The sequence below is a fragment of the Carlito syrichta genome, unplaced genomic scaffold, assembly GCF_000164805.1.
Source record: "Carlito syrichta isolate Samal-C Ts95f unplaced genomic scaffold, Tarsius_syrichta-2.0.1 Scaffold302076, whole genome shotgun sequence".
Classification (NCBI taxonomy): domain Eukaryota; kingdom Metazoa; phylum Chordata; class Mammalia; order Primates; family Tarsiidae; genus Carlito; species Carlito syrichta.
In genome coordinates, this window is record NW_007246172.1 from 455,009 (window position 1) to 527,097 (window position 72,089).

A 72,089-nucleotide genomic window follows, 5' to 3' on the forward strand; every position below is an offset into this window, starting at 1 on the left:
TTGCCCCAAAGAGGCCCAAGCCTCCTGGACCTTGTCCACTGTGCTGGCCAGAAAGCCATTGGAAAGCAGGTGCACTCTCTTCTGAAGAGGAGAGAACATTTGGTTCACAAACGATAGCCACTTATTCTACAAAACTGCTAAACCGCCTGACGTTGGCTCACCATTACCCCAACAACCCCCCAGGTGAGTAATAGGGTGCTGGAACCCAAATTAATTTCTTAATCAACACAGGTGCCAGCCGTTTGGCCCTGGTCATCCATGTTGATATTATAAATTTCAAAGTCTAAATAGTTAACCTGAAACTACAGGGTTAAATAGAAGCTTTTAAACTCTAGTTCTTTCTTTCTGCCTGCTTTGAATCTGCTAGTAACTAAGTTTCTGGTGTTAAAATAAGCTCACTGTTTCAAGATTAAATTTTTAAAAGATTTTTTTTTATACAGTTCAGTCAGTTCTAACTAAAATGTAAACATTAAAAACTCATTTAAAATTGAAGAAAAAGAAAGCAGCTAAACCTTCTGAATTATCAGTAAAATGTTCATGTATTTAACTTTAAAGTTCTTACTTATATAACACCAGATGTTCACAGCCTTTAAAAATGATTAGCCAGGAAATAACTTAAAATAATAAGTAGCCTTGTCTAAAATCTCAGTTTTCATAAGTAATTAAACAAACTGCTATAAATGAATAAAAGAAAATATAAGTAAAACAATGCTTATGGGTAAGCTCTTCATGTGATTTAAGAATCTTAAAGTTGTTTTAAAAACTTATTAAATGTCTGGGTTACTTTCAATTAAAAAATTATACTATAAAAAAGGTTTCTAAAATTATATAAAGGGTCTCATCTAAAAAACACTAATATCTAACAGACATTTCAGATTTTCTTGTTTCCTATGTTTTCACTAAAATTTTAAATTATTTTATATAATGTAGAGATTATTTTTAAAAATAAAAATCAGTAAATAGAAGAAAAAGGTATAAAAAGAGTTATAGATATAAAGATATATTTTCAACAAGAAAAGTTATAAAAAATAATTTTGTATGATAAAATTTTGTCCTAAAATAAAATGACCGATTATTAAAAAAAAAAAAAAAATACCAGGCAAAACAGAAAGTCCAAGCATGTTGTCAACAGTAAATAGAAGTCAGGATAAGGTTCACAAAGGGGAATTTATAAAAGAAATATTGGTATATAATTATGCTTGTTATAACATTTTCTACAGTTCTAACTGCTATTATGACTGAAAACGTTTTTAATTACTTAGGAAACTGAGCTTTAAAAAAAAAAGTTAAAGTTGTTACATCATCAGTTTAAATTTTTTAAAAATCTTGTATAGTATATTTTTTCCTATAATAAAATGACAGTTTTTTTTAAGTATAGGACAAAAATAAAAGGTTCAAGCATGTTTTAAAATGGTATATTAAAGGTTTGTTAAAAAAAAAAAGTAATTTACAATGACCTGTAATCCTGTGTTGTAACATGATGCTTTTAAAAATTTTAATACTTTAACTCTTCAAGTTCTCAATTTAGTCTCTCTAGAGTAGGGTAAAAACAAGTGCCATAAACCATACCTGCCCCACACCCTCCTCTGAAACTGCCCGCAGACCAAACACAAGGATTATTAATCCAGCATAGGATAAATAACCTGGGCTTCACCCTCTAGCATATCAATCATTGTAAAAGTATATCAGACCTATTATAAAAACAAAGGGTACAGTTTTCTCTAACCAATGTCTACGTGTTTTAAATTACCTTGTTCATTATTATTTCCTGCAATTTAAGCTATGACCTAACCACATGTCTCTAATGTTTCCAACTTTTTTTCAGACTTTGTCAAAGTGGCTATATTTCCTTATTAAAATACAACTATAGGTAATTTAGAAGGGAATATTTCAACTTATGTTAATACATTAAAGGCTTTAGCTTATCGTACATATAATGTACAGAATTGCTTTCACTTTTCCAACATTTTTTCTAAGGCAATAACTTTTTTCATTATCATTTGCTTAATAATTTTTGCCTGTGCTCTTGCTTGGTGTTTTATTAAATCCAAATAGTATTCAGTTAAGGTTCCACCATTTCCTGTTCATGTCATAGGTAGGATGAGCCGTAGGTAGGGACATCTCTACGGCCCATCTCAGCAGGAAGCAGTTCTGGAAGATTGATCTTCACCCCATTTCTGAGAATCATAAGAATATTTCCAAGAGCAGGAATGGGAAAATAAAAGGACAGACCAAGAGCAGGAAGCCATTTTTAAATCTTGTTCCTAAACCCTAACACAACGATGAAAAAGTTGAGGCTATGTCCAGAAAAAACGCATGCTTAAGGTAAAAATTAACTTTGCCAACTTTGTATTTTCTGAAACACAGACTCCTTAAGCATAACTGGTACCAGTGTATTGTAATTTGTCAATTTTAGAAATCCAGACTTCTCAAACATGATCAGTATTGACCCATTGTATACTCAGTGCATGGTGACCAGGTCCCCCCTCAAAGTCTCCAAGACATCCACAAGTAGTCAACAAGAAAGTCAGGCAGTCACGTATATCAGGTTGCAACATCTCCAGGGAAAAGGATTTAAGCCAGGACTTGGGGGGCAACCGGGTCACACTCATTCAAAGTGTAGGCCTGCTTCCTGTCTATGGGAAGTAAATCTGTCTCTTCTCTTTTACCTTCGAGGAAGGGGTTGGCGCCAAAAGTGGGCTCTGTGTAATGCTAGAAAAATCATGGGGTTTTTATGTCAATAAATTAGGAGTCATTAAATACACCCTCCAAAATGTTCAAAAAATTTAAACAGAAGACATAAAAATAAATGAATAAATAACAAATCCTGGTTTCAAACCTTGTTTAATTAAAACCCATGGCTAACTACCTTAACTACAGTTCTGGCTGGACCTCTACTCCTCCTCCTTCTCAGTCTACTCATCGGGCCCTGTATATTAAATTAAATAGTTTAGTTTGTAAAACAATGAATCACTTCTGTAAAACTCATGTATTTGGGGCCCATTACAACCCCCTACCTATAATAAATGAGTCAATGCTTTGACTCATGACCAACTAAAAGAAGGGAATGAAATGTCTCTTAACATGTTAGTCTCTCAGTTCCCCCTCTCATCTCTCCTCCATATGACTGCCCCAACCTTCCAGTAAACAGTAAATCACATCCTGCTAGGCAGAAAACCCAGATAAACCTTTCTGTAACTACTCAAGATAAACTGGTCTGTAACTGTTACAGAACAGAAAATTTCCATCTTGCACTTCCCTTGACTCTGATAAAATTGTGATCTTTGCCCTTATAAACCCTCTGCCTACTCTGTTTGGGGTCAAGAGTTCTTTGGACATTAGTCCTGTCTCAACCTCTGGCCAGTAAAGAACTCAAAATTCTATTTTCAGTGTGTGGAGATTACTTTCTCACACTTCGACTATAACATAGTTATAAATTAATCATCTAGCAATGATTAAATAGATAAAAACGCATTGAGAGGCAAATCTCCCAGCGAGAAAAAAATGTTAACAATAAACATGAGAAAATATTCACTTTTTGTGATCAAAGAAATGAAAGTAGAGTATCTGCAAGATAGTGCTAATAAACTATCAACATGCAAAAAAAAATGGAAGAAAGATGAAAAGAAATGAAAACAGTATCATGGCAAGTATTGTCAAGTGGTGCAGGAAAGGAATTTCTCATGTGTTAAACAGGATATTTTTTCTTTCTTCTGTTTTTAACTGAATATGTGAACATCTGTAACATGAAGTAGGTTCAGAGAAATATAAAGTTGTCTTAGTGAGATATTATTAGACAAATACTTGTACAACCACAGTCTAAGCTTATCAATAGAATTTGTTTTCCAGTCACCCCAGAATTTTTTTTTTTGACCTCTTAAAGTGTCATACTCACTTCCCACAATCGAACCTTTTACAAGGGGACACCACCAAAAATCCTGAAATTATTTTTTTGGAGTGCAGATCCCTTGTAGTACAAGCTGCCCTCACCAGGTAAATGTTTGAGGAACCCATCGGCATCAGTGTACCAGCTAGCATTGTTGTGAGAGGTTACATTTGGCTGCAGTGAATTTTTTTTTTTTAGATTCTTTCAATGTAATTGCCTATTTCATGATGGGTGATTTACATGAACAATCTGTCTACACTGTACTAAGTGTTCAACAGTTTTTGACCAAAAGCAGCACAACTCTGACCCCACACTCACTATTCACCCAACTTCGCCATGAGCAACTTCTTTTTTTGTTTCCCTGAATGAAGAAAGTTCATTTTTCCTATGTGAAAGAAGTGAAACAAAAAATGGCAGAAGCATTAAAAGGTATCAAAATTGATGAGTTCAAAAACTGTTTAGTGTACTTCATCAAACAAAGAGTAATTTGAAGGTGCTGAAGTTTAAACATTTAAGAATAAATACACAATTTTGTATAAATAAATTCTAGTTTTAGGATGTGTGCCCTCTCATATAGTATGCATATCCTTGCATTTCTTTATAGTTTTATCTCCAAAAGTTTCATCTTTACAACTTTTAAAAGTCTTTAAATCTATTGACTCCCCCTCCATACCTTTCTTTTCTTTGCAATTTATCTGTTGAAGAACCCTGGCTATGTGAGCAGGAGAGTTTCTCATAGTCTTATATCACTGATTGCATCCTTAGTCAGGATTGTTTTCTCAGTTAGTGAAAATACAGGAAGGATAAAAAGACTGAAAGACTATGTTTTGTGTTATTAGTGACTCTTAATACTCAGTGCTTAGAACTATTGATTCATTGAGAGGTTTCAGTATAGTGACATTTGATATTGACTACTGCTTTTTAATTTATTAGTCAGAAAGACTTTATAAAAAGACACTTCTTTAGCCACTAGTGTTTGATTACCCAGTGGTACAGTTCATATAGGAATGACAGGAAAAATGCTTAATATTGTCTTTTGTTTTTTATCTTTTCAAGATAATAATTTGCTTCTCACCATCTTCTTACTTATTAGCTTTTGTTATAATATGTTTATAAATGTACTGATTTAAATACATTTGGTGAGTTCCAATAGATCGAAATTATTATTATCTTTTTTTAAAGCTCAAGCTGTCTCATCTTTGGCCAGTCAAAGCCTATTCCTATAAGCTCTTGACATTAACGTAGTAGTTTTTGAGTTTCCTTGCCCTCTGTTGTATGAAGATATATGTCTCCTGCCTCAGGCATGGAGTCAGCTATTTCTCCTGTTTTGTTTTATTTTTCTTTTAGTAAAATATGGTATTTCAAGATCATAATCTGGGCACTAAGTTTACTTGTCACTCTTATATTGTTGATTTTGTTTCTAGTCCTCTTCCATTGACAGAACAAGGAAATTGTACATGCTAAATACACACACATATACAGCACAGTACCCATGAGTTCACATCAATATTTCAAAATCAAATTCAGGATGAGTTTTGCACCTGTGTATTCTTCTGAGAATCCTGGTGCCTAAGACAGTGGACGATAGTCTTTAAATATTCAATAATTATAAATGTATTTTATGTCTATTTACTGACACAGGCATTTCAGGATATCATTGCTAATTCTACCACCAACAATATACCAGAAAGAGTTAAAATGTGTTTTCATATTCTCTCCCCCTATTTTTATACTTGTATAATATCTACATCACCTGTGCATAGAGCTATAACAAACTACAGGTTTCCTCTTTTAAATTCCAATTTTACAAGGAACTATATGTTTAATGAACATTACTAGTTCTTATGAATGTCTTTTTAGCTATTTTGTTTGCTTAAGCTCATTATCTAGTAAATCCCTTAGGAAGTGTTATGGGAACAATATTATCAAACATTTACATGTTAGTTAAAAATAGTTTTGTGTATGGTTTTCAGACTTGAGTGTCAGATTTGCAGGATATAAAATCCTTGGCTCACATTTTCTTTCTTTGAATATGTAAATATATTACTCCTTCTTTTTCATGTTGTCCATGTGTTGCTGTGGAAATATACGATGATAATGTAATTTTCTTTGCCTTATAAATATCTTGGTTCCTCCAGGCCCCCATTGATGGCAAATGTATTTTTTTCTTTTTTTACAAAGCTTAGCAATTTTACTACATTCCAGGTTGACATTGTCAATATGTGGTGTGCCTTTTGCTTTATAGTTTCAAAATACACATATTTTGTATGTGTGTGTGTATATATTTTTTTAATGAAAGTTTTGAATTGTCGTTTTTAGTATTTGTTTGATTCCCTTATTTTTGTGTTACTCTTCAGATATGCCTATTATCCACAACATGGATATACTTTATTATTTGTAATGTTATTTCAAAATTTTTTTAATGTTTTCTTATTTATTTTTAATGCATTATCTATTGTGTTTATTCACTCGTGTTATTTCAAGTTCAGTCTCCATTCAAACATTTCTGTTTATTTCTAATTATTTCCTGACTTCCGTCATCTCATTTGAGGTTTTTGAAATTCTGATTAAGATTGTTTTATCAAGTCTTGTAATGCTTTCTACATGTCTTTTAGCTCATTTTTGAGGTGTGAATTTTGATCTTTTTTGTGGCATATCTTTCTAATATGTTTTCATAATCCATAGAAATGCTATTATTCTCCTTATTTTCATTTGTCTTATATAAACTTATTATAGAAAATTGACCTCAATACTTTTCTGTTGCTCATCTCTTGTAAAATTAATTATCTGAAAATTTTAGAAGGAAGCATGGTTTAGGGTAGTTTTTCTCATTTCACAGAGCTCCCTCTTCTGTTCTTTTCATGTAGACTTCACAATTATAGTGGATTGCTTTCTGAAATCTCTGAACTCTTCTCTCCCCCAATTTTACCTGAATCTCATCTTTACTTTTCTCTGTCCTGCACAATTTTAATGACAGTATCTTCTCACTGCATAGTTCTAGGGGGTCCAAATCCAGAGGGAGCTAAGCAAGTGGATTCTGAGAGTTCACAGGGAATAAACTAGTCTCCCTTCAGTCCTTATTACAGCCTCTTTATACCTAGTCCCTATGGGATGCGGTAAAACTATCCCCAGTTACAGATACTGGTATCAAAATGGTCAGTCATGCTAGCCAGTGAGAGTTTATGGGTTTTTCTGAGATTCTATTGTCCTCATGTATGCTAGCCACCCCACAACTACTCTTTGAGTAATAGCCTTGTGGCTATTAACAGTTTATTTTCAGCTAATACCAGGTAAGTCTTGTGGCTATTAACAGTTTGTTGCCAGCTGCTTGCAATGTGATGCTTGTGGGTATAATTTTTAGCCTTGGTTTTATTGTAAGTGTTGTCCACATACCTTGATTTTACTATCTATTTACTCTTTTTTGTTTTAACATTTAGATTTGGAGATACTCAAAATCTATATAACTCCTTCATCTCATGGTGGAAAAAGGATCATCATGGGTTGAACTTTAAATTAATAATTAAAGAATGCTTTTACTAATTTAATTCAATTAATACTTTGCAGTTTGGCAATACACCCAATAGCCTTGAGTACATATTAGTGATCAAGCAATTTTACTTCTCAGGTTTCAACCAAAATGCATAATGAAATAAGACCACAATGATGTTTGACAAGACTTTTCACTAGAGTGGTTTTATAATTGCAAAAATTAAGAATAATATACATTTACCATAATAGTAACATGGTTCAATAGTAAATGAACAAAATGCTATCTACCTATCAAGAATGTGATATAGAAATATATTCAGAAATAAAATACAAAACAGGCTCCACAATACAATCCTTACAACTTATAGATCGAGACGTAAACATATCTTTGTATACAAGTTTAGCTGTGAAGATAAATGAGATGCTACAGTGATTGGTTAATGTAGTAGAATTTTAACAATTCATTTACACCATTAACTTACACATATATACATATACATATGCAATGTGAATTCAGAATCTTGTTTATTCAATGCCCTGGCCTACTTATGGTTGTTGAATAGTAACCGAAAAGGAATGTCTGCCAAGAGTGTCAACACTGGAATTGTAAATAAACTCCAGAAAGACTATAGCTAGTGGTGTATATCACAAAAAGGAATTTTTCTTCTCTGCTAACTTCTGCAACTTGGCCTATTTGCAATCACTAAAAAGTTATAGGTTTGCAGTTTCTGATTTTTTATTGGGGAGATGGAATTTGCCATCAGTCAGCAATGTCTGTGACTTTCCATTAGGCTTTTGTAGGTGAGAGTTCAAAAGGAAATAAAATCCGTTAATCCATAGGTAAACTAAAAGGAAATAGAAAAACAAAGCCTCTAATTTTTTTCTGTCATGTTTCATTGGTTTTTAATGAACTGTTTAAGTTTATTGAGTAACAAAGGCAAGCCAGATGTTTAATGGTCCAATAAAGTAATTAATCGGTACTTCTGATTTAACAATGTTTTGCCTATCAGACTCCATGGCCCAATTTCAAATATATTGGATTGTTTAATTGCATTAACCATGGCCAGTTAACCCTTTATCAACAATTATGACAATTTTTTTTGTATTTATCACTTTTACTTTGTGTTACTACATGGGTTCACATGAATTTGAAACTTGATCAATTTAATTACTTTATCTTGCCCATCTGTCACAGATTATTTTTTCTGTTTTTCTTTTCTTTTATTTATTTCTTTTGCCATTATTCTACCACAGGTATATAGTATCTATCTTTTGGAATTTTAAACTTGTCTCATTTTGTTTTAATACATGTTTACACTTTCATGAGAATCCTTTTCTTAATTAATAGTTTCGTTCTTATCATGTCACTTTAGATTCAAAATACTTGATGGATCACAATGTCTCATTACAGGGTTGCATGCTCAAAATGGTTCTGGGGGCCAAGCAGGTCAATAGGTCACAAAACCAAGAGGAGTGCCAAGGCAATGCAATAGAGAACTATAGGATCTGAAGAGTGCTAAGCAGCCAATAAATTTAAAGTCATTCTGCTGAACATTTGCAAGCCCAAAAGTTAAAAGTTTGTAACCTCTGCCCTGGAAAATAGAATTCTAAATCGTGATGTGAGCATACAAAGAGCTGCTATCCTATCCCAAATTCATCTTCCCAATTGTCACTATTCCCATGTAATGACAGGTAAATAAATAGGCACAGGCTCTTGTTCCTCCATGTCCTCGGCCCCGATACAAACAAATACTTTGGGATCACACTTGATTATTTTTCAGTATTTGAATCATATTTGTTTTCTTTTGTGTAGATTTCTGCAGCATCTTAGTAGCTTATCCAGCTGATTAATTTTACTTTGAGCTGTCCCCTTACTGTTCTCTGCTCAATTTGCGTATATTAGCACTGCATTGTGATTTTTTATTGGGCTTCTTAAGATACCCCCCAAGCTTCTTGGGAAAGGGGGCTATGGATCCTTCCCTATCAATCCATGGTAGCTCTGCCAGTGCCTAGCTCAAGTTTAATGAACGCAGCTGAATAAGTTTAGTCCGCTCTTTGATTTGTTCATTATAAAAGTAATAACATTAATATTTTGTTTAACTTTGTTGTTGTTGCTCTAAAACCTGGACTCCAGTGTGCATCTCAGCAAAAACACATGGTCGTCGGGTGTTTCATGTATATTTCTTGAGTTTGCTAGTAGCATTTTGACTGTAAAAAAGCACCCTCTAGATATTAGGTTCTGCTAGGAATAGAAAGATAAAGCATGTGAACTAGGAAAGCGTAGATTACAGATTTCTGGTTTAATGGGAGAATTTTAGAAGTTTCACCACAGTTAGTGGAAAGGCTGGTCCCATTCGCTTACTGCAAAATTTTAGAAAGAGGATTTACCTCTTTTTTTTTTCTTTTTCAGTGTATTCATAGAAATCGACAATACCTACAATACCAAGTTGCTGTCAAAGTATAATCAGGCACTGGATACAAGGTGTTTGCACAGTGTCCTGCACATTGTAAGTATTCACCTCCCCTATAAACCAAGAAAATGCCTTCCTCTTTCCGCACCCCCTTCCCTTGATAGCTGAATAGCAACCCCTCTAAGAATATTCAACAGTAATCAGATCCTAATAAATACTCTCCAAGACCTCATGTTCACTGAATAATATTTTTGGAATCCAAGCCAGTTGTGAGCATTTTAAAAAGTTTTAGAGAAAGAATTTCAAACTGTTGCTTTGCCTAAAAATTGCCAGTTAGACCTGGTTTGAATTCAAGTGCTCTGCTCCAAATGAAATTCCAAATGTGTCCTTAATCACCTCAGGATCAAAAATCCTAGTAAGGACACCAATGTGGATTTGGAGTGTCTGTATGGAAAAGGTTAGCATTTCTTCTGCCTGGGGGTGAATGGTAATGCTGCTATCGCCCTCCAAGCTGACATATCCATGAACACAGATGGGCAGGTTGGTTTAGGACATAAAGCATGATGATGTGCTGAGTTTTGATACATGTGGATTTTTAGTTGCTCACTGAACATCTTCAAATGAAGGAGCAATCAGGGGAAGACTTTTAGTTCATACCACCCATAAAATAACACGAGGGAGAGAATAACAGGGAACTTATATAGAGATAGCATTTCACATGAACCCAAACAAGTCACCTCAATCTTCACTGGTCTGAATGTTTCTCCTTCTGGAAATTCATGAGAAGCATTTGGACAATAAATAACAAAGGCTTATAAAACAAAACTAAACAAAAAACAGCTGCCAGCTGGTTTTATGCTGAGGCAGCTACCAGGTGCTGAGCAAATGTAACCAGAGACCCAAATTTAGTCAATTTCATGAAATCCAAACTTTCCTTACATCTTGTGATTGCAGTAAATGACTAGCCTATCTGTTTGAACACACCTGAACTCCATCATCACATATAGAAAAGTATGCTACGCCTCTAAGAACACCTCATATATCACCAATATTTCTGCCACTACTTTTTGTTTCCACTTCAATGCCAAAATTGTTCAGCAGAATGCATCTATATTCTTGAGCAACAAATGTGAGTTCATTCCTGACTCATGTTCCAAACCTGGCGTTGGTTCATGTGATCCTCTTACAGACATCAAAAGGTGCCTGATGCTATGGTGTGACTTTTCTATCCTGCTTCTAACTCCTCTGTTCAATATATGATATATCAATCCATTTTCACCTCTCATTTAACACATCTAAAAAATAGAAATTTGTTGTCAAACATGAATATGAGATGGAAAAAAAAAGTATTAGATTTCAAGTATATATCTTCATTCCTATTTATTGACTTGCTGAAAGCAACTACCATGAGGAATAATTCAAATCTCCTAAACATCCACATAAACAATCTTAGAAGAATTCTATTTCATTTCCTTTGTGGAAGCTTAATGGACTTCTTTAGTGTGCCTAGGCAACTCTTAAGGACGCCTCAGTTTCACAGAAAAACACATTATTACACAATTGTGGTTTATCTGTCATTCTCAGTCACTTACCTTCCCTGACTATTGCATCTGATTAGAATTAAGTCGTCTTTCCCCTGCTTGATATTTGTGTTATACATATTTTTGAATTTAATATGTTTTTCTGGTACTGAAATCAACCACATTGGCATGAAACTTCTCTACTTGTGGAAACTCTGACCTTAATATGAGGGACACTTTTTACTTTCTGGCATTTTGAGATCACACATTTAGAGCCATTGATAAGGCCTGTGTCAATGCCCTTTGGAAATCTAATCAAATGTAATTTTTAATCAAATTAGAGATTTAATTAGGCAGATGAGATTGCAATTTTTCCTTAGTGTTCTGTTGAAAGCAATTGTGAATGACTGCCATTTGTCTTACAATCTGTCCTTAACCATACAGTTTCTCAGATTTCAAATCAGCATTAGATATGGTTATTTAATTTGGGGACTTGGTTCTCAAAGATATAGCCCCTCATTTTAGAATGAGGACATTGAAATCTTATATTATTCAAAAAGTGAACGGTAAAGCAATGGAAATCATATTTTCTGAACTCTCAGTCCAAGATTAGAGTGTGGGATATTAGAAAAAATCAAATTATTCTAATGAAGAGTAATAGAATATTGAAATATATAACACATAAAGATCCATAGTCATTATTTTTAATGTGGCAGTGTTTTGTTTGCTTATACCATAAAAGAAAAATATTTATATTCATGTTTACATATGTGTGTTTGTGCATATATGCTCAGATATCATCTGTAGTATGAGATGACTTATATCAGTGATTTGAAGATTTCCATTATTAAACATTACTGGGAAACAGAAGGTTTTCCAGAGATTTTTATTCAGGTTTTGGGTGGGGGCCAGTAATATTTATTGCTCCCTATCCGAATTCTTATGTTGATAACCATAAGTCATACTTTCAATTACACTGTTTTATAAAGTTTCTTCTTATTTTGCCTATGGTCAATGCTATGATTATAAATAACACCTTCACACTGTCAGCCAATGAAGCTTATTTTTAGGTGCCATTAGCCATTGGCCGTACACAGGAAAAAACCCTTAAACCCTTAACAATTCAGTAATGCTGCATTTGAGATTTAAATTAAAGAGATACAGGAAGCCACACTGTGACAGTTGAACTCAGGGGACACCTTTGGGATAATATCCTGATTTTGTTTTGTCTCTGAGGCTTTAAACTCGAGAAGTGGGAAGAATGGAAGGGTCCTTGGACTATGTAAACTGAATAATATATTTGCTGTCTTTTTATTCTTAAAAATATGCAAAGTATTTGGTTTTACAAAATTTTCTCAAATTTTAGTTCTGGCCCTACTTATGTTGTGTGATAAAATGTATTCTTTTATTTGGGTTGGTTAAGAACTAGAGGAGGAAAGAGTGGTAGGGAGCTAAACCAGAGTCTCTCCTGTGGTTAGGAATTGGTGAGAATGGAAACTTAGACAGTATTCAAAGTTGACTTACTTTTTTAAATTCTAAAAACAATCAAGAATCAGGATAATGGGCATTAAAGATACAAGTCCAAGAATGTCACTTTCCATTGATTCCCTTTGAAGTTTGTATTCTCGTAAAGTTTGCCCAAATTTGGCTTTCTTAATATGTTATGCCATGGATGCTCTTTAGATCCAAGGAATGCAGAATTGAGAGTATGCTGTATTTTAAAGTCCTGAAATGTCAGAACCCACAAACTGTTTACACATTTTTAAAAAAGCAATAATTCTCACACTCAGTAAGCCATGTCCTTCAAATGTTAGATCAAGGTTCCAGTCTTTGACATGACAGCTGGGCCAGCATTGAAGCAATCTTTCTGTTTTTCAGCACAAATAAGTCTAGGATTTTTTCATAGTTTCCACCTAAAGTTTTTCTTTCATTTCATTATTCTTTCTTTCATTACATTATTACAGAGTGCTAAACTACAAATGGAAGTTGTTAACTTTTAGGTGAAAGTAGAATGATACTACTGTAGTCTAAAAGAGGCAAATCTTTATTATAGGACCACTAATCAGTGGCGGAATTCAAGAGCATTAGAGATCCTGAATTGTGGAATCTCTCTCCATTCTATTATCAATCACCATTTTTCTTGTATGAATTTTAGTTCTTCCTGCCACCACAGATGATACTTTTGTCTCTGAACTCTTGAGATGGCTGTGCCTTATCTGTTTGTGGAAGAGAAGGTAAAAGTCATGCAAGGATGGTTGTGGTGTCAGAGTGCTCAGGAAGACCTCTAGTGGGGCTAGCACAACCTTGGCACTGGGCTAAAACAATCAGAAAGGGATAATAACCATAGAAATGAATGCTGATGAACACAGCACATGTTCACCAGGCCTGCTCAAACATACATAAAACAAAACATACTGGGGAAAAGATTCTTTAAACATTGTAGATCCAAATATAAGACATGGTTGGAGGTGAGAAGACTTGGTGAGTTCTTATAGGTCTACAAGTAATACAACATATGCAGGGCTGAGCAAGGCTTCTAAGTAAACTATAGATGACTATTTTTTAGAAGTGAAATATGCAACTTTGCTTTTTAAGTAGAGTTAGTCATGTTATCAATCGCATAGACAATGCTTTAGAGTCTAAGGAGGAAGCATATGCTGTGAAAGGGGTTTGCTCTGCCATGTTGCAGATGAGAGATACTAAGGAATAAGGCATAACCTGGAGTTTTAACCTGAAGAATTCATGTGGAAGCTCTGGAGAGATCATGAGGACTAACTTGCCATTGCTCAGTGACTTAAAGGAAGAAAATAGATAAATAAAATCTTGTAATTAATTGCGAGACTGTGGTTACTTGGGGCCTATTATATCAGCACAGTCTCAGTAAGAAATTTTCATCATGATGTACTGGTCCATCATCCTAAGAGCAGAGAATAGTATTTGGCATCCATACGTATTTATCTGAAAATCTCAACTGATCCTTGCCCTTTTATTTGTAAGTCCCAAAGCATGATGTGTTACTCATAGGCATGTACAATGGGAAAGAACAGTTGAGGGGCTCAATTATTCCCTCCAGGCTGTAGACGTAAGCACTTAAATCTTAAAGTACAAAAAGATTCTCTGAAGTCCTGATGGCACTGTTGATTGCTGTTTTATTCCCACATAAATGTTGAACTCTTTGTATATTATGCATAGATTTGTCATATTTGTATATTTGCCATGTAGGGAGCCTAGATGACTTTGTGTTTGGTATCCTATGCAAAAGGGTAACATATTTAGATCATATTGAATTTACATTTTTATATTGGCCGTTATCAATTATGCTTTAGTTAGTTTGTTTTGACTTTTAGTTTAGTTATTAAGAGCAGCTGCCTCAATCCAAGCGCCTGGAGAGTATGCTGATGCAACCACTTTTCATCTATGTGATCTCCTGAGCAAGTTATTTACTCATTCTAAGCTTCAGAGTTTCAAACTGTAAAACTGAGATAACAATACTACTCACCACGTAAGATTATTGTGAAAATTAAGTGAGATACTTTACATAAAGCCCTTAACACATATTAAATTCTCATCTAATGAGAGGTATTATTAAATGTTATTTAAATTGCTCATTGATCTGGACTCTCTGGATCACATCTTCATTCTGTCAAAATAAAAAAATCATTGGAATAATGATAGATATAAAAAAACACACACATATTGTGTATTATGTTCTAGACACTGTTATAAGAGGCCTAGTCCATATTAACTCTAACCTTCACAATAGCCCTCTAGGGTAGGAACTTAACTGCAGGCATTCACAGATGGCAGTGGGAGCAGCAGGTCCAGGCCGCCATGTCTTTGTGCTTTTTTCTCCAGAATTCTGCTTTGGCAGTGTTGATGAAATGGTGCTCTTTATGGTCCTCACTTTTCAGTTTTTGGCTGTGAGACAAAGAAATGCACAAGATATTTTTTTTCTTAAAATAAGAAAAAAATTATTTGATTTTTCTTTTCTAAATTCAATCAGAGTAGGGTGTAGAAACCAAATGCCAATTTTTCTATTTAGACTGGAAGTTTGTTATGCCTTCTATCCAAAGCCAGATTCATCACACTGATTAAATCAATTCTGATTTTGCTTCAGCAGCAAAAAGAAGTCAAAACACACACCTGCTTGACCTCGATTCTGCTGAACTGCCTCCTCAAATACTCTGAATGCAAGGGTCAGCTTCATAGTTATTCAACTCCATTTGACTTCCTTTTGGGAAAAGTCAGCTCCTGAGCTTCTCTTCCAATGCTGGGATCCAAGGAGACATAGTCATGGATGCCTTCTGCTCACTGGGAGGGTAGCTTGGATTGAGTATTGATTATTACTTAAGCTGCTCTGTGGATTGAATTGCAAAGTTTTTGTTTTTGTTTTTTTTTTGCACCTTCTTAAAAATAGTTTCCTGAAAACGCGTGACTTAGATAGTCTGCTTCTAATTATAGATTTATTTCTCTAAAAATTCCCCAAGTGGTTACAATAAAACTAGCAAAAACTTCAAATTTTGCAGCTGAATCTTTAGGAGTGCATACTTTTAATGCTTAATTGTGTGACACAAATGCAATTTTAAAAGTAAGCCATATTTATCTCACCATATGGTGTGTGATGCCTTCGGTCTCTTCCAGCAAGTCACTAACTGCCTATAAAAGACCATGATACAGGATGTTTTTGCTCGGGTATGATCCTTATTTGATTGGGTTTTCATTTTATTTTAAAATGCCACCTAAATCTCCTTAATTTCTCTTCATTAAAATGTGTCTATTTAAAATGCAGGGCAGGAGTAATCTTTATTGTTGATGTGTTGATAGAAGTCTCATTCACTCACCATTCATTTCAGAGTAAATTACCAACAGATTAGGTGGAATAAGAAGAGGCCCCACCTACATGACACAGAGGGCAGCAAAATAGTGATCTTGATTAGCAACCACAGGGACCAAACAAGGTCTGCTTAATAAATCAGCAAGATAAATCAGGCATGGTTCTACTTAGTGCAAATGGACTAGCTGTTAAGTATAGACAAGCTGTGTGCCCTTCTTTGAAAGTACAACTCAAATGACCTCTCCTATAAAAACTTCCTGATTTCTTCTCTCACATTCTTTTATTTTAGCCTGTAAATAATTTCTGCTTTTGTAAATATCCATAGCTCAAAAGATAATAATTATAATATAAATAACCATAATCATTTTAGAGTTTACTGTGCACAAATCAATTATCTTATTCAGCTAAAATTAATTTTTATTTTCTAACTTTTGAGTCAGGGTCTCTGTCGCCCAGGCTGGAGTGCAGTGGCAAGATCACAGCTCACTGTGCAGCCTTAACCTTCTGGGTTCACGCAATCCTTTCGCCACAGCCTCCAGAGCAGCTGGAGACCACAGGCAAGTGCCACCACACCTGGTTAATTTTTTTAAAATTTTTTTGTAGAGATGATGTCTCACTATGTTGCCTAGGCTGGTCTCGAATTCCTGGGCTCCGCAACCTTTTTTGAATTGGCCTCCCAAAGTGCTGGGATTACAGACATGAGCTGCTGTGCCTGGCCCCAAAATAAAATTTTTATTTCTAATTACTTCAAGTCTCATAGCACAATGCCTGTCAAATAGAAAACAAAAAACAATTATTGAAAGAAAAAAGTCAAGAAATGGTGAACTATAATGCAACATTGAAATATCTCCTTTCCATGCAGTCTCAATTTTCCAATTTAATCTGATTTCTATTTGAAACACAAGTTAGTGTTTCCCTTCTTTTTCTCCCCATGTCTCCCTTTTCCATATTATTCTAGAAGCACCATGTCTTTTCAATTTGTGCGTCTCACTACTAAAATGTATAGGACTTCAGGGTTAAATGATGACTTCTGCAGAAGTTTCAAAAATCTAAATCTCTCTATCCCAATTGAAATGACCAATCTTCACTTACTCTCTGCCTCCTAGAATAGATATATCCAGGGATGTGGCAAACCTAAATCCCAGCAGTCCTCTCTATAACACAGCTCTGCTTATTCTGAGTGTTTTCGTTAAGTAATCAACACAAGAGGAAGACCCAGGTCTAGAGGAGTTACAGAGGACTGGAGCTCAAGCTGTCTGAACAGTGGGAGTATTATCAATGCACATCTAACTAAATCCCAATAGAACTTCCTGGCACAGAAGAGAAGGAGGAGCAAAACTTCCTGGGTGGAAAAATATTCAAGAGTAAGTTTGGTGTTAGATTTGTCAGGTATAATCTCTTGCAGGATTACTAAATTCTAATGGCCTAAGTAAAACATTTTAAGGTTATGCTGCTTGGGCAATAAAATGAGAAAGAAATATCCTGAAGTTGAGAAAGGATCCCTAAATTCATCAGCATTAGAAGGATGAAGATGCCATCACAAGAGAAAGTCAGGCTGAGGACCTTAGATTACTCCCAGTAGATTAAAAAATAAAAAAAAATCTCTATTTAAACCAGAAGAGGAAGCTCCTTTAATTTCATAGTAAAATTAATGAGATTGATATTGTGTCTGATCCTGCATCAGCTTATGTGCCTTCTTCTCCAAATGGGCAAAATTTAGTATTGTAAAATGTAAAAAATTTACAGTCTACACATCATTCATTGCTCAGAAGAAATAAAAATTAATAACAAACTATAGCATAAAGCCCAAACAGCTTGCATATTTGTAAAGGACAAACACGATATCTTAAATAAATGCTGAGTCAAAGGATTAATCAGACCTAGAAATACAAAAAGCTGCAAAATGCCGGGGTTTTCCAAATATGGAAAATTTGTACTGGGCACAAATTTATAGTATTAAATAATTTTATTAGGAAACAAAAATAATGAAAATAAATTAACTAAATATTCAAAGTTAAAAGTTAGCAGAAGAATAAGAGCGCACATAAAAACAAAACAGAAAAATCAATACATAAGCAAAAAGTAAGGAATTCATAAACAAAAAGCGGTAAAAATTAAGTAATATCCAGACCTACTTATAAAGCAAGTAAGAACATATCCAGTTGTTAACTAGCTTGTTCAACAAAGAAGGAAATAAAACTATAATCTATTAATATCTAAACTGCTTATACAAAGAATTAAGTTTAAGTATGAATCTATATTAATAAAAATATGAATTATTTTTTAGAAACGAAAGCACTTAAGGAAAAATAATGTCATGACTCCAGAAATAATTGAAGACAAAATAATAACTACAGAATCCCAGCCTTGTCTATTCAACTGCCTACTTAGTATCGCAAAGACATCTCAAAGTAAACTTAGTCAAAGTCATGGCTGACCTTTTCTCAAGTAAACCTATTCCACCCAGCTAAGGAAGCAACACCTTTCTTTCCATTTTCTAAGGCCAGAAACCTGAAGTCATCCTTAACCATTTTTTTCCCTCTCCTTCAGCAAAGGCAGTTTTCATTATTTTTGCTTCATACTCAGAATCTGACCTCCCCATCATCTCTCACTACAAGCTTGGCCCTCTCTCAGCTAGTGGCAGGGATGGGGGCTCCACCTGTTGCAGGACTCCTCCCATGGCCTACTTCCAGCTCTTCCTGCTTCTGCTCTTAGTTCTTTAAAATTTGAATCATATCACAGCTGCTAACCATTCTTTGCTACCCACCTCACTCTTGGTGAACGTCCAAGCCCTCATCATCACCTACAGGCCCTGTGTGGCATGGCCTCCCAGTTTCCTCTTGGATCACCCTCTCCCATCCTTCTCCCCTTATCACAGGCCCATGCTTTGCATTTACTGCCCCATTGCCTATGGGAGAGGATATTGGTAAGCCTTTGCAGACTAATTTGAAAATGTGTATTAAAAGCCTTTAAAAATGTGTATATCCTTTATTCCAACATTTTTTGTTTTGAATTTATAATGACAAGTATGCACACAATTTTTGCAAATAAACTTACTATAGTGCTATTTTAATTAAAAAATTAAAAAGTACAATTTTAAACATCTGATAAAAGTAATATGTGAATATTTAAATAAATTATGATATATATTGAATAGAACAAATAAAGTAAATAGTATAAATGCTTATTTATAGTAAGAGAGATTTTTACTATATTGTACTATATTTTGTGGCAGTGTTAAGATACAATACATGTATTATAACCTGAATTTGGACTATATATAAGCACACATATAACATATATTTATCATATGACTTAAATATTACATGAGTTTTCTCAAAAATTAATGTTAAGAATATATTTTCATAATTGAATTAACCATGATTTCAAAATTTTGATCAATAACGTTTCCCTCATTCCCCAAAATTTTAAAAGAAAATTATTGATTTTACTCAGGAAGTTATAAAAATAAAAAGAATTGAGGAGACTTTGTATGAGAAATCTTTCAAAATCTATGGATCCATTGTGACTATTATTGATATTGATCATTATTTATTGAGAGCTTATTTTATGTAACAATATCTCACATATGTTTAAGTGTTAATTTAATGCAACAAAAGTTATGTTGTTTTGTCCCTTTAACAGATGAGAATACTGAAGAAAAAGGTAGCACAGTGCATTATACTAATTTTATCCTGGTATGTATACAGTTATTCTAACTCTACAGCCTTCATATGGTTACGTGTATGTGTGTATGTGATTACATACATTTGATTTCACAAATGTAACTTAAATACTTGCAAAAGAGAATATGTATAAGAAAGCATAAAACATTTTCAAAACATTTTGATGTCAAAATTTTTTTATATTATACATTTTGTTCTTTTGAATTAATCTTCTCTCATTTGTATGTATACATCATAATAGTTATTTTCAAATCTACAGTCCTAATTGTCTAGTACCTTGCTACTCAGCATAAAGTCAACAAAGCAGCAGCACTGGCATCACCAGGGAGCTTGTTGAAATGCTGAATCTCGTCCCCCCACCCTGCCTCCCTGACCTGCTGAATATGAATCCACATTTGAACAAGGTCCCAACTTCACATTGAAGTTGAAGGAGCTCTGATCTAAAAACTTTCCTAAAACATCAAATGAAGGAAAACCTTTCCTTTTCTCTTGGTTTTTCACATAAACTATTATGACACATTGTCCTTGGAAGTACAAGAATTTTTTTTTTCTTTTATGGTGCAAGCAATTGTCTTGCTCTTGGTTGTCTCTTTACAGAGCACTTGACTTAAAGGAATCTGAGATAAAACAAAGGAATTCCCTTTTCTCATAGTGCTAGAGAGACTTGTGGTTTTTTTGTTTGTTTGTTTTTGTTTTTCCACTTTGCTGCTTTTCACATCTATGAGTTAACCTTGATTTCTGACTTCTTTAGCTCCCATGAGTTGTGTAGATTTTGGTAGCAGGGAGGTGTGCCGGCACATGGAGACAGTCTCTGGTTCCTGCACTCTGGGGATAGCACAATAACACCAGCACCTACATCACAGCAGTGGGCAAAGAAGCAAGTGAGGCGTCAAAGGCTGTCAGATCTTCTTCCTTCGCATCTGTCAGACTTGGCACCATTTATCATTTGTGGAAAGGCCCGTTTTTCAGAATGCAAGGATTCCCAAATGTCACCTTCCTGTGTCTTCCTGGAACTTAGGCTGCAAATGCCTGCCTTCTCAGAAAAATTATCAGATAGAAACAATACATTCATATAGTAATTTAAAGTTTACACTGTGGTTCACAGAGGCTAATCTAAGACACAGCCATGTGTGATAGGCATTGTCCCGTTTGCTAAATTCGTGAATGTGTCTCAGACAGTTTAGTTACTGCCTCAAGTGTCACTTTAGTGATGAGTCGTGTGTCCCATATCCAGATCTCTGTCTGAGGTCCTGATCCCAGGAGTGGGAAATTAAAGACAGCAAAGGGTGATTGGGCACCTAATGGGCACAGAAATATCAGTCTCTGTTGGCTTTCGGTCTCATCAGTTTCTTTCCACAGCTCTTTCTTCTTGCCTAAAACTGCAGCCCTTAGGACCTATCTAGCATCAAGTAACTTCTTTTTATTCACAAATGATTCCTTAAACCAGCTATTCCACCCTAAACTGAAGTTCCATTACCCTACAAAAAGAACCAGTCTCCTCTGTCCTGTTCCTCCAAATTCTTCCTGTACCACTTCATTGCATGTTATTAATTGTGAAATAAATTCATTCTATTTTTCTACCTTTGTCTTACCCATCAGATTTGTTGTATCCTGTTGTGATTTTATCTGTTCAATTAGCCATTCCTTCTTGGGTTCCCTAATACAGTATGACAGACCATACAACATGGTATGATATCTATATTTGTCCATACATCACTCTCCAGGGGCAGTGGGTGCTACCAACTTGCATGCTCACATCTTACAGGAGGCAGTCAGGCAGCTCCACTTTCCACATTTGTGCACCTATTTTCAAGTCCAAGATTTTGTCTTGCCCACTGGTTCTGATGTCTTATCTTAGTGGTTTATTACCAAGGACAGGGGTTGGCCTCTCATTGGCCAATTGTTCCATTTTGTCTCTATCAGAATTTGAAATCAGAGTTTGTGTCTTGGGTCCTGCCACTGACTAGGAGTAATGGTTGCCCACTTGTCAAGTATCCTCAGCTCTTTGCCTGCTGTGTGCTGGACTCTCCTTCTGGCACATTTCAGTAACTTTTTCCGGGTTCTGATACCAAAGGCTTATCTGTACCATGATTTATGGATAATGCTCATCTTGAAGACACTACCCTTCTGTTTTCTCCACCCCTGCCCCTTACCCTTCACCACTCTTTGTTCTCTTCTTAGCAAAATAATCCAGTTACAGGTCTCACCTTCTTTCTATCTGTAGTTATCAATGTCCTGTCTGCCTAGCCTCTTTGAGAAGACAGAAGATAAGGAGAGACACAAATGAGCCTGAAAATATTCCAACAACAAACTGCAAACTTCACAATTTTTCCTATCTGTCCAACTTTGTGTCATGATAAATAAAATAATGAAGACTGAGATACACAACAGCACCATTCCTTGTTCTGCCCTTTCCAATCTTTGGTGGAAGACAGATGGATTATTGGGAAGCAACTTATGTCTAGTGGCTCTTTCCCTACTTCCCTTTCCCTTATTCTCTCACTATTTTTATGACACTACAGGCTGGGAAGAAGAAATAAAGGACTTTCTGGCCACTCTAAGAGTGAACAAAAAGATTGAGATTTATGGATTTTTCAACATTGTCATGAACTGTAAAAAAAGTCCACTTAAAGTTCCAAAGTTCTTATACTGAAGATAACAGCATACATTAGGAAACTTTCTTTCCTTTCCCTCTCTCAACTCATGTTCTTCTTCCCCTTCCTCTTCTTCTTTCTCCTCCGTCTTTACATTCTCTCCCTCCCTCCCTCTGGGAGCATCTAGCACTAACTAGGAAGGGCATCCCTTAGTGCTCTGCAAGGCTACTTGCATCATCATCATACTTCTCAAGGTTAGTAAACATTAATAAATGAGTCCTCGCTATATCTGAGTAAGAAATGTATTCCTGAAATAAATCCCTGTCCAGAAATCCTAAATCCTTCAAAAAGTTCCTGACCTGAATTTTATATCCAAAGCCATCATTTCAGTTCAGTTGGAATGAAAAACTATGGTTTTCAAGATTCTTGCCAATCACTAAGATCTTCCCCAAGTTTGGGATCCAAGAATTTAAATACAGCTACTTTATATATTCTTTTAGTGTAAATTTTGCCCTTCCATGGTATTACTATACTATTGGTAATGGCAGAAAAGATGATTTTTAAAAATAAGCCACACATATTTCTCACAGCTGCAAATCCCAAGTGAAGAGATGAACAAAAATATGATACTGGCATATTTTTGAAAAACCCACTATGGATTTCAAGGGACCTTTGCAGTTATAACACATACAAATACCACACTCACAACTAAGGCTGTGCACAGTGACTTGAGTATGGGGAATGCAGAAGTCTCTGTTGAGAAGAGGTGGTGGCACCTCACGGTAGCAAGGAAATATATACCCTCAATTTTAATAAATGGGATAGAAAACTGCCGTTTAGTTTAGTGTCTGCTTTCCAATGCTTTATTTTTGCATGTACGTGACTACATATTTATTTGTGTATTTTTGTGTTTCACATACAAAGATTTGAAAACTTAAATGGTAAGTGAAGATCTATTTGGAGCTGTTTTCCTGCCATATGATCATGTACATGCTGTATGACTATGGCAAGTAACCTAGGCTGTTTTAGGTTCAGCATCTTTATTTTTTAGGTAAAGTTCAAGAGCTACACACAGCAATTTTTTGTGAGAATTTACGTTTAATTTGGAAAGTTCGTAGTGGAAAACCATAAAGTATCATATAGTTCTTTCTCTTTCTCCTCCTCTCTCCGTTTCTCACTATTTTTATTTTTATTGCTATTCATTTTAAGAGCTTGGTGTCTGGTATGATGATCCAGTTCCAATTCACTATATAAATTGAATAAACATATATTTGAATACATGGTAGTTGAAGATTCAAAAACTAGACCAAAAGTGAAATGCTGTACTTTGGCTTCAAGTGTAGTACAATATTTATTGAACAGCTACTATTGATTTGACATAGAACTAGGTTCTTTACATTTATTATTACTAATGCTAGCAAAAAAAGTTATAGGTTAGTATTATATCCCAAATTTGTCAATATAAATAAATTTATCAATTTAGAGATTTAAGTGCAAAGTTAAAAACTTATATAGTCAGTGATTGCCAAAGCCATAATTTGAATTTAAGGACTAAATTAGCAGGTATTCCAACTCTTACATCCTGCCTACTCCATTTTAACAATGTTAGGAAACGAATATTGGAAAGTGTAGGTGTTATGACCACTTGGGGAATGCTTTTAGAATTTTATTTAATTGTCTGGTTAGCTTTGGCCACAAACTTATCTCAATGCTTCTGGGAATAAAATTACTTCGATCAACCAAAGTCCAATTACCTTGATCATATTTTTACCAGTTTCAACTACATTTAACACTTGCTATTAAAAAGATTATATAAAATCTACTCTGATATTTTAATCATAGTTTTGAAATCACATAACCAGTTAAAATAGCTGATAGTTATAGTGAAAACTGCCCTTGACTGTGGGAAGATGACTTATTCACTGTTTTCACTGCTTTTTTCCTGGGCAATTAAGCTTGTGCTTTGAAGCTAGGTTGTTCAATGCTGGACTTCAGAGCTCTTCTGTCAAGTGACACATGTCAGGTTGCTCCATCAGAGCTCCTCTTATGCTAGTCAAAGGAAGAGTCCTCATCCAAGGGGAAGTCCATGCCAGAACATATTATCATAAGACTTTTCATTTGGCGTAAGTGGAGTGGATAGAACTTGGTATCTTCCACCTCAAGTTCTCTTTGGACCAGTTTCCCAACTGGACTCAAGCATTGATGACTGGGCAGGAAGAGAGATTGAAGATTAAAGGAAAAAGCGATGTATCATTTAAACAAAAACAAATCAAAACAAACTCATGAGACTCTAGGTCCGAAGATACCCCAGAAGGGCAGATGTCTTAAAGAGCAAGAAGTATTCTCCTCCACTTCTCCCCAGTGCATATCCACACATTTAGAATCACATTCAAATCTCTAGGACACCAGTATATTGGACATTGGGAGACCCTCAATATTACTAAATAGAATGCGACAGTGGAATCTAGCAGAATCAGTCTCATGCTGACATGACATCCTCAGAATTACTCAGAGTGGCAAAGTCTGTTAAAAGCAGCAAAACTCAGAAGCCTGGTGAGGTAGAACCTAGCAGAAGAGACTGGGCACAGAAGAAGCATAAAGGAGTCATAGACTTCTCAGGCAACCAAACAGGCAGATAATCTGAGTGTAGAATGGCTTGAGGTCCTTGGGCTAGTGCTCTATTAATATTTCCTGATAAGGCTTTAGAGCTTTTTCCTGGATTTTTGACCCATATAAGCATATGTGAGGTAACTGTCCAGACATTGACCCTTTCCCCCTATATCTGGTTTCTTTCTGCCCTTCCCTTAGGGAGAAGAGTCTGGCCAACTCTGATCTCTGCAGTATATGCATATTCCCAGTAATAATGCATGGGATGCAAGTGATCTGAGGACAATATGGGCAGCATGCTTACCCACTGTAATTATAAACACCATATAGCAATTTGAATAGTTCATTTGCTTTTTTATAAAACTGCTTGCTGTACAGTCTCATGGTGCAGATTCTTTCTTCACCAACCAGCCGCTTTTGGTGCCTCCAGGAGGATTATTTCTTCACTGACTGGCTGCCATCATACATGCTGTAAGTTTTAATAAACCAATGTCTTTCACTACTGGACTTCTGGGTGATTTATTTGGAATATGTAAAGAACCTTATTCACAAACCCTCTCAGATTTGTGCTGTAGCATATAATATTACATTGAATCTTAGGTTAAATTAAATAACTTTCCTTTTATGGTACTTGCCTTTAAAAGCAAACAGTATAATGGCTTTGTGCTTCAGGGCTGTGTTTTTCTTTTACTCTTTAAGTGCAGTCAATATTTTTTGAAACTACTCCAGAGCACGGAATGTATTTCCAGCATATATTGCAGTCCAAACCTCATTTCCAGTATAGAATTTCTGGTCTATTTTGTATGAAATACAATTTAAGGAATTACAAATTTTAGCAGATAAAAATGAGTCAGGGGTCCATAGTTGGCTTTGCAGTACATGCCACCATGTCAGTCAGTTTTTCTGCCCTGTTGGAGTCAGGGGAAGGAAGTTTTATGATCAGGGTCCTAGTACTTTGGACACAGGGACATCATATTTTATGCCTGCTGAAAGGAAAGTTCATGCCCATGAGGTTACACATCAGTACCTAGAAGAATAATATTTACTTGGCTATAATGTTCAAATAGTTCAAAGAAGCCATGGGGAGCCATGATGTGTGGCCTAAGAACATAGTCAGAGGAAGAGAAGCCTGGCAGAATTCTCTGGAGTTCAGGTACCAGTTGCAAAATATCAGCTATCAGTATCTTCAATTCAGAGAAGGAAGCCAATAGGAAACTTGTAGCAATGTGTTTAGGTGCAGGAGGATTTAACAGCATCACTCAAAGCATATGATTCCTGCTCTATATACATTTTACTCTTCTTTTTTCCTCGTGAAAAATTCCATCCATAGTGCATTTTCCATTTCGGCAAGAGACTCATAGACTATTAACTGATCTACTCTTACTTTCCTAGAGCAAAGGTGACTTAAAAAGATAACTTCAAAGCCAAACTTGCTCTGTCAGTTCTGCTAAAGTATTTTCTGGACAAATAAACTACCATGTGCGCAAACAGTTTCCTCCATGCAGCTTGAATGTGCTCTAAGATAGGAAAGACTGTGATTTCCTGCCAAACATATGTATAGTAATAGTAATTGTATCATGGAGATTAAACTCACCAGAGCTTCAGGGTACTTTATAAGAGGATGAGTAATCCTAACTGTCATTCAATGAAAAGATAAAGAATAGCTGGAAGCAGAAATGGCTCAGAATCCATTACCACTATCCCAAACCTTGGCTCTTCCTATGTCTTCCCTATTTAATTAATAGTATCGGCTTCCACAGTCTTCAGCCATAAACCCTGCAATCATCCTTGTTTTCTCTTTCTTACATGCTCATCTAAGGAGTTTCCAAGCCCTATTCATTCTACAGTATACAGAGAGCTGTGGAGTTTTAAATCATTTGGAGGGTGGGTGGGAGTGAAGGAGCTGATGTACCAGAAAGACACACATACATATACAAATCGGGTAAAATGAACACTATTCATGTGATGGGTACACTAAAAACCCAGATTTCACCACTATACAACATGTCCATGTAACACAACAAATAATTGACATAATTTCTGAGACTGGAAGGATTTAGTGACTTTAGTTATGGACTGCAGCATTACATTTTTTTTTTTTAGTTGGAGCCTCACTCTGTCACCCTGGCTGGAATGCAGTGGCACGCTCCTGATCACCACAGCCTTGACCACTTGGACACCAACGATCTTTCCACTTCAACCTTCCAAGTAGCCGGAACTACAGGCATGTGCTATCATGCCCAGCTAATTTTTATTTATTTATTATAGAGACAAGTCCTCACCATGTAGCCCAGGTTGGTCTCGAACCCATGGGCTCAAGCAATCCTCTCACCTCGGCCTCCCAAAGTGCTGGGATTATAGGCTTGAACCACCACACCCAGCCTGCAGCATTAAATTTTTAAGATCTCTAACTTCGCAAAAATCTATTCAGTTGTATTCAGATGTATGTGTCCTCTTTCAACCTTCAACACTTAGCACCATTTTCCAATGCTCCTTAAAATTTCAAATCTGACCAAGTTATATCATTCCTTTAAAACAATCATTAACAGTCAATCCTTTTAACACAGCATAGTATGACTTCTTAGCTTCAGTGTTGGTCATAATCTTATTTTCCAGGGATAGAAGTTCATATACAGTTGTTAAAACAATTTTCATACTTGAATGTCTTTATCACGCTGCTTCAACTCTACAGTCTCTCATTTACTCCTATATACCTACCAACTTTGTACCCACTGTCTTCTCCTCTTCCTTTGAGTTAACCTTACAAATTTCTTCTCAGCTTTAGAGTCAACTCCCCACTCAATTCTTTCCTAACCTCTTCATGAAGAATTAAACACTTCCATGTTCCTGGTCTGATGATCATTTTACTTAAACTATCATCACCATATATTATTCACTGTATTAAAAGTAGTTGTTTGTATATCTGTCTTTCCCAATACATTGTGATTCTGTGTAGTTTAGACCTGTTCATGCTTTTATCTCCAGAATCTAGCACACTGCTTGGCAAATAGTAAGGTGTTCAACATATAGGTAAATGACTAAAAATAAATATTAAATTAATTGACTTTTAATGACTGATGAGAAGCATATTTGGGCTGAATTTCAAACTCCAGGTGTTGATATGCAGAAATATTTTTGTTATTACTGTCTCCAGTTCTGAGAGTTTTGAGAATTGGTTTAAGAGATGAGAAAGAAGCCAGACTCGGTGGCTCAGCCTGTAATCTTGCGCCTTTGGGAGGCTGAAGTGAGTGGATTGTCTGAGCCCGCGGCTTCGAGACCCACCTGGGCAACTTGGCGAGCCCTCATCTCTACAATAAATCAAAAAATAAGCCAGGCGTGGTAGCACACTCCTGTAGTTCCAGCTACTTGGAAAGCTGAAGTGGAAGGATTGCCGGAGCCCAGCAGGCGAGGCTGCGGTGGCCAGGAGCAGCCACTGCACTCTAGTCTGGGTGACAGAGTGAGACTCCAACTCAAAAAAAAAAAAAAGAGAGAGAGAGAGAGATAAGAAAGAGAATGGTAAGACAGGCCATTCACCAAACCATTCCTTACATTCTTGTAATTAGGATTTAATAGAGGGAAAATGATAATGTATGCAAGGAAACCTACATTTCTGCAACTGCCTTCTTATCCATACCTCTACAGTTGCACTGTCCAAAACAGATTCTGCCAACCAAATGTGGCTATTTAAATTTGAATTTAAATTAACTAAAGTTACATAAAATAAAAATTCAAGTTCTTGGTAACACAAGCCACATTTTTAGTGCTCAGTAGTCACACGAGATTAGTGGCTGCCACGTTAAACAATGTAATGTAGAACATTTCTATTTATCATCACAGAAAGTTCTGTTGAATAGCAATAATCTATAAGATTTTCCAAAGTGCTAAAAATTATCTTTGTAAATGCAGAATGTTTATGTCACTCTGATTCCCCGAATCTTTAGTGGGTGAAGATCATTACTAAGATCAAAATTTAAAACTTTAATATGTATCCCATGTCTTTCATGAACTGCCCTTTTTGATGATCTCTCCAGCTTTATGACTTTTCATAATACTACATGAACTTTATGTGCTAAAGGAAGTGGTACTCTTGCAAGTTGATCCATTGGCAAAGCTCTGACTACATCTACACTTTTTGCCTGGAATTCCTGCCCATGTGCCTAATTTCCATGATCTTTCCAGGCACAACAACATAAAACTTTCCTTCAGTTCTCTCATTTGGTGCCTTATAATCACCTGTGTTTTCATAATTCCATGTGCTTATTGTTTATCAATTAATATACTAAATTTTCAGGTACAGTTTTCCCTGAACAGTGGTTGTGCGTACTTCAAATCTTTCATGTATTTAATATAGTTATTAAAGGTATAATGATTTATCCGTGGAATAAGTACATCAATATTAAGTAAAATGTTCTCCTATGATCAAACTTCATCTCCCCTGATGGAGATAATACATAAATCATTTCTAAATTTGGTGATAGTTTAAATTAGATATTGCTACAAGATTAATTTATACTATGAATTTGCACTGTTCTCTGATTCATAAATTTATTCTCTATTATCTTTTTATAAAATGAAAATATAGCATCTACTTTTGAGTTACTTACCTAAATTACATAACTGTTCACATTATCCTGTTTATTGGTTTTAATACACTTGCCTACACCAAGATTATGTTTACATATTCAGAGGTGCTTTTTGAAAGCAAAGAATAACACAAGAAGTTGAAGAAATATATCATGAAATCCAATATTCAGAGAAATAATTGGAGAATATATTATATTGTCAACATTTAGCCATTATAATCAACTTTAATCATCAAAGCTGCCTTGGAGTCTTTAGTATTTTAACATTAATTTCAAAATAATTTATTCTATTATTACACTGACTTTTATATTAATGTAAATGAACTTAATAAGATGAAACTCAAATATAATGTTAAAACAGAAACATAATAGAAATTGTAACCCAAATGAGTACACTCCAAAGTAAAGAGGTTTTTGGCTGCCTTCTGTAGAGGATTTTTCATTTCCTTTAATCCATATCACAGACTTATCGCATCCCCAAAAGGGGAGATAAAAATTCTAATGAAATCTTTTTTGCATTTAAATGATAACTTGTGTTCTGCATTCATTTGCCTATGAAATTGACTGTCCTGAAAACATGGGTGTTGTAGGGTTAAAAATACAATTGTGAACAGCACTTGCTCATATACAGGGCTGCTCCCTCCCCCACAATGACTTCGTTCTTCAGAGATATTTCTGACTCTTCATTCTTCTCAATTAAAGACAAAATGATCTCTGTTTAATTTTAATTTTTGGAAATTATAAGTAGTGCTCAATTAGTCTTTGTCATTAAGTATAATCTACATTGGTTACCTAGGAAATGACAAAAATTAAATGTACCTGTTTAACTCTTAAATCCTAGATAAATATTTGCTGATGTTACATTATTCTAATTACAAATGATGAGAATACAAAATGACACCTTTGAGTTCAAGGATATGTAATATGCACATGTAATGCAGGATAGTCATTGGGGCTTCTTCAGTCTCTGTTGTTCTTTGTCATGAAAACTTTTAACATTTAGTTCATATTAACTATAGCATAAAATAAAATATTAAATAAGTGAACTATAATATTTAAATTCCCTAAAACATATGAAAATTTTATCAATACCATTAAATAAATAGTACATTATCTCTCAATCTAGCCTAGTGGAAATATATTTTATGACTTTAATAACCAAATAATTAAATGAGAAGATGAGTGATATAAAACATACACATGACACAGGCATCTTTAATTTTATTTACTATGACTTTTTCACCTCTTGGTCATATTAGCTATGGCCTCCCCATGTCATTTTTCATTATAAACACACACACATGCACACACACACACTCACACATCTGTACAACTACCCTGCCCCAGGTCGCTGAATCATTTTGTAGATCATCTTCCAGTTGTCATCAAGTGTGACACAATAAAAAACATTGTGTTCTCAACCTAACACTACTGTTTTTATATCAGGACCCAATTACTTCTGTGTTCAAAGTGCTAATATACGAAGAATCACCTTTTATCCCTGTCATAGTTCCTCTTCTGTGGTTTGTACATGTGTCTTCCCTCATGTCTCTGTTACTATTATTTCAAAGGCTGTTATAAGATAATCATTCTTTTACATATGCTCAATTATAATTATTTCTAAGGCAGAGATACTGAGGTTTGCAATAATCTGTACATTATACAATGTCCAGATCATCCTAGAATAGAACTTTAAAAACATAACTTGCTTGTAATGACCCTTTGCTCTAATCTGGGATAAAATAATCTAGGTAGACTGTAACAAAGGTTGTTAAATATAGCGAAGTTTGTAACAAAAACTACAATACTACAATTGCTTCTGACCTCAGTATCTTCGGCAATAAGTTGGCCACTTCATAATTTCCACTCAACTCTTAGAAACTTACTTTCTATACAAGTCATTGGAAGCCCCTTATAAAATCATAACTCTTTCTAGTGAAGTTAAATTTTGATGTGGATACTACTGATTAAACAACAGTCTTGTAGTCTGTGGCTATTGGTACTTTATGAGACATGGGTCTCCTCACACTAAATGTCATTAGACAATTTGCTGGACCTGGTAGGAAATTAGCAAGACAGTGAAATATCTTTTAGAATTCATTCCCCTGCAAAAATATCAATTTGAGCAACTATACACACACCAAAATATCTTCACAAGCACAAAGGAAGAAAGGTGAGAGATTATAGCACCGAGACGTGGGACTCAGAAATAAAAAAAGACACATTGAAAAGTGTAAGAAGGACAATTTTACATTAACCACATCACCTCTATCCCAACCCCAGGTAGTACAGAGAAAAGAGATATACAGATAGCCACTGCATAAAGGTAAGAGTGGGAAGTGAGCACTATGCTTTGTCTTGAACTCCAAAACTGGAACTGCTCCAGAAAAAAATCCACAGTCCCTAAGTTGAGACTAGTACCCATGGACTAAGCCTCCAGACCCATCTAAGTACCAGGAGAGATATAATAGCTTCAGGTTCTAGGCAAGCCTGGTAGACTTGGTCTTATGGGCCTGCCTCATTGCCAGGCCAGTCTCAGAAGCCCCAGACTTTGGACTGCCCCCACTCCCAGGCTGGTCTCCAGGGCTTCAGGGTTTTGGTTCACCTCATCCCTAGGCAGGTCACAGCCCAAGCCATGGAACTGGCACTGTTTGGTCAACCTCTGTGGATACAGACTTCATGCTTACCCAGCACTGGGCAAGCTCCTGTGGCCCCGGGCTCCAGGCCTGACCTAAGTTTCAGACCAAACAGGACTGGATTGGTCAGCATAGCCCCATGCTTCAGCACCACCCCATGCCAGGTGGGCACTTTAGGCTTCAGGGCACCAGTGACTCCAGTCTTAGGTCAGCCGTTGTCCCTAAGTTTCAGCAGATACAGGGTCTAAACCCATACTAGTAGACCCCAGTGCTAGACCAGACTTCATGGGTCTAGGCTCCAAGTCTACCCCATCAACTCAGATTCTAGGTCAACTCTTGAAGCTCTAGGAGCCAGGCTAACTCTTGCAGACCTAGAATCAAGCCAGTACCCATATATCCAACCTCTGACTGACAGCAGAAGTCCCAGGCTTCAGGCTAGCATCCATGGCTCTAAGCACCAGCAAGTACCTAAGAGCCCAGGTTTCAGGCCTACCCCCACAGACCCATATTCTAGGCCAACCCCTACAGACTCAAGTAACAGGTTCACTTCAGCAGATCCAGTCTACAGGCCCACTCATTTGTTGATCTAGGCACCATGTAAACCTACCTGAAGACTCCAGCAAAAATCCCTCCTGAAACCCATGATAGAAAGCCTGCCCAGAATCTCTAAATGGAATAACTGATGAAGGACTTTATCAAACAAAGCCCTTCTGCAATGTTTGACATAAGTCCCTACTTTTGTCACATTCAGTGGCACCAATATAAGTAACCAAGATATATGACAATTAAAAATACATAATGCCATAAAAAACCCAGAATAATCTCTCAATAACTGATCTCCACAAAATGAAAATATGCAAACTGCCTGACAAGCAATTTAAAAAATTGTTTTGAAGGAACTCAATGAACCTCAAGAAAATCCAGAGAAAAAATTCTGTAAAATCAGAAAAACAATAAATTATCAAAACAAGAAATTTGATGGAGATTGAAATTATTATTAGGAAACTAAATTTTGGAGTTGAAAAATACCATGAATATATAAAAAATGAATCAGTAGCAGAACTGAGCAAGCAAAATAAAGTCTAAACTTGGAGAGTTGTTGAATATATCTAGTCAAAAGAGAAAAAAGAATGATAAAGAATGAAGAAGAAACTTAAATGATTTACAGAACAACATCACAAGAACAAATGTTACAGAAGTTTAAGAGTATGAGAGAGATTATCTTATTTAAATAAATAATAAAAGAAAATAAATTTGGAGAAAGAGAAAGATGTAAATGTTCAGATATAAGCTTATCAAAGACCTCCAGTCAGATCAATCCAAACAAGACTACTAAGGCTGTTTATAATCAACCTGTCAAAATCAAGACAAAGAGAAAATTTTGACAGCAATAATGTAAAACAAATAAATAATATATAAGAGAGTTCTAATAAACTTAGCAGCAAATTTCTCAGCAGAGACTTTGCAAGCTAGCAGAGAGTGGAACAATATATTCAAAGTCCTAAAGGAAAAAAACAACAAACCCCCCAAAACTGCCAAATCAAGAATACTTTATTCAGCAAAGCTGGCATTCAGAAATGAAGGAGAGAGATAAGGACTTTTCCAGACAAACAATAGCTGGGGATGTTTATCAATGCCAGACTTCTTGGACATGGTGTGCTAAAGGGAGTTTTCAAGCTGGAAAAAATGATGCTAATTAGTCACATGAAAGCATATAAAAGTATAATACTCACTGGTAAAATTAAGTTCACAATCAAATTCAGAATGCTGGGATAATATAATGGTGTAAATTCCTTATATCTTTAGTATGAAGTCAAACAATAAAACCATTAGAAGTAATAATAGCAACAAGAAGTTGTTAAGGCATACATAATATTAAGAAATGTAAATTGTGTCATCAAAACCATACAATATGGAAGAGGGAAGTAAAAGTATAGAGGGTTTTGTTGCAATTAAAATTGAGTTGTTATTAGTTTAAAATAGCCCCTCATAAATATAAGATATTTTATATAAACTTTGTGGTAATCACAAAGAAAAACCTATAGTGTATACACAAAATATTGAAAATAAGAAACCAAACATATCACTAATCACAAAGGAAGATAGCATGAGAGGAAGAAAAGAACAAAAGATCTACAAAGCAACCAAAGACAATTTTAAAATGTCATTGGGCTGGGCATGGTGGCTCATACCTTAATCCTAGCATTTTGGGGGCCAAGACAGGAGAACCACTTAAGCTCAGGTTGAAGATCAGCCTAGACAACATAGTGAAACTTTGTCTCTACAACAAATACAAAAATTAGCCAGACGTGTTGATGCATACCTGTAATCCCAGCTACAGGAGACTGAGGCTGCAGAAGCCTAAACTGTGTCACTGCACTCACTCCAGTATGGATGACAGACAAAAAAAGCATTTGTAAGTCATTATTTATCAAGAGTTACTTTGGATGTAAATGGAATAAATTCTTCAATTAAAAGAGAGTAGTGAATAGATTAAAAAACAAGACCCCAAAATATACTGCCTACAAGAGACCTTTTACCATTACAGGCACATCAAGTCAAAGTCAGGATATTTAAAAGAAAAGATATTTCATACAAATGGAATTCAAGAGAAAGCTGGGAGCTACACTGACATCAGATAAAATAGACAATAAATCAGAAACTCTAAAAAGAGAAGATAACTATAAAATGATAAAGAGGTCAATTTATCAAGAGAATACAACTGGAAATATATATGCACTTAACATTGGAGCACCTAAACATACAAAGCAAATAGTAAAAGATTTAAAGAGAGACATAGATTGCAATACAGTAACAGTAGTAGACATCAATATCTGACTTTCAGTAATGCACAGACCATCCATACAGAAAATCAGTAAGTAAAAATGGGACTCAAATTACACTTTAAAATAGATGGACCTAACAGGTATACAGAACATTCCATCCAACATAAGCAAATCTATAAATGTGATACACCACATTAAGAGAATGAAGGACAAAACCCAGATGATCAATTCAACAAATGTATAAAAAAGACATTTGACAAAATACAACATGCTTTCATGATAAAAACTCAACCAATTTGGTTCAGAAAAAAATGTACCTCACCACAATGGAAGGCTGTACATGACAAACCCACAACTAACACCGTACTTAATGGTGGAAAGTGATGTTTTCCTTTGAAATCAAGAACAAGGTATAATACGAATGCCCACTCTTCTACCTTTTTTCAATATAGTACTGGTAAATCAGAGCAACTAGGCAAAATAAAGGGGTGAGGGGGAGGAGACATTCAAATTGGAAAGGAAGAAATTAAATTATCTCTGTTTGCAGGTGGCAAAATTGTATTTATAGAAAATCATAAAGACTCCATCAAGAAGTGTTAGAACTAATAGTAAGATAGTAGGATACTAAATTAACATACAAAAATCAGAGTGTTTCTGTTACAATTCCATTTAAAATAACCATGTAAAAATAAAATACTTAGGAATAAGTTTAACCTAGGAGATGAAAGACTTGCACATAAGTGGTCCTCAATGCTTTTGGCATCAGGGATGGTTTCATAGAAGACAATTTTCCATGAACCGGGGGTGGGAGAGGCAATGATTTTGGGATGACTCAAGCACATAACATTTATTGTGCACTTTATTTCTATTAGTATTACATTGTAATATGTAATGAAATAATTGTACAACTCACCATGAAAAAAAAGGTGCGGATGGAAGTGGTAAATAAAATAATGGGCAGGCCATGCGTGGACTAAAATAAGTGTCAGATTCTGACTTAAAGCCTGCCACCAGATACAGTTATACAATTGAAGTACCTCAGCTCACTTGCTACTCACTGATATTGTTCTGATATGAGTCTGCAGCAATTGATTTATTATGGTCTCTGTGTAGTCAAACCTCATTAACACTAAATTTGTATTTGCAGCCACTCCCCACGCTAGCACCACCACCTCAGCTCCACCTCAGGTCATCAGGCATTAGCAATAGATTCTCATAAAAAGCGCACAATGTGGCTCAAGCCTGTAATCCAAGCACTTTGGGAGGCCAAGGTGAGAGAATTCCCTGAGTTCAGGGGTTCCAGACCAGCCTGGTCAACTTGGCAAGACCTTGACTCCACAATAAATAAAAAAATAAACCAGGCGTGGTAGCACACCTATAGTTCCAGCTACTTGGAAGGCTGAGGCGGAAGGGTCGCCTGAGACCAGCAAGTTGAGGCTGCAGTGGCCATGAGTGTGCCACTGTACTCCAGCCAGGGCGACAGAGTGAGACTCCAACTCAGAAAAAAAAAAGTGCACAAACTTGCATGCACAGTTCACAATAGGGTTCTTGCTCCTATGAGAACCTAATGTTGCTGCTGATCTGATAGTAGGTGGGGAGCTCAGGCAGTAATAATACAATCGATGGGGAGCGGCTGTAAATACAAATGAAGGTTCTCTTGCTCACAGGCTGCTCACCAGTTGTGTGGCCTTGTTCCTAACAGGCCACAAACCAGTAGTGGCCCATGGTTTGGGATTTGGAGATCCCTGCTATACATATGAAAAACTATAAAATGTTGATGATAAAATTTGAGTAAGATAGAAAAAAATGAAAATATATCCTGTGTTCAAAGACCGGAAAAGTTAATATCAAAATGTCCCAAATACCCAAAACTATCTACAGATTCAATACAGTTCTTATCAAACTCTCAATGACATTTTTCAGATATATAGAAAACAAACATAAAACTCTTGCAGAATCACAAAAGGCCCCAAGTAACAAAAGCAGTCTTGAACAAAAAGAATAAAGTTGAAGGTATCTACCTGACTTGATAATGTACTACAAAGCTGTAGTGATCAAAACAGCATGGTACTGGCATAAAAACCAAAGTGTAGACCCTTGGAACAGAAGAGATCTCTAAAATAAATCCACACATTATTGTCAATTGTTTTTCAACAAAGGTACCAAGACCATATAATGGAGAAAGGGTCGTCTTTTCAAAATAGTGTTGCGATAGCTGAATATCAATGTGCAGAAGAATGAAATTAGACCATTACCTCACACTGTATACAAAAATAAACTCAAGGTGGATTACAGACTCAGTATAAGGTATACAATAGTAGAATTATTACAAGAAAATATAAGGGTAAATTTCCGTGCTATTAGTCTGGGCAATATTTTTTTTAAGGATCTCAAAAGCACAGGGATCAAACACCAAAATTGACAAATGATATTATATCAAAGTGAAAAGTTTCTGCACAGCAAAGAAAACAATTTGTAGATTAGAGAGACAACCTATAGAATGAGAGAAAATATTGTACACTACACCATAAAGGAGGTCATATTTAAAATACATAGGAAACTTAAAGAACTCAATGGCAGGAAGACAGTCTGATTAAATTTTGAACAAAGGACCTGAATGGACATTAGTGCAAAGAAGATAAAGAAGATATAAAATTGCCCGATAGGTATTTACAAAAATGGTCACTACCATTAATCGCTGGAGAAATGCAAGTTAAAATAACAATGCATCCCACATACATATATATTTTAAGACATATTGTTACAATAAATGTGTACAATTTTTATTTATCAATTTTTAAACAATAAAAAGTTACTAAGACTGAATACAAAGTGTTAAAAAATTTTATCTCTGAAATCAGACTGCTGGATTTGAGTCCTAACTTTACTTCTCCCTAACCATGAGACCTATATCTCTGTTTCCTAGGTTTCTATAAGTTTTCATCTATACCATGGAGGTAATAGGATTGTAAGAATTAAATGAAATAGTTCATAATGTAATTAACAGAGTGACTGGCACAGAGCTCACTGTCTATAAATGTAATTTAATGATAACTTTTAGGAAGCATAAATGAGATTTATAAATACATGACCTATTTACTATCATCACAACTTTAGCATACTGACTACATAAGTGAATCTTATAAATGTATTTAAGTATTTCTATTCATTGGTATTACACATATCTTATTAATCTTTACATTTCCAGTACTTGCATAATTTATAATATTGTACATAATAGACATGCATTTTTTAATCTGATGATCCGTGAGATGAATGATTTAATGAAAAGAACGATTATATAAATGGCTAGTTGAAATTATATTATAAATGGGTAAAATCTCAATTGTTTTAAAAAGTTTATTTTATTCATTAATTTATATGACTGGTCGTTTTTTAAAAGATATATTTATTAGATTAAAATGGGATAACGTATAGTTAACCTGGAGTTTCTAGACAACATTTGTCATAGAAGGTGTACTGTGCCTAGACTTCATCCTAAATAAGAACTCCAATTAGAATACTCCTATCTTATTCTTTCTCCCTTATACCTGCTTTCTAGATGGATGTCTATCATAAGACAGATATTGAGCTCTGAAGTATTCCAGTGAACAGGATAGGGGAAAAAAAGGGAGGGACTACAATGCAAAGTAAATATGTTGCTGAATTAGTGTCCCTTCTTTAGGGGAAAACCCCTCTTCAAATTTATACTCCTAGCACTGGTGTGCATTATGGTGTACTATCCCCATCTCACAGGTAAACAATGACTCTCATTTGGGGAGCCAGAGTCCTTTGCAGGACATTTCTGACACTGTTAGTAAGAAAACTATTTCCTTCTTTGGGGACATGTTGGCAGGATATGACTCTGGGGCTGTCAGAGCCAACTTCTCTGACCACATGGAGAAAGCCCGTATGTCTTAGGAAAGAAGCAGGTTAGCCTTTCAAAGAAAATAGATCCAAGTAATTGAGAGTAAAAGAGAAACTTAGTAACTTTATTTGAAACCCTGGATGGAGCTGTTTTTGAAGCCACTTCCTACACCTCCTCCAGAAGCTTCCCACTTACAGTGGCCAATATATATTTTTTGTTCAAATTTATTTTTATTTTTGTCATTTTTCTACAGGAAGTGTCCTGATTAATTTAGCTATGGACAAAAAGTAAGATAACTTTGATTTTAATTATTCCCTACTGTCCAAGGAAAGGAAATAAACAAAAGGAAAGCCATGAGCTAGAACTAAGATATTTTCTTTTTTTTAGCTACACATGAATTTATAAATATTTATTGAACACTTACTATGTGCTGGGCTTTTTTTTTATGGTTGGTTAGGAGGAATCAATACACAAGAAGGCCAGGATTTTTGCCCTTCTATATATTACACTCTAATGGGGAAAGTAAATGCATAATTAATATATTTATTGTATAGTTTGTTTAAAGATGATATTGCTGCAAGATGTGAAGTAGTATGGAGGAAAATTTAGAACAGGGTTGGACACATATGTACTGGGGAGGCTACAGTGGAAATCTTGTATAGAGTGTTATAATGTATCTTGTATAGAGAGGTATATTAATCTGGTATAGAATTGTATAATGCAGGTTAGGCCTATTTGAGAATATGAGATTTGGGTAAGCCTTTGAAGGAGGTGAAAATGAAGAGTTCCCCAGCTATAGAGACAGCCAATGCAAGAATTCCAAGGTAATCCTCAGAATGTTTGAGGAACAAAGAGAGTCTTTTTGCATGATTAACAAAATCAACATGAAGGAGAATAGGGAGAAGATGCCAGTGAGTTAATTCCCAGAGGAATTTGAGAGACCATTTTATTTTTACTCTAAAGGAAATGAAAAGTCTTTGAGAATTTTGAGTTGAGGAGTGATATCATATGACTTTCAATTTAAAAGTATATTCTGTTACTCTTTTAAGACTAACCTTTGTGGGCACGGAGGGGCAAAAACAGAGAAGAGCCAAGCTAGAAAGATATTGCAATAATCCGGGTAAGGAACACTGATAACTTGCCTAAGGTGAGAAACTGTGGAGGTTAGCATAAGATCACTAATTAACATGTATATTTTTAATGTAGAGTTTATATAATCTTTTATTTCAGATTTGACATAGGTCTTGAGAGAAAGAAAGGAAATAAAAAATGATGTCAAAACCCATGGAAGATAAAAAAGCTGTGGAAGGAACATTGGAAAAGATAAATAGTCTAATGGGGTGTGTTATGTTTGGGGTGTGTTATGGGGTGTGTTATGTTTGAGATGTCCAACTGACACACAGGTAGAGATGTTAAATAAACACTGTTGAAAATGAGAGTCTGTGGTTCAAGCATGAGATCTAGAAACATAACAGAAATTGTTTAGTTACAAATGGGTTTTTAAGTCATGATACTGGCTAAGATCACCTAGGAAACAACACTGATGGATAAGTGAAGAGGACCAAGGATTGAGCCTTGGCATATTCTACAGCAAGAGTTAAAGTCAAAGAGGGGGCTTGGCAAAAGAAAATGAAAAGCGATCAGTGAATTAAGAAAACACAAAATGTGCATAATTTCTTAAAGCCACATGGGCAAAGTGTATTAAGAAGAAGGGAAGGATGAACCAAATCAAAAACTGAAGAGAAATCAAGTAAATTTAGAAGTGCATATTGAGCATTAGATTTAGCAATGCAGTTGTCATCTGGTGACCTTGACAAAAGTATTTTTGTGGGATATATTTCTGGTAGAAATGACCTAACAGAGGATAGAAAAATTGATGATGTAAGAAAGAAGGAAGAAAGAGAGGTGCTAGGGTGATGCCCTTGAATATGTGAGAAAGAATGGAGCCTATTAAAAAGTGGAATATTTTATATAGGAACATAGATAGTTAATTGTTGGTAAAAGGTGATAATGCAGAATATGTGACTTTAGATACAAGTCGACAGATGTGGGGATGGGAGTCTGTAGAAGTCTCAATATTCTCAATGAATTAGGTGGCAAAGTTATCTTTTGAGTATGAAAATGTGGGAGAAAATATTGAGGTTTGCTGAGAAAGGGGAAATTATGAAACAGTCACAAAAGAGAGAGAGCAAACAGGCAGGCTACATACAGTACAGTGGCTGGGCACTAATCAATTCGGCATCTATAGTCATTCACTTACAGAGGCCATTTGTCAGATTTTTTGTTTTGTTCCAACGACATGCTACTTTTGAAATATAGGCACAGAGAGAACAAGGTTATAATTTTACCAGTTAAATACCACAGAGTGAGAGAAAGGCAGAAAAGTATGTAAGGGCAATAGAGTAATTATAATTCGCCATTTGATTTATCTAGGAAAGAAACGGGGAAAAACTTAAAAGAATAAGAGATAGCTAAAATTTGAAGGATTAATGAATTGAGGGGAACTGGTAGGTCAAGGATAGTTGTAAGTCAATGTGCTAGACTGAGTGAGTTGAAAAGAGGAAAGACAGAACTTGCTGAGAGCACCCAGAATACAATACATGCATTAGAGATAATGGAAGAGTGGTTGGTATTGATAATTAGAAAGTCTAGGATATATGACCACGGGAATGAGGTGGAAGATAATATCATTGAAGGAAAGGCTATTAAGGAAGTGGCAGGTGAAAATACTTTGAAGCATTATTTACTTGCTCGTTGAAATTCTGAAAAAAATAAGGTCGAAGTAATACTTCTAGCAAGAATGATGATAAGTGAGAAGTTAAAATTATTGCAACATGAGAGGGAAATAGGCATCATAAAAGAGGACAATAATAAATAGTTCCAAAATAGTTGAAACCTTTGGGACCATCTGAGAGAAATGTTCTATCAGAGAACAGTAATCTGTGGACTAGGTTAAAGAAAAAGTACTTAATGACATTATATCTGAGTTTCATTGTCTATACAGATCCTTGATTTAGAATGAATTTAAGAGATTTGGGAGAAAAATTGATTATTAGTGAATTAAACCCCAGGCCTGTGCCCTTGTTTCAAGGTTTCTTGTATATTTTGTAGGGAGTTGGTGGTATTGTGTCAAGTTTAAGAACTGAATTGTTTTACATACTGATGGCTAATGATAAATAAGAAGATAGCCAGCATTTGCTCATTATGATTTTTTTAAATTTTCCTCTTCTTTTTTTCCAGTTTGAGAGATTGCCACCTAATGTAAGCCATCAATTGCTGATGGAGAGAGTAATTGGGGATATAAATTATTTGGTCTAATTAGCTAATTTTGATGATAAAATTTATCAAGCAAAAATAGTCACAAAACAGATGTGTATTCAACTGAAACTCTATTATTCTAAAAAAATTTACTTTTCTTTATGAGTTCTTATTCTACTTGGAAGTGAACATTTTAATTTCTACACCCTCAGATATATTCAACCTGAGTCAATCATTTTCTCTATCAAATTAAGTACTATTTTCCTATTTTCTGTTCTAGGTCACCATTTCTGTGTTACCTCTGCCCCTCCCTCTTGGTTTTCTAACCTTCATGCAGAATTTACATGTCACTTGAGAAGGGTGCTGGAAGAGAACAAGGCATGTGCATGGTTTCAGGCACTGGTGACAACTGTTGCTGGTTATTGGGGTCACTAAGGAAATAAGCGACTGAGATAGGTTGAAAGACGATCATTAGAGGAAGACACCTCAAGGTTCTAAAAGACCGTATTTGAAGAATTATTTACATGTATGTCAACATAGCAAAGAATTCATTTATAAGTATCATCAGAAAAACTTATCATAGACAGAAGATGTAGCTGGCTTGGTTATCTGGGACTTCTGTAATTTCCTGGCACATGGATGGTTCTACAGAGGTTTGTAAATCTTTGCTGCTATTCCAGAGAATAGGTCTCTTTTATAAGCCTCTGCTCATTGGTTATCTTTTCTTTGCTTATTGGCCATTCAGGAGATTATCAAACCAGCACAAATTTTCTGATAATGTCTATAGCTTATTCTGGATCTCAGTAATAGAAATGCAAGTAGGAGAAGAAGAATTTAGTAATTTGAATTTAGAGTTTTCATTTTAAACTAGATGGTACATTCATTTCAAACCATGCCCTTTATTTTCACACTCAGATTGGAATAAGAAGCTTCCAGGAGCCCCATGTAGCATAAGAAATTGGGTTCACTACATAATCTTTTGTGATGAGTTTTGAAAATGCATGAAGAGAGCTCTTAGGTTATTAGGTCATTTAGAAGAAACAGGTGCCTACAGCCATATGCAAGTGTCACTTAAGCCACTTCTCTGAAGCAACTAGGACATACATTTCAAATTGAATAAGATAACAAATTCTTCCCAATTTTCTGCCCTCCCTTATTCTCATGCCCTATTCCATGAACAATGGCAAATTAAAGACTGCAAACTAAATGGACATTTACAAGGATTTTGATAAAGCTATGCCTATATCTCTAAACTTCTCAACAACGTGGCTTTTCAGTATCAGAATAACACTAAGAAAAACTGTCAACAATCAAGTAGTAAGAGGAATCATGGAGGCTGAGATAGGGATACAACCACTTTTATCTTGTTCAAGGAGCGATAGAAAAAAACCTCTGAAGGTCTACAATTTACTGCTGATAGACAGTCTGGAATGCCTCAAGGCTGTGTTCTATGAGATATTATAAGGAAAGAGAATCTGTGGTGTTCATTTCTGTCGCTTTGACAGAGAGTCCAGATGCTTCATTCATGCATGATTAAACTATTACTTAATATGACTTTCAGTGATAAATTTTAGAAGTTTGTGTGTTGTATACTTACTCATATGTGACCTGATAATTCTCTCACATGACTGACTGTGGGTACTAAGCTGCTTACTAAAGGTGGAAATGTGTGTCAGGCTATTGAATTATTATTTCAGCATTAATTGCTGACTGGTTTTAGAAATGAAGATATTGAGAGAAGTATCCAGTCAGTTGCACCTTCAGACCATCAGCATTTTCTTATTATGGTGTGCTATGAGTCTTGGTCAACTTCTCATGCTGTAACCACAGAATTTATGCATTAATCCATCATAATTCTTCAATAGATTAACTTGTGCTGGTTGTAGTTTGCTCAAAAAAGTCTTGACTAGAACAGATTTGAAGAGCAATAAATGATTCTATTATCAGAAGTTTGAAATTTTAGTGTTTTTTAAATTATGCCCAAATTTACTTACAAAATTTGAAAGTGTTTTGCTAAACCTACTAAAAACCTTCTTCCCAAACAGAGGAGAGAATGGGGCTGATATATGGTCTTACTGACCCATGCCCAAATTTACTTACAAAGTTTGAAAGTGTTTTGCTAAACCTACTAAAAACCTTCTTCCCAAACAGAGGAGAGAATGGGGCTGATATATGGTCTTACTGACCCATGCCATTAGAAACTTCAGCATTGTTTTCTCTACTTTGCTTGTAATAAAAGGACAGGAATTCCAGTTGCCCATTTTCCCTGCTTTCGGGTAGATAAAAAAGGTGATTATGGCACATAATACTAATTAGTACTTATTTTCTATCTCCCTTATTTCTGTAATGGAACCTTCATTAGAACATCACTATCCAGCTAAAGACTTTGTTACCACCCTTTATTTCTTGATGTTACATATGATCATACAGTTAAGTTTCAACAAACAGAATGGGAACATATGCAATGAGTACCATTTCTGGGCCTGCCTATACATAGAATAGACATGCACTCCACTTTTCTTATTCTCTCTTCTCTGTTTAGAAAGCAGTTTATGATGATAGAATTGAAGCAACCATTTTAGACAGTGAGATGAAATTCACATGTTGAAAATGGCAGAACAACATATGAGAATCTACAATATCAGCCTGGATTGACAAAATTTGTCCTGGATTTTTTTTCTTTTTTTCTTTTTTTTTTACTTGGACTGATATATGAGAGAGAAACAAACTTCCACTTATTTAAGCTACAACATTTTATTTTGGTCTTAAATTTGAGAATTAAACAGTAATATGACTATTATAGGAGCAAATGGCTACTTTCTAAGAGTATATTTGAAAGGCTAATTGGATAGGGGTTATGACTTCTCAGCATAAATCAGGAAAAAAAAATCACGACATTCAAGTTCAATGTCACAAGACACAGTATTAGGTAGTTTCAGAAAAACATAATCTAGTTTTTTTTTATTTCAACTTTTTTTATTTTATTTTATCATAGAGATGTGAGGTACAAGTGAGAATTAATTACATAAGTAGGCTGCATGCAGATGAAGTTTGGATTTTTAACTGGCCCTCACTTCCCTTAGTAGTGGACCAGGCACCCTTTGTGTTTTCATGTGCCTGCGCTCCGCCCTGCTAGTGGTGTCCAGCAACTGTCAATCCTTCTCTTGTGCTAATGTGACTAATGTTTAGGGCCCACTTATGAGTGAGAACATGCAGTATTACAGTTCTTTGTTTCTGTGATAGTTTAGTCAGTACTATAGTCTCCAACTCCAATCAATTTTCTGTGAAGTCCATGATTTCCTTCTTCTTTTTGACTGCATACTTCATTGTGTATACATACCACATTTTCTTTATCCAGTCCACTTTTGATGGGAAGTAGGGTTGGCTCCATGTTTTGCTACTATGAATAGTGCAGCAATAAACATGCATGTGTAGGTGTCTTTTTGGTTGACTGATTTGTGTTCCTCCAGGTAATTCCCAGGACAGGAATTGCTGGATCATATGGAAGATCAATTTTTAGTTATTTTAGGAATCATTACACTGCTTTCCATAGTGGTTGAACTAGCTTGCACTCCCACCAACAGTGTAGAAGTGTTCCCTTTTCTCTGCACCTGCACCAGTACTTCTCATTTTTTGACTTATTAATGATAGCCATCCTTATCAGAGTTAGGTGGTATCTCATTGTAGTTTTGATTCGGATTTCTCTGATGATTACTGAGACTGAGCTTTTTTGTCATGTGTCTATTGACTGCTTGTATGTCATCTTTCAAGAAGTTTCTGTTCATGTCCTTTGCCTACTTTTTAATGGGGTTCTTAGTTTTTTCCATTCACTTTTTTTGAGTTCCTTGTCTATCCTGAATGTTAGGCTTTTGTCAGATGCATAATTTGCAAAAATGTTTTCCTATTTTGTGGGTAGTCTCTTAATGCGCTTGATGGTTTTTTTTGTCAAATTGTTGAAAAGTAGTTTTATATTTGAAAGTAGATCCATTGCTGTCCTTGTTTATGAAGTATAGCAGATATTCAAGAGTGAGGCAGTCAAGCAGATGCATGGGGTCATCTGTCTACCTCTATCCACTTCTTGGGGTACATGTGGGGAGAATGAGAATATCCAGGACTGAATTAACCAAGAGAATCCCTGACAAACAAAAAGTGAAGAAAACAGAAGAAAGGGAAAGTCACTGTGACTCTTAGAAGGTGACTCACTGGTGCGGGTAGGAGTAAGAGTTGCCATAACACTGACAGAAGGAGGCCCTAAACTGTCTTCCATATATCTTAATATAGACACTTCAGCATTTGAATCTGTGGAGGAACCTGCTCAATTTAGGTTTGGGCGTTCATTCATCCAATTATCATTTAACTTTCTACCTAATAAAGAATCTAAATCAATAAATAAAGATTATGTCTTGCCGGGCTCGGTGGCTCAGCCTGTAATCCCGCGCCTTTGGGAGGCTGAGGTGAGTGGATTGCCTGAGCCCGCGGGTTCGAGACCCACCTGGGCAGGCGAGACCTCATCTCTACAATAAAATCAAAAAATTAGCTGGGCGTGGTAGCGCACGCCTGTAATTCCGGCTACTCGGAAGGCTGAGGCGGAAGGATTGCCGGAGCCCAGCAGGCGAGGCTGCGGTGGCTGGGAGCGGCCACTGCACTCCAGTCTGGGCGACAGAGTGAGATTCCAACTCAAAAAAAAAAAAAAAAAGATTATGTCTTACTACTTCTCTGTACTTGTGGTTGAGTTTAGATGTTGGTGAATTTTTAAAAATGTTGTAACACCCTCATCTCATGAAACTATATTCTGGAAACTTACTCTATTTGTAAAGATCGCTAAATTTATAATTTATTGTTTAAGTGTTATATTTCTTCCCTTGACTGAAGGGTGTTTTCTAGTTTTAATGCATTTATTATTAGCACAGTGGCTTATTTTTTGGAGATAAACCAAGAGTTCTCCTTTTCTCTGGGAAAAAAGTGAGAATTCTGATATTGCTTATACTTTGCTTACCTAATTGAATTTTGTCCACCTTTCTAAATACCCTCCTGTTAAAGAAACCTACTCTGCAGTTTGGAACTTCAGTAGAGAATTTATATTCACACTATTTTATGCTGAACTAAAAAATTTTGACAGTCACTAATGGTAATGAAATAATAATAGGTCCAATTTTCTGGTTATAGAAAAGGAGAAAATTGTTCTACTTCTTCAAAGTATTGAGTTAATTGGGGTAGATAGTTGGAGTAATTACAATGGTTTATTCTGATAAGATGGTAGCTTCAGTAATTGTATTTTTTCTTTTATATATTGATGATCTCTGTCTCTATGATAATTAGTGAGATCAAATATTCATTTAATAATTGAATTTTATCATTTAACAGAAATCTTTATAAGAGCTTATCACAAGGAAATCTTATAATGAATTATTTCATTTGAATTCTAAACTCATTGGGCTATTAAGTTTACATAACACAAAGAAAGCTAGTACTGTTAACTTTGAGTAGGATGTAAATATAACAAAATCTATGGGTTTAGATAAATTGCTATATAGCAAATTAGTCTTTGTATAAACATATTACACTTTGAAAGACACCTATAATTCACAAGTCCCAAATTTTACATGTACTTTATTTTATAGAAGGGTGCACTGTACATTGTTTAATCCCGCACCTTGGGAGGCTGAGGTGAGTAGATTGCCTGAGCCCGCGGGTTTGAGACCCACCTGGGCAAGCGAGACCTCATCTCTACAATAAATCAAAAAATTAGCCGGGTGTGGTAGCGCGAGCCTGTTCCATGTAGTTCCAGCTACATGGAAGGCTGAGGTGGAAGGATCGCCGGAGCCCAGCAGGTCAAGGCTGCGGTGGCCGGGAGAGGCCACTGCACTCCAGTCTGGGCGACAGAGTGAGACTCCAACTCAAAAAAAAAAAAAAACAAAAAAGAAATTACCCTCTCTAGATCATAAATGAGTCATTTGATAAGTTAGAACTAGACATGTCTTGACAATAGGATAATATTATAGAAACTTAATTATCTCAAAATTATTTCTCTTCTAAAAGTTGAAATTCTGAGTTGATTTACTTCCTCTTTTCTTGTATAGTTTGGAATGTTTATATTTTTGGTTCTGAATCATTAGCCAAATATTTGGTCTCACTGAAAATTGGAATTATTACATTGTTATTTTGAATATCCCATATATAGCATAACTGTTTTTTTTTATTTTTCCATCTGGAATTCGAATCCATTGTTGAAAATGTAGACTCAATATTATCAAGATTAAATAGCTTTCTCAAGGTTAGATCTAGCTGAAGCTAGAATTTAAACATTAGTTTACTCAATCCAATCATTTACTATTTCAGTGAAATTCTGCAAGAACCTTATATATTTCTAGGGTGGGTTGTGATTCACAGTTTATTTTTTTCTTCATTTTCAGTCATATATATAGAGAGATAGATAGATAGATGATAGATAAATAGATAGATAGATAGATAGATAGATAGATAGATAGATAGATAGATAGAATCTTATTATATCGGAACTGGATGGAGACCAGATAAATTTTTAGCAGTTGTCAAAACTAGCAAAGATTTGCTAAAAAATAACATATCTTACTTCGTTCTTATTATTTAAAAAGTTAATATAGAGGATAAAATAGTCAGAATTTCCATGTTGGCATTTTCCATCTAAATTCTTAAACTTAAGAGAAGTCTCCACAGGATTTGATCTAGTATTTATACTATTTATTTTCAAAAGATGCTGTCTTATGAGACAGGGATAACAATTAAACCAGCATTTCTACATAGCAATTATTTTTTTGGCATGTGGTACATGACAGAAAACTGCATGTTATTTGAAATAAGGGCTATTGCAAGCTATGACATAATGACAAGGGTTTAGTAGTCAGACAGACTTGGGTTCTAATGCTGGCTCTACTATCGATTGTTCTATGCACTTGGGCTTGGGTAAGTTAAGATACTTCTCTAGTACTAGTAATAGTCTTGAAGTGCAACTTTGGAAGGGTCCATTTCAAGATCTGACTGATGTTAAGTGATACACTTTTATTTTCTTCTCTAGAACTTGAAACCAAACACTGATGGGCAGATAGGAATTAAAAGGCAGTGAAGAATTGGTCAATCCATTTTCACCAAATTGCTTTTGTTACTTTTTGATATTTTATCCTAATTGCACTGCTATTGTAGAATTTCATTAATCCAAATCTTGGAATCAGAAGGCTTGAGATTCTTTTCCTGCCTTTCAATCCAATAATAGTTGTTTAACTGTGCTAAGTCTCAGTTTCCTAGATCGTGAACAGAAAAATATCTTCCTTATAGTATCAGCTTAAGGATTAACTATGGCTAAAAATTATGACAATAGTGGAAATAATTTTTCAATTATATAGTACAATATAGATGCACAGCCTATTTTTGCTATTTTTATTATTACATCATTATTATTTCTCATTCTTATGACTTTTGAGACCTATGAAAAGACAATAATTACTAATCATTAACGTGCTCCCTTTTTAAAAATACAAGCAAGTTGACAAATCCGAGGGAACATGCTAGAAAAGAAAAAAACACAAAAAAACTTGTGTTTTTCTCGAAATAAATATTTCACTTAAGAATTCGTGTTGCATTATAAATCTGTAAGTTTTCTAAAAAGAGAAAGATAGTAGGTTAAAACTTGTCTTTGCAATACTATAATCAGCCTTTCAAATATAAGAAATTGTGACATTCAATTTAATATAGTGAGTAGTCTGCTAAGAATTATCTTTCAAAGTTCTCACCTTGTTTTCCATAATTCATAACAAAATCATATCTCCTATTTATGCAAGAACTATTTGCTCCAAATGCCATTTCTTACTCTGATCTCTCATAATCAGGCCAAGCTGTGCTCATGCTAGAGCATCACAGCAGTAACCACAGCCAAGAGCTCAGGATTTTGAAAACTGATTAGTTTCTGCAATTTATATTTCATCACTGACATAGCAATCTTTAAATAGATCGAGGACTGTGCATGTTTGAAGTGAAATTTACACATTTAACAACTGAAGATCGTTCATTTTAAAAATAAATTAATTCACTCCTAATGAAGGATAAAAGACTGAACCATTCGTGAGTTTAACATTCTCCATCTCCTAGAACTCAAACCACCATTTATAGGACTACCTGAGAATGTTATTGTCCAAACATCTGATAGTTAATAAAAATAACAACTTCAATTTCAACTCAAAATTTTACATAATATTTTATTTGTCCAAATTACTAAAATATGAGTATTAGAGGAATTAAACATAAATAAAGTTGGCATTGATTTAGTACTGAATGAGTCATTCTTTTATAATCTTCCCTTATTTCACATCATGGCTTATAAAAAAGAAAAAAAAACTTTTAACAAACACTAAGACGGAGCACCTTTTGAAGACTTTTGTAAAAAAAAAAAACAAGTAAGCTAAAATCTTATGTAAGCAAGATTTTACAGATAGAGAGAAAATCTGCCAGATAAATCCCCTAATAGAAGAAGGTTAACCTTCTCCCTCTTCCTGAGGATTTAAAAGCCAAGGAATTGTGCACACCTGAACATTGGACACTGTTCTTGTATCACATTGTCTACTTATTGTGGTATATAGTGCATGTATATGCGCATGTAGAGGTATATGTATGACCAGATACAATTCTTATCTGTCTTACTTCTATCACTTCTCATTTTGCTAATATTTGATAACAATATCAGCAGTCAAAAATTAAGTCATGGTGTAGCAGGCTCTGAAAGTGGGATATTACTCTATTCCCTACGATATGATCAGAAAGAAAAATGATGCTTTACAGAGGTAACAGTTTCTATTGACCATTGATTTAGTGTCAGATAACTCAAATTCTCTTTGTCTCTTGATATTCAAAAATGTGAATGAGACTGATTTAGTCACTGGTCACATCTTGTTAATGTTGCTATTCACAACAAAAACTTCTTCAATCTTCCGATTCAGAACTTTAGATAATACAATTATCCTTTGATTAAAATATCTGAATTTCAAATATTACATTTAATAATATATAATATTGAGTACACTTTGGGGACAGCTAGAGTGTTTTAATCACTTTATATGTATTCTCATATTTAATATTCACAGTGGTTCCAAGAAAAAGATTTTTGTATTATACCTATTTTTCAGACGATTGCACTGGGGCATTGAGAAGATAAATATATTGCTTAATATTGCCACTCTGTATGTGATGCTGTAAATGGTTAAGGCAGAGACCAGACTTGAGCCTAGATCTTTCAGCACTCTATTACTCTTTTGTTCTCCCTTTTAAAGACACAGCAGTCTGCCTTTTTCTTTATTATCGTCTTCCACATTTAGCAACTCCTGTAAAATTTGTTTTAAGGTTTGTACTTTTCTTATAAGTTGTTATAGAACATCTTAAACCTCTCCACTACATCGCAAATTCAATGTTCTGAATCTGATATAGTTTAATTTATTTGATGGCTTTATTTTTTCTTTATTTAACAATTATACTTTATTTTAAATTATCCCCTTAAGGGGGAAAAGTAGATGCTTTCTCATTGATTTTTCCTGCTTTCTGAATTATCATCCTCCTTATTGTTGACACTGCCTTCTATTTGTCTCATTTCTATCATGCCTGTAATCCCAGCATTTTGGGAGAATGAGATGAGACGATTGCTTGAGCCCAGGAGTTTGAGACCAGTCGGGCAACATAGTAAAACCTTGTCTCTACAAAACAAACAAACAAACACACACACAAAAATCCCTGCCCATCAGAATTAATTATATTTTTGCTATGGTTTCCTGGGTTTTGCATCTTTTTTCATAATACAACACTGCTATTATTCAGAGGATTTCCCTCAATTGATCCAAAAGTTTCATAATTCCTGTAGATGTTACCATTTTCTAGCTGCAGTTATGATGAGTTTTCTACCCTGTTATTGTTTCTATTTGGATAATTTTAGTACGATTCCATATGATGGGCTAAGATACTTGCTTACATGTCCTCATTGATTTCTTAAAGTCAAAACTTCATGTCCACTTGAACTTATTAAAAATATAATTAGATTGTACCCAATACTTAATTTTTTTCTTCTTCCTCATAGTAAGTAAGTTTGTAAAGGAGATAATATCAATAATGTGTTATAGTTCAAAGTGATTTTTCTCAGTTTGCTTTTGTTTTTAATACATTGAGTTGGTGAAACATGTTGCTTAAATTTTTCTATCCCAGAAAAATGTAGCAGGAGATTCATTTATTGTTTAAGAATAAGATGCAATAACAAAGAGACACAAATGTGTAATTGTCAACACAATAGGTGAAATTTGATTGTTCACTTGAAGATCAATGGTGGTCGCTAGAGGGAGGGGAGAGCAGGGAAGCAATATTTAACACAGTCATTTGCAAATGCACACAGAAAGTAACTCTGTTACCTTAACACATGGATTCCTAGATTTCTTGAATTACCATCAATCAGGAAGAGGAGGAATAATGTGGAGCAGCACAGAAAGACTTTTTTTTGGCCACGTCTGGAGATGTAACATATCACATCTGCTCACATTCCAAGAGTGACAGCTGACTATAAGAAAGTCTGAGAGATACTGTTTAATTGTGCTCCCCCCAAAAAGAAAAAAATTGTAGAGAAAGAATACCCAGCAGCATACTTTATTCCATATAGTTTTTTACTGCTTATTTAGAAATTTGTCATCTCCTATATGTAGGTAACATGACTATTGCACAGTGTATATCTTGAGATCAAATATTGCCTTGAGTTTCTCTTCTATTTGTAGCCTCCACTGTAAGATATTCTTCCAGTGGGACCCCTATATAAGGAGATGCTTTTTATGGATAATGGAAAGATATACAAACTACTACTTCCAACTTCCAGGTTCTATTATTTCCAAAGTGTTCACATCTACACAAATGTGTTTACTGCACTTCATTGGTGTCGGAACTCTAACTTTTTACATACTCCTCTTTCATAGTTTGGAGACTTGAAAATTAGTTTTTTCTGAGAAAAAAAGTGTGTGTGTATATGTATATATATACATAAATATATACACTTTTTCATATGTATATGAAAAAGTGTATGTGTATATGAAAAAATATATATTTAAGAAAAATGTTTAGAATTTTATTAATTTTACTCTGCAACAATTTTCAGGAATCATAAAATTGTCTACTGTTTTCAATGCATTCTTTAAGTGGCAAATCAGGATGTGCAGTTAGTCATCTGTTCTTATGTAGTTTAGAAATAAGAAAGCAAAATAACATATCATGCAAAGTCTGTTCTTTCTTCCTAAAGTTGTTATTTGCCAAAGGTTTTAGTAGTTGAAAATGAGCAAACCTTCATGTATCTTTTGTTTATATTTTCATCTGGATTTTTATTTTGCTTAAATTGGGATAAAATCGTGATCTTTAATATAAATAAAGACATTGGGTCATAATTTTGACTTCTAAAGATATGAAAATGTCTATTATTGATACAATACACTTACAAATGTAATTTCCAAATAATTTAAGAGTCTTACACTGCCATATAAAAGCTGATATTTTAATAGGTTATGAGAAGAGACAAGGGTTGAGTCTTTAGGAAAATTACCCGGCAACCCTCTTGAGTTCCCTCCCACTGTGGGAGTTTGTCAGTCCTCTCAATAAATCCTACTTTATTAAAAAAAAAAAAAAGAAAGAAAAGAAAGCTACCTTCACAGAACAGGAAAAGTAAATGGTTTTGATACTTTTGAATGTAAGTTTATGAACTCTGCAAATTAAGGCTTTATCCATTTCTTCTATATCTAAAGCATGCTACCCTATGATAAATGTAAAGGTTTAAGTATGTAATGATAATTCAGATTTAACCTTGACAAATAAACTAAGAGATATTAGATTTGTAATTCCAGTTTGAGTCCAAAAACTATTAAACTTACAAGGAGGCCAGGCCTGGTGATATGCCTGTAATTTCAGCACTTTGGGAGAGGGAAGCAAGAGAACTCCCTGAGCCCAGGTGTTTGAGACTGGCCTGGGCAACTAGGTGAGATCTCGTCTATAAAAAAAACAAAAAAAAGCCGGGCTTGGTGGCTCAGCCTGTAATCCCACGCCTTTGGGAGGCTGAGGTGGGTGGATTGCCTGAACTCGCGGGTTCGAGACCCGCCTGGGCAGCAAGACCTCATCTCTACAATAAATCAAAAAAATCACCCGGGCTTGGTAGCGCGTGCCTGTAATTCCAGCTACTTGGAAGGCTGAGGTGGAAGGATCGCCGGAGCCCAGCAGGTCGAGGCTGCGGTGGCCGGGAGCGGCCACTGCACTCCAGTCTGGGCGACAGAGTGAGACTCCAACTCAAAAAACAAAACAAAACAAAAAAACAAAAACAAAAAATTAGCTGGGTGTGGTGGCGAGTGCCTATGGGTCTAGTTACTTGGATGCCTGAGACAGAAGGATCGCCTGTGCCCAGAAGGTCGAGGCTGTGGTGGCCTTGGGTATGCCACTGCACTCCAGCGTGGGCGACAGAGGGAGACTCTAACTCACAAAAAAAAGAAAGAAAAGAAGAGAGAAAGAGAGAAATAGAGGGAGAGAGAAAGAGAGAAAGAAAGAAAGAGGAAAAAAACAAATGGAAAAGGCTTATACATTTGATATGAATATGCATTGTACTTAAAAGTTGTATAATACTTCAATCTCAGATATAAGACACTGATATTAAAATAATTCAACTTTATTTTACTTCAGGATTGCTCAGATTTTGATGGAGATCAAGTGTGTCTTATTTACTCCCTAATTTAACCACGTTTTTCTAACATAAATGTCACATCTTCCAAAAACTCTCAGTAGGGTATTTTTTAGAAATGAAGACAAAGAACTTTAAAATAAATCAAATCTGTAATCTATATTCCCATAACTCTTTAACTTAAGAAACAGTGTTGTAACTAACAGCCATTTTCCTTAGCATATTATTAATAGTTTGAATATGTTTGCCAGATTTCAGGAGTACTTTGCATCCAAAACTTTGCATCCTCTCACAATGGAGTGGACATGACAGCCTAAGAAATCAGTTCACTGACCATCTTTAAGGTCAAAACCAAACTAATTCTGAATTAAGTTACTTCTGTTCTTTCACTGTGTATCTTCTTCATTCTGTGGTCAGAAACCATAAAGAATGAGAATATTTTCATAATAGCAAGAACCTAATAAACTAGGAGAAAATCCTGGGACATTTTCTGACCGATTTAAAAGTTTTCTTCTTCATTTTAACATCAAGTCTGAGAAATATTCCTTTCAGTTTACCTAATTTGACTTTCTCAGGAGAGACTAGTATGCACAGACATTTGCAAACTGATCTTATATTTTTAACTTAATCTCAACCCCATTTTCTTCTGAACAAGATAAATAGGAAGAATAAATAATCCTAGAAGTTTCCAAACTATTGAGAGTATTTCAATTAAAAGAAAGAAGAAAAATAAAATAGAAAGCCAGATGTCATGTTTAATAGAAGTAAAATGTTTTAATCACAGATACTTATAGAAATCTTCTTTTCATAGGGAGAATGAAGACAATATCAATAAAACCACCCTTTGACCTTAGCAATTGTCACTATATCATTTGAAGATGGTAAAACAAAGATCAAGAGACTGACTCATTAGCACTAATACAGTATGTTTTATTTTATAAATCTCATCTAACAACAATAGCAACCCTATGAAGCAGTTCATCTTATAAGAAGTTTAAAAGGCAATAAAACAGAATGTCAGAAATGCAAAGGAACATTTAAGGGAACACAATTAGTAAGGTCTTGAATCAAGATTATCTCTGACAGTCATTATTTTAGTCATTGCAATATATTATATTGTCAACACATTTGACAAATGAATAAATAATTTTATAGAGTCAACTTAATTTAGGGCTATCAAGCCCAAGTGAATATGACATAAGAAAGCTACGTAAGAATGTTGTGCCAGAAATGTAGAAAGGTAGAATTTCTATTTCATAAAAAAATGTGCAAGTAGACATGGTATTGTTTTGAGTCTCTGTTTGGAATCCAGTCAGAAAAGATCTGGAAACCAAGTCAATGGAAATAATCCATTACTATCATTAATTTGTATACCATATTTTTCTAATGTAATAGAACATGTGCTTGCAAGTCAAAAAGATGTTTGAGTCTTATAATTGATGTAAATTTTGTCTATATTCATAAAGCATATAATTAAACATTTTGAGCCTATGTTTCTTCCTTTGCTAAGCAGTGACCATAATAACATTTAACTGTTACGTATCATTGTGAATAGTTATATAGTGAGTTTTGCATTACTTTAGATTCTGTAAATTGCTGTCAGTTATGGTTGATTTGTATCAATATTCAATGTGTTTTGGTTATTGTTGTTCACATTTTTGTATTTCATCCACAAATATTGTTTACCATGAGCTTTGGAATTTTGTCTGACTCAAGGTTTTACCACATCCCAGCAATGTGACCTCAATCAAATCATTCTGCCCTTCTCAATTACAGACTCCCTGCCTGCAAAGCAGTAATAACTCTACCTTCAAATTTAGTTAAATGTTCCATTTTCACTTAGGATGAAGAAAACTGCAAGAGAACATGAATCTCACTCTGCCAACAAGAAAAGTCAGTTAAGGGACAAAAATCTTAACTTTGAGCCTATCAGAGTGTCAAGATTTAAGGCAACTAAGTAGACTGAATTCAAAAGTGTAAGAAGCTCCTTCAAAGATCAACAGGAAAAATTGTTTTATTTTAGTCAGAATATGGGAAGATATGTGTTAGTCATCAAAGAAAATAGGAAAAGAACAACTGAATTTTTAAAAAATTCTTAAAGATCAAGAGAGGCTAGCATGGTATTCCAAAAGTCTGTGTTTCTCAGACCAGTTTTTTCCATAGGCTTCCAATAATGTTCATAAAAACAATCTGGAGCAGGGTAGGAGACCTGAGAAGGCCTCCTTCACCCAATGTACACCACCAGTAGTACAGGTGCGTAGGATGAAAATATTTGAGGGATGGGTAATGAGAGAACCTATAATCTCCCACCTGAGATCTAGATCTTGCATGTGAACAAGATGATGATCTTCTGTCACTGGGGGGTGACCTAGTGGGGAAAGTAGACTACAGAACACACAGAAAAGACAGAAAACCAATAAGAATATAGATGACTTTATTTTATAAACTGACTTAATGTGATTCACAGTTACAGAATTCTCATACAGCAAAGGCAAAATACACATAATTTTCATAGCCATTGGGGCATTCATTAAAAAAGTACATATGATAAATCATAAAACACATTTCAAAAATTAAAAAGCATTGAAATGAATCACACTATGGACTTTAACCACAGCAGAGTTAAATTAAAACTCAGTACCAACTAGACATCAGGAAAACAAGTATTTTGAAATTAAGTAACATTCCTATTTTTATTAAACAAATAAATCACAGCTGAATAAACATAAATATGCAGCATATTAAATTGTCTAAAATATGCCAAAATAGTGCTTCACTGATATTTATAGATTTACATTCTTATTATAGAAAAGAAGAGATATTCTCCAATGGCTTAAGTTGCCACTTAAAAAATATCAAAAGAAGAGAACACTAAATACAAGCTGAGCAGAAGGCAGTAAATAATAATAGTAAGAGAAAAAATCAATACAATTAAAAATAGAAAAGCAAGAGAAAAATTTAATCAGAGTTGATTTTGAGGATATCAATGAAGTTGATAAATCTCAAGTCAGTCTAAAGATAAGTGAGCTTACCGATGGTACAGATTTTAAGGTAAATATACAGGAAATTCTTTTATTCATACACAGTTATTACTGAAAAACAGGTTATTGTAGAAAAATTAAAGATCCAAGTAAGATGAATTTTGTACCTTGTTTATGGATCAAAAAGCTCAGTTTTGTTAAGATGTCGGTTCTCTCCAAACTCATATACTAGTTCAGTGCATTCACCAGCTTAAATCCCAGAAATCTCTATTTTATTGGTAAATATTGACATTTACTATACATGCAAATTATAATTGAGGTTATAAATTAAAAGGTCCTAAAATTCATAATTTTTATAAAGAATAAAGTAAGAAGCATTCCACAATGAATATATATTTCAAAACATCATGTTGTACATGATAAATATACACAAGTTGATTTAAATTAATTAATTTTAAAACTTATAAAACCAGAGGATTAAAAATGTTTGATTTCAAAGCTATAGCCAAATAGACAGTAATTTGATAGCTATAATTAATAAGAAAGTATAGTATTGCAATAAGAAAAAATTGGTCAATGAACCACAGTAGTCTGTCTCTCTTTCTCTCTCTCTTTCACTCTCTCTTTCTTTCTCTGTTTCTCTCTTTTCTTATAGATCCAATTGGATTTAAACAAAGATTACAAATAATTCAGTGAGAAAAGAATAATATTTTCATATACTGTGCTAGAAAAATTGGATATCCATATGTAAATAAAACTCAATCTTTGCCGCACATATACAAAACATTTACTCAGAAAGAATCATATCCCTAAACATAAATACTAAACTATACAGGCATTAGAAGAAATCATGAAATAAAGTGTTTACAGTCATAGATTTAACAAAGATTTCTTAGGATAAGACGCAAAAGTTATGAAAGTTTAAAGAAGCAAATAATAAACCAGACTTTATCAAAATTAAAAATGCATGTCTTCAAAAGAGACTAGGGAAAAGAGAAGATAACACTGTTGGAGAAAATATTTGCAAAAGTATATCTGGGAGAGGACTGGTATTCAGAATTTCTAAATCATGTATATGAATGTCCAAAACAGATTTATTCATAGGATTTATAAATTGAAAAAAATATCAATCAGCTAGTGAAAGAATAATCAAATGTGGTCTATCTCTGAAATGGATTACTACTCAGGTATAAAAAGGAACAAACTACCCATCCCTGACACAATTCCCTTTTTCAGTTCTACCCTTCCCCATTTATCAATTTTCAGGTAAGCATTACTCTTTTTTCCCCACTACATAATTCATTTTCTAGAATTTTGCATAAGTAGAATCAAATAGTATTTACTGTTTGTGTGACTTCTTACTTTTAATATAATTATTCTGAGATTCACCCTTACCTTATTAACAATTCAGTTCTTTAGGTTACTGAATGGTATTCTATTTTATGAATATACCATAAACTGTTTATCCATTCATATTTGAGTTATTTCTATATTTTACTATATATAAATAAAACTGTCATGACTATCAAAGTACAAGCATTTATATAAGTGTAAACTTTCATTTCTATTGGATAAATGTCAGAAAGGGAATGACTGGGTCTTATGAGTAAATATTTAACAGGAAGAAATTTTCAAATTGTGATTCAAATGTGCCATTTATATTCCCACAAAGAGTGGCATTTCTAGTTGCTCCATAACCTCGTCAACTTTAACCTTAGCCACTCTCATAGTTGTGTAATGGTATCTCATTTTGGTTTTCATTTGCATTTCTCTAACAACTAACAAAGTTGGATGTTTTATCACATACTTAATTGCCATCCACATATCTTTTTTGGTAAAATGTTTGCTCATTTTTAATTGAGTTATGTGTCTTCTTATTGAGTGTTGAAAATTCTTTAGATATTTTGAAAGATACATTCTTTGCAACCATTTTTCCCAGTTGAATGCTTTCATTTTATTTTTTAGCAATGTCTTTTAAACAGAACACGTTTTTAACTTAATGAATTTTCATTTATCATTATTTTCTTTTTTGGATCATGGATAGTGATGTTTCTTAATATATATTTTTCCTATATTCATGAGAGTTTTCTTTACTACTTACTAGCTCATATTCTTTACTGCAATCATGTATTACAGTTAATAATTATATTAAACTTCTCATGTTCAAATTCCCTTTTAGTTTTCTCTGCTGATAAGATTTATACTGAGACACTATTTAAGAAATATTTACCTAGCAAAAGTAAAAAGGACTTTCTTCTATGATTTATTCTAGAAGTTTTATATTTTAAGGTTTTATATGTGTCTATGATTCATTGTGGATTAATTTTTTGCATATGATACAATAGTTTGTTCCCCCCAAATGTATATACAGTCCTTCCAGCACCATTTACTGAAAATACTAACTTTTCCTCAATGAATTCCAATTTCATTTTTATCAAAAATCAGTTATCCATATGTGTGAGGATCTATTTCCATTTGCTTCATTTCTTTTCCATTGTTCTTTGTGTTCATCTACATGCCAATATACCACTTTTTTGATTATAGTAGCCTAATAATACTTTTTGATATCATGTAGTTTTAGTTTTCCAAATATAAACTTTCTCAAACTTGTTGCTAGTCTAAGTCCTTCACATCTGTATATATTTTTAGATTCAGATTTTTTATTTCTCCAAAAGTATGCCAGAACTTTGTTGAGGATTGTATTAAATCTATATATTGATTTAGGAGAAATTGACACCATAACAATATTAAATCTCCTGACTTATAAAGATGGTTTATCTTTCCATTTATTTAGGTCCTCTATAACGTGTTGCAGCAATTTTTTTTTCATTTTGGGTATATAAGTCATCCACATGATTTATGATTTATCCTTAAAATTTTCTACTTTTTTATTCTATTTTAAATGCTATTGTGTTTCTGATTTCAGTTTCCAGTTGTTAGTTGTCTGTGTGTAGAAATGCAACTGTTTTTTTTTTTTTTTGATAAGTGATTGTATCTGCTGCCACTCTACCAAACTCACTTAACAGTTCTAGAGTCCTAGGACCTTTTTAAAAATTCTGTATTTACTTTTTAAAAAATTTTATTTTGGAATCAGGGGATTCAAGTGCATGATTGTTACATGGGAATAATGGTGTGATAGGGATTGGGTTTCTAGTGTACCTATCACCCAAATATTGAGCATTGCATCTGGTAAGTAATCTTTTGATCCTCACCCCCACCTTCCCCTTTCGGAGTTCTCAGTGTCTATTATTTACATTTTTACGTTCATATGTACACATTATTTAGCTCTCACTTTTAAGTAATAACATGTGATATTTGATTTTCTGCTTCCAAGTTGGTTCACTTAGGATAATGGCATCTAGTGCCATCTATATTGCTGCTAAGAACATGATTTAATTCTTTTTATGGATGCATAGCATTTTCTTTATCCAGTCAACCACTGATAAACCTTAGGTTGATTCCATACTTTACTATATGAATAGTGCTACAATAAACATACCAGTGTGTCATCTGTGAATAAAGGAGGCTTTACCTCTTTCCATCTAATCTGGATTCCTTTTTTTAAAAATGTTGCCTTTTTCACTAACTAAAAACTTTAGTGCAACATTTATTAAAGTGACAAAAGCATCTATCTTTGTTTTATTTCTGATCTTAGGAGGAGAGCATACCATTTTTCATCATATATGAAGTTGGTGTAGTTATTTTGTAGGTGCCCATTTTTTAATTGAGTAAGGTTCTTTCTCTTTTCTGTTTGCTGAGAGTTTTTGTCAGGAGTCAACATTAGACTTTTTGAAATAACTTTTTTTATATAGTTTATCTTTGATGATATACATATGGAGAACTACCTAAATTAATTTTTAATTGGATTCCAAAAATAAGCTTCAGTTGGTATAATTATACACTCCCTTTTTAATTTTTGAATTATATTTAGTAAAATTTTATTGAGTATTTTTAATTAAAGTTTTTAATTTTTCTTATAAAGTTTTTTTAATATTTCACTCAGAGTATTTCTAGTCTCATGAGTTAGTTGGAAAGTATTCTTCTGTCTTCAATTTATTGGAAGATTTTATATTTAATTGTTATTATTTATTTAAGTATTTGGTAGAATTCTCCAGTAAAGCCATTTGGGCTGATGTGTTTGTCTTAGAAAGTGTGGCTAGAACTAATCAAATTTATAGATATTTTCCAGGAACTCATTTATCTTTTTTACTTTTTTCTTTGCCTTATATTTTTATATTTCATGATATTTCTAATAATGTTTATTGTGGGTTTCCCTTAATCTTCTTTATCTAGCTTTTTAGGGTGAATGCTCACATTATTAATATGAGACCTCACATCTAGTCTACTATTGGAGTTTTATGATATATATTTCCTCCTAAGTGCTACTTTAACTGCATCCCCAGTTTTTTTCATTTTTATTTCAAATTTTGCAATTAGATTTGCATTTGAACTTTTTTTTAAGGAAATGTATTTTTTAGTTTCCAAATAATTGAATACCTTCCAGATATTTTTAAGCTGATTTCTAACTTAATCTTACTATTGTCAGAAAACATACTTTGTGTGTCTTGAATTCCTTAAATGTATTGCTACTTTTTAATTATCTCAAATATGGTTTATCTTGGTAAATTGTCTATGTGCACTTGAAAAGAGTCTATAATTTTCTATTGTTTAGTGGAGGGTTCAATAAATGCAAATTAAATTATTTTGGTTGATCAGGATGTTCAATTCTTCCATGTTTTTACTGAGTCCATCAATTACTGAATGAGAAGTGTTGAAGTACCTACCCACTGCTATAGATTTCTCTAATTCCACTTGTGCTTTTTTGTTTGTGTTTTTAAACTATGCAGAAAAACTTGGAGTTGTTATGTCGTTTTAATAAAGATACTTTTTATAATTATAAAGTGATAGTTGTTATCCTGATAATATTCTTTACTCTGAAATTCACTTTGTCTGATATTAATAACAGTCACCCTCACTTTCTTTTTATTAGTAGTAGCAAAATTATCTTTTTCTACTCTTGCTATTTTTCTACTCTACTTCTACTAATACTACCTTTCTCCTCTACTTCTTCTAATCTTTTAACCTATTTGTGTTTTTATATTCAAATATATAATTTTGTTTGTGATTGTTGTAATCAGCATATAATATAGTCATTTTTAATATGCACTCTGGCAATCCCTGTTTTTAATTGAGTTGTTGGACCATATATAGGTAAAGTGACTATTGATATTGTTAAGTTTAAATTCACCATCTTGTTATTTGTGTTTTATTTGATTTTTATAAATTTGCCTCTTTTTTCTTCCTACTTTTGTATAAACTGTGTGTGTGTGTGTGTGTGTGTGTGTGTGTGTGTGTGTGTGTGTAATTTTTTTATTATGATATTGTGGAGTACAGTTAAGGGTTAGGTATACAAATATGCTTTGTTCAGGCACCCTTGTTGATAAGAGGTGTCTCCCTGTCCCCAGACAGATATTTACTATTGTTAATCCCATCTCCCCTCCTTTCCCCCCATGGATTCCCACCACTATCAGTCATTTTCTTATAGTATTACATTGGATGTTCAAGGTCCATTATATGAGTGAGAATATGTGATACTCAGATCTTTGTTTCTGTGAGAGGTCACTCAGTATTATAAACTCTAGTTCCATCCAAGTTGCTGCAAAATTCATGATTTTGTTCTTTTTATGGCTACGTAGTATTCCATCGTGTATATGTACCACATTTTTAAAATACAGTCCTCTTTTGATGGACACCATGGTTCCTTCCAGGTTCTTGCTATTGTGAACAGTGCTGCAATAAACATACATGTGCAGGTATCTTTTTTATAAAGTAATTTGAGTTCTTCAGGGTATATTACCAGTAGGGGGATTGCGAGGTCATATGGGAGGTCAATATTTAGAGCTTATAGGAATTGCCATACTGTTTTCAACAGAGGTTGTACTGGTTTGCACTCCCACCAACAGTGTAGAAGTGTTCCCTTTTCACCACACCCTCTCCAGCAACTGTTATTTTTTGAGTTATTGATAATTGCCATTCTGACTGGAGTTAGGTGGTATCTCAGTGTGGTTTTGATTTGCATCTCCCTGATGATTAGTGAGGTTGAACATTTTTTCATGTGTCTGTTGGCTGCTTGGACATCTTTCTTTGAGAAGTGTCTGTTCATATCTTTTGCCCATTTTATAATGGGGTTGTTTGCTTTTTTCTTTTCTGCACATTTGAGTTCCTTGTAGATCCAAGATGTTGCGCCTTTGTTGGACCTGGAGTTGGCAAATACTTTTTTTCAGTCTGTAGGCTGTCTCCCTGCTCTCTTGATGGTTTCTTTGGCTTTGCAGAAGCTTGTCAGTTTAATGAGGTCCCACTTGTCTATCTTATCTCTTATGGCCTGTGGGTTTTGGGTTTTGTTCATGAACTGGATGCCAGTTCCAATTTCTATGAGGGTATGTCTTTCATTTCCTAAGGTTCTTATGGTTTGAGGTTTTACATTTAGGTCTCTGATCCATTTAGAGTTAATTTTTGTGTATGAGGATAGATAGGGGTCCTGTTTCAATGTTCTGTATGTGGTCAGGCAGTTTTCCCAGCACCATTTACTGAATAGGTTCTCCTCTCCCCAGTGGTAGGTGGTGGAGGCTTTGTTAAAGATGAGTTGGTTGAGAAATTGAGGTTTTCCTTCTGGAATCTCAATTCTGTTCCATTGATGTATATACCTGTTCCTGTACCAGTACCAAGCTGTCTTGATTATTGTAGCTTTATAGTAAAGTTTGAAGTCTGGTAATGTGATACCACCTGTTTTGTTTTTTTTTTTTGCTGAGGATTGTTTTGGATATTCTTGGTCGTTTGTGTTTCCATGTGAATTCCTGTGTTGTTTTTTCTAGGTCTGAGAAGAATGTTGCTGGTAATTTGATGGGTATTGAATTAAATCTTTAGATTGCCTTAGGTAAGATGGACATCTTCACAATGTTGATTCATCCAATCCATGACCATGGGACATTTTCCCACTTGTTTCTGTCATCTTTGATGTCTTAGAGCAGTCTTTTGTAGTTTTCATTGTAAAGGTCTATCATGTTTCTGGTTACGAAGATGCCAAGGTATTTCATTTTTTTGGTGGCTGCTGTGAATGGAATTGTAGTTTTTATTTGGGTTTCAGTTTGTGTATTATTGATGTCAAGAAATACAATTGTCTTTTGCACAGTTATTTTATATCCTGAAACTTTGCCGAAGGCTTTTATCAGTGTAAGGAGGTTTTTCACAGATTCTCTTGGGTTTCACGGTACACGATCATGTCATCTGAAAAGAGAGATAGTTTGACTTCCTCTTTTCCTATTTGAATACCCCTGATTGCCTTCTCTTCTCTGATTGCTCTAGCCAGGACATCCAATACTATATTGAACAGGAGGGGTGAGAGTGGGCATCCTTGTCTTGTTCCAGTTTTCAGGGGAAATGGTCCCAGTTTTTGTTCATTTAGGAATATGATGACTGTAGGTTTCTTGTGGATGGCTTTTACTATTTTGAGGTATGTTCCCCATATGCCTAGCTGTTTGAGAGTTTTTATCAAGAAGGGATTCTGGATTTTATCAAAATCTTTTTCTGCACCTAATGATTTAATCATGTGGTTTTTGTTTTGACATCTGTTGATGTATTTAATTATATTTATGGTTTTACTAACGTTGAACCAGCCTTGCATCCCAGGGATGAAGCCTACTTGTTCATGATGGATGATTTTTGAGATGTGCTGTTGAATCCAGTTTGCTAGGATCTTGTTGAGAATTTTAGTGTCTATGTTCATCAAGGATATTGGCCTATAGTTCTCTTTCTTTGTTGGGTCTTTACCTAGCTTGGGTATCAATGTGATGTTGGCTTCATAAAATGATTTGGGGAGAGTTCCGTCTTTCTCAATCACCTGGAATACCTTCAGTAGGATTGGTATAAGCTCCTCCTTAAATGTCTTGTAGAATTCTGCTGGAAAGCCATCTGGTCCAAGGCTTTTTCTTGTAGGTAGTTTTCTGAATACCTAGTCAATTTCCTTGATTGTTATTGGTCTATTTAGGGTCTCTATTTCTTCTTGTTTCAACCTAGGCAAGTTGTGTGATGACAGAAAGTCCTCCATTTCACAAAAGGTTTTCAAGTTTGCTTCCATACAAGTGTACATAGTAGTCTCTAATGATCTTTTTGTATTTCTTCAGGATCTGATGTGACTTCATCTTTTGTGTTTCTGATTGTGTTTATTTGGGCTTTTTTTCTCTTTTTCTTGGTCAGTCTAGCTATGGGATCATCGATCTTGTTTATCCTTTCAAAGAACAAGCTTTTTGTTTCATTGATTTTTTGTATTATCCTTTTGTCTTCTATGTCCTGGATTTGGGCTTTTATTTTGGTGATCTGGATTCGTCTGCTGAAATTAGTGTTTTTGTGGTCTAGCTTTTCCAGCTTTTTTTAGGTGGTCTCTTAGGCTGTTAATTTGTGATCCTTCCATTTTCTTCATGTGTGTTTGTAGGGATATAAATTCCCCTCTTACTACAGTTTTCATGGCATCCCAGAGATTTTGGTAAGATGTTTCTTCATTTTCATTTGGTTCCATGTATCTTTTAATCTCTGTTTTGATTTCCCAGCACCAATTACTGAATAAGATCTCCTCTCCCAGTGGATATTGATGAGGTTTTGTCAAAGTTGAATTGGTTGAGAAATTCAGGTTTTCCTTCCAGGATTTCTATCCTGTTCCATTGGTCCATATGCCTATTCTTGTACCTATACCAGGCTGTTTTGATTATTGTAGCCCTAACCCTAACCCTAACCCTAGTCTAGAATTGCGTTACCTCCCATGTTGTTTCTTTTTGCTAAGAATTGGTTTGGTTATTAGTGGTTGTTTGTGCTTCCATATCAATTTCTGTATTTTCATTTCCAGGTCTGAGAAGAATGATGTTGGTAATTTAATGGGTATTGCATTAAATCTGTAGATTGCTTTTGATAGGATGGACATCTTAACAAGGTTGATTCTTCCTATCAGTGAGCATGGAATATTTTTCCATTTGTTTGTATCTTCTTGGATTTCTTTGAGCAGTGTTTTGTGGTTTTCACTGTAATGCTTTTTCACTTCTCTGGTAAGGAAGATGCCAAAGTTTTCTCTCTCTTTTTTTTTTTTGGTAGCTATTGTGAATGGGATTGTGCTTTTTATTTGGTTCTCTGCTTGTTGTTTATGTATATAATGCAACTGTCTTTTGCACATTTATTTTGTACCCCAAGATTTTGCCAAAGTCCTTTACCAGTGAAAGTAGGTTTTTGACAGATTCTTTTGGGTTTTTGCTGTGTAGGATTATATCATCAGTGAAGAGGAATAACTTAACTTCCTGTTTTCCTGTTAGGATACTTCTGATTTTCTTCTCTTGTCTAGTTGCTCTAACTAGGCCTCTAACGCAATGTTGAACAAGAGGGATGAGATTGGGCAGCCTTGTCTTATTCTGGGTTTCAGAGCAAATGTTTCCGTTTCTGTCCATTTAGTAATATGCTGTCTGTGGTTTTATCATAGATGACACTTACTATTTGAGGTATGTTCCCTCTATGCCTAGGTGTTTGAGGGTTTTTAATCAAGAAGGGATACTGGATTTTATCAAAAGCTTTTTCTGCGTATAATGCTATAAGCATGTGGCTCTTGTTTTTACATCTGTTGATGTATTTAACTACATTTATGATCTTGCAGATGTTAAATCAGTCTTTCATCCTGAGGATGATGCCTACTTGGTCATGGTAGATTTTTGGAGGAGATATATTGTTGGATCGGATTTGCTAGAATCTTGTTGAGAATTTTTGCATCTATGTTCATTGGGGATATTAACCTGTAGTTCTCTTTTTTTGTTGGATCTTTACCTAGCGTGGGTATCAGTGTGATGTAAGCTTTGTAAAATGATTTGGGGATAATTACATCTTTCTCAATTGCCTGGAATACTTTCAATAGGATTGGTATTAGCTCTTCCTTGTACATTTTTTAGAATTCCACTGGAAAGTCCTCTGGTTCAGGGTTTTGTTGTTGTTGTTGTTGTTGTATATGGGTAGTTTTCTTATGACAGAATCAATTTCCTGGGTTGTTATTGACTTATTGGCTTATTTAGTGTTTCAGTGTCTTCTTGTTTCAACCTTGGGAGGTTATGTGATATCAGAAAGTCCTCCATACCATTTAGGTTATCAAATTTGTTTCCATATAGGTGTACAGAGTAATCTCTGATAATCTTTTTTATTTTGGGGGGGTCAGTAGTGATTTGATCTTTTGTATTTCTGATTGTGTTTATTTGGGCTTTTTTCTCTTTTTCTTGGTCATTCTGGCTAGGGATCTATCAACTTTGTTTATTCTTTCAAAGAATCAGCTTTTTGTTTTGTTGATTTTTTTTTCTATGATATTTTTGTCTTCTATGTCCCATATTTGAGCTTTTACTTTGGTGATCTGTATTCTTCTGCTAAAGTTAGGGTTTTGGTTTTGTCTATCCAGCTTCCTTAGGTGATTTGTTAGATGCTAAATTGTGACCTTTCTATTTTCATGATGTGTGTTTGTAGAATTATAAATTTCCTTCTTAGAAATGTTTTCATGACATCCCAGAGGTTTTGGTCAGATATTTCTTCTTTTACATTTGTGACCAAGAATCTTTTAAATTCTGTTTTGATTTCTGTACTGACCCAGTAGTCATTCAGTATCATTCTGTTTAGTGCTCATGTCTTTGTGGGTTTTGGGTGAATTTTGTCAGTGTTGATATTTATTTTTATTACACTGTAGTCTGAGAAGGTACGTAGCAATATTTCTATCTTATGAAATATGTTCATGCTTGATTTATGGCCAAGGATGTGATTGATCTTGAACTATGTCCCATGTAGTGATAAGTAGTATGTATATTCTGTGGTTGTCAGGTGCAGTGTTCTGTAGGTATCTATTAAGTGCATTTGGTCAAGCGTCAAGTTGAGGTTCCAGATCTCTTTGCTGATTTTTTGACTTGATGACCTATTTAGGGTTATTAGTGGGATATTTAAGTCCTCCCCTATACTATTATTAGAGTCAATATCTATTTTAGTTTACTTTGTAGTTGTTTTATAAATGCTGATGCTCCTGTTTTGTGTGCATATATGTTTAGGTTGGATATTTCTTGTTGCTGGATTGAACCTTTTATCATTTTGCAGTGTCCTTCTTTATCTTTTTCAATTTTTGATAGCTTAAATGTTGTTTTGTCTGATATTAAGATCATGACTTCTTCCTTATTTTGTGATCTATTCACCTGGAAACTCATTTTCCATCCTTTAACTTTGAGTCTGTGTACTTCCTTTGTGGTGAGATGAGTTTCCTGAATGTAGTTTTGAGAGTCAAATAAGGTGGAGAATTTGAACTAGGATTCACAAACTACTTGCAAATCACAATGTTCATTGATTGTGGTATGGGTTCCCTGAGACCCACTCCCCACCACCACTCTATGTGACTAGACAATGGGTACATGTGTGTACCCCTGAATCCAAGATGCAGTAGCAGCAATGAGGAGAACAGTGTAAAGCAGAGTGAAATAAGACAGATTAAAAAAATTTTTTTTTGAATGGGAGTCTCACTCTGTCACCCAGACTGGAGTGCGGTGGCTGCTCCCGGCCACCACAGCCTCGACCTGCTGGGCTCCAGTGATCCTTCCGCTTCAGTGTTCCAAGTAACTGGAACTACAGGCATGTGCTACCATGCCTGGCTAATTTTTTGATTTATTGTAGATATGAGGTCTCGTCAAGTTGCCCAGGCGGGTCTCAAACCCGTGGGCTTAGGCAATCCACTCACTTCAGCCTCCCAAAGCATGGGATTACAGGCTGAGCCACTGAGCCCAGTTTAAAAAGGGAATTTAAATTGAACCTTCACACTAGTATTGTATTCACAAAGACATTGAATTAAAAACGAACAAAAAAGCAAAAAACAAAAAACTGAAAGATGAACTCTTAATCCTTTACATACACACATAAGCAGAAAATAAAAAACAAAACAAGAAAGAAGGAAAAAAGAGAAGAAAGAAAAAAAGGGGTGGGCAGAGATTCAGACTGAATCCTCGCATACGCATTCATGCATAAAGGAAAAATATTTAAAAATTTAAAAACAAACAAACAAAAAAACCTGCCCTCTTGTGGCAGTTTCTATAATTTCTTTCTCAGCTGCCCCTCTGCTGTCTCCTGCAGAGTTTCAGCCTCATTCACAATCTCCCCAGTGTCCTGCCCAGGAAAGGAGGAGGGGGCAGTGAGGGTAGGTGGGGTTTCAGTCCTCCTTTTCAACTTTAGTATAGTTGGGGGATCCTCCCTGTTGGGGAGGTATGGGATTGTCCCTTCCTTAGGTCTGGTGGTGGGGGCTAGGAGAGGAGGAGTGAGACATCCCAGCCAGGCTTATCCTGGTGTTGCATTCTCCTATTGCAGGTGACATCCAGTCTCTACCTGGGTTTGTCCCCCTCAGTTGTGCCTCAGCCATGTGGGTCTGACATTCAGAGGATTGCTGAGGAGGAGGGGGTTGGTTCAGTCCTGATCCACCACTGATATCTTTGGAGGTCTTCCTCATCATTTTCTGGCCACACACTTTGTCCCACAGCTGAATTTGCACAGGGGGTGGGTAGGGCACCTGAGACAGCACTCATCTTGTCTCACCAGAGTTTGTGTTCTCAGTGTATGCCCCCTGGAACATGATCAACCCCTGAGTAGTTAATCTGCTGGTTACAGAGATCGAGTTGGATCTGTTGCACCTTAGTAAGCAAGCCAGAGCACTTTCCTGCTCAGTTTTCAGAAAAGTGACAAGATCCACAGAGTCCACAATTGGTCAGCCTGACTAGGAACTAGGCAGGCTTGCCTGAATCACTTTACAAAACATGAGCAGCCTCTGGATGCAGGGGAGAACATGAGTGAAGGGAATTCAGGAGTTCTGTGCTCCTGCCACAGACTCTGAAGGCCCTCTGAACCTAACAGGACTCCAGTTCCTAACAGGAAACTGCCTTACCTCAGCCTTGCTCTGCCTTCACCCAGTGCAGGAGAAAAAGTCCTAAGCAGTTCTAACCACCTTGCCCTGGGGTCTTAAACCTTCTTGACAGCTGCTTTCTCCTGTACATACATTTCTTTATTATTATATGATACACATACACACTCTGAGACTTTTGTTTGGAGATAAGAGATATAAATACATACTTCAGTAGAATCTTTCATCCCCTATCACTTTTCTTATTTATAAAATCCTTCAGTAGAATATTAAAGAAAGTTTACTTTTCTTCCTTTTCCAGTATAGCTAGATTGTGAAGGCTGAACTTTGGGTACAGTTCATATGTATAAGAGCATTCACTTCTCAATATTAATCTATAAAGAAAACAATCAGAATAAATGTTTCCAAGTGAGTCTCATTTTATGATACAGAGAAAAGTTTTTAGAAGTTTTTATCAAAACTCTAAATTCACTCTGATTTATGTGGAACACTAACCCAGCCAGCTGTGCACATTGTTCTCAATAGAAAATTATTTTGTAGGATAAAGCAGAAATTGACCAACCTCCTAGGGGAGATGACACATATAAATGTGATCCCTTGAATTCATTTGCTCAATCTGATCTTAGTCAATCACAACAGTGAATGAAAAAATGGAGAAAATATCATTAGTGAAACCTTTTAAACTTTGAAAAGGTGGCAGTTATATCTTGTATTTGGTGTGTCACACTAGAGTAAGAATGGGGTCATGTTAATTGTGGTAAAATAATATATCTTCCACTCTGTTCTAACTTGCCTCTCATTATATATTTTTTGACATAGCTGTGAAATTCTTGGGGCTATGCCTCATGACAATATTTGGCACTTAACATTTTCCTCTTTTCCAGCTCTTCTCTTGTTACCAGTGGATAAAATGACATTTGTACCATTAATAGTCACTAAATGTTAATATATTAATGCCAAGAAATGTACTCATGCTACTGTTAATTTCTTCTCATTTACCTCAAAGCAATCAAGTCTTGTTTTTGACAGTCTCATACAGCATTTCTTGACACATATAGAGTAGATGACTATAACATTGAGCATGTCTTAGGCTTTTTGTGTCCCATGGAATTGGAAAATGCCATTTTGTTTTTATAACTATTTTGTTAACAGTTTTATCTAATCCTAGGAATCAGCATAAATTCATAGAACTATTCCAGAAGACAAACTCAGTGAGAGACACTAGGCTGTGTTGAGAATCACTGTCTCTTCCTCACTCTTGCACAATTGCTTCTAAGTCAAACTTGCAGTTCTCAATG